Source organism: Ranitomeya variabilis, chromosome 4 (genome assembly GCF_051348905.1).
Source record: "Ranitomeya variabilis isolate aRanVar5 chromosome 4, aRanVar5.hap1, whole genome shotgun sequence".
Classification (NCBI taxonomy): Eukaryota; Metazoa; Chordata; class Amphibia; order Anura; family Dendrobatidae; genus Ranitomeya; species Ranitomeya variabilis.
The window spans coordinates 542,870,213-542,931,160 of NC_135235.1; the positions used below are offsets into that span (position 1 = coordinate 542,870,213).

The 60,948-nt window shown below is 45.7% G+C and overlaps 1 protein-coding gene across 1 annotated transcript; it reads left to right on the plus strand.

Annotated features, from left to right (window-relative positions):
- Positions 1-40,077: 40,077 nt before the first annotated feature.
- On the plus strand, positions 40,078-58,776 carry LSM12 (LSM12 homolog). The gene is made up of 5 exons (XM_077252542.1): positions 40,078-40,403; positions 45,017-45,150; positions 51,912-52,021; positions 57,418-57,544; positions 58,045-58,776. The coding sequence occupies exons 1-5, from the start codon at positions 40,283-40,285 to the stop codon at positions 58,135-58,137; spliced, it is 585 nt and encodes a 194-aa protein (XP_077108657.1). The 5' UTR covers positions 40,078-40,282; the 3' UTR covers positions 58,138-58,776.
- The last annotated feature ends 2,172 nt before the right edge of the window (positions 58,777-60,948 follow it).

Here is a 60,948-nt window from a genome sequence, read left to right on the forward strand (position 1 = left end):
TTTTTAGGGACCACATCACCTTTGAAGTGATTTTGAGGGGTCTATATGATAGAAAATAACCAAGTGTGACACCATTCTAAAAACTGCACCCCTCAAGCTGCTCAAAACCACATTCAAGAAGTTTATTAACCCTTTACGTACTTCACAGGAACTAAAACAATGTGGAAGAAAAAAATGAACATTTTACTTTTTTTTGCAAACATTTTACTTCAGAACCATTTTTTTTAATTTTCACAAGTGTAAAAACAGAAATTTAACCACAAATTTTGTTGTGCAATTTTTCCTGAGTACGCAGATACCCCATATGTGGAGGTAAACCACTGTTTGGGCGCACCGCAGAGCTTGGAAGTGAAGGAGCACCGTTTGACTGTTTCAATGCAGAATTGGCTGGAATTGAGATCGGACGCCATGTCGCGTTTGGAGAGCCCCTAATGTGCCTAAACAGTGGAAACCCCCCACAAGTGACACCATTTTGGAAACTAGACCCCCCAAGAAACTTATCTAGATGTGTGGTGAGCACTTTGAACCCCCAAGTGCTTCACAGAAGTTTATAACGTAGAGCCGTGAAAATAAAAAATCTCATTTTTTCTACAAAAATGATCTTTTTGCCCCCAAATTTTTATTTTCACAAGGGTAACAGGAGAAATTAGACCACAAAAGTTGTTGTACAATTTCTCCTGAGTACGTCGATACCCCATATGTGGGGGTAAACCACTGTTTGGGCGCACCGCAGAGCTTGGAAGTGAAGGAGCACCGTTTGACTTTTTCAATGCAGAATTGGCTGGAATTGAGATCGGATGCCATGTCGCGTTTGGAGAGTCCCTGATGTGCCTAAACAGTGGAAACCCCCCACAAGTGATACCATTTTGGAAACTAGACCCCTTAAGGAACTTATCTAGATGTGTGGTGAGCACTTTGAACCCCCAAGTGCTTCACAGAAGTTTATAACGTAGAGCCGTGAAAATAAAAAATCTAATTTTTTCTACAAAAATGATCTTTTTGCCCCCAAATTTTTATTTTCACAAGGGTAACAGGAGAAATTAGACCACAAAAGTTGTTGTGCAATTTCTCCTGAGTACGTCGATACCCCATATATGGGGGTAAACCACTGTTTGGGCGCACCGCAGAGCTTGGAAGAGAAGGAGTGTCGTTTTACTTTTTCAATGTAGAATTGGCTGGAATTGAGATCGGACGCCATGTCACGTTTGGAGAGCCGCTGATGTGCCTAAACAGTAGAGACCCCCCACATATGACACCATTTTGGAAACTAGACCCCTTAAGGAACTTATCTAGATGTGTGGTGAGCACTTTAAACCCCCAGGTGCTTCACAGAAGTTTATAACGTAGAGCCGTGAAAATAAAAAAATCGCATTTTTTCTACAAAAATGATCTTTTTGCCTCCAAATTTTTATTTTACCAAGGGTAACAGGAGAAAATGGACCCCAGAAGCTGTTGTACAATTTGTCTTGAGTACGCCGACACCCCATATGTGGGGGTAAACCACTGTTTGGGCGCATGGCTGAGCTCGGAAGCAAAGGAGCGCCATTTGACTTTTCAATGCAAAATTGACTGGAATTGAGATCGGACGCCATGTCGCGTTTGGAGAGCCCCTGATGTGCCTAAACAGCAGAAACCCCCCAAAAGTGACCCCATTTTGGAAACTAGACCCCCATGGAACTTATCTAGATGTGTAGTGAGAACTTTGAATGCCCAAGTGCATCACAGAAGTTTATAATGCAGAGTCATGAAAATAAAAAATATATATTTTTTAACAATAAAGATTTTTTAGCCCCCAAGTTTTTATTTTCACAAGGGTAACAAGAGAAATTGGACCCCAAAAGTTGTTGTCCAATTTGTCCTGAGTATGCTGGTACCCCATATGTGGGGGTAAACCACTGTTTGGGCGCACGGCAGAGCTCGGAAGGGAAGGAGTGCCATTTTGGAATGCAGACTTTGATAGAATTGTCTGCGGGCATTATGTTGCCTTTGCAGACCCCTAATGTACCTAAACAGTAGAAACCCCCAACAAGTGACCCCATTTTGGAAAATAGACCCCCCAAGGAACTTATCTAGATATGTGGTGAGAACTTTGAATGCCCAAGTGCTTCACAGAAGTTTATAATGCAGAGTAGTGAAAATAAAAAATATTTTTTTTCCCACAAAAAAGATTTTTTTAGCCCCCAAATTTTTATTTTCACAAGGGTAACAAGAGAAATTGGACCCCAAAAGTTGTTGTCCAATTTGTCCTGAGTATGCTGGTACCCCATATGTGGGGGTAAACCACTGTTTGGGCGCACGGCAGAGCTCGGAAGGGAAGGAGCGCCATTTTGGAATGCAGACTTTGATAGAATTGTCTGCGGGCGTTATGTTGCGTTTGCAGACCCCTAATGTACCTAAACAGTAGAAACCCCCACAAGTGACCAAATTTTGGAAACTAGACCCCCTAATGAACTTATCTAGATATGTGGTGAGAACTTTGAAAGCTCAAGTGCTTCACAGAAATTTATAATGCAGAGTAGTGAAAATAAAAAAATATATTTTTTTCCAACAAAAAAGATTTTTAGCCCCCAAGTTTTTATTTTCACAAGGGTAACAGGAGAAATTGGACCCCAAAAGTTGTTGTCCAATTTATCCCGAGTACGCTGATGCCCCATATGTGGGGGTAAACCACTGTTTGGGCGCACGGCAGAGCTCAGAAGGGAGGGAGTACCATTTGACTTTTTTAGCGCAAAATTGGCTGTCGTGTTTGGAGACCCCCTGATGTACCTAAACAGTGGAAACCCCCCAATTCTAACTCCAACCCTAACCCCAACACACCCCTAACCCTAATCTCAACCCGATCCATAATCCTAATCACAACCCTAACGATAATCACAACCCTAACCCCAAAACAGCCCTAATCTCAACCCTAACCATAACCCTAAACAAAACCCTAAATCCAACACACCCCTAACCCTAATCCCAACCCTAACCCTAATCCCAACCCTAATCCCAAACGTAACACTAATCCCAACCCTAATCCAAACCCTAACCCCAACTCTAACCCTAACTTTAGCCCCAACCCTAACTTTAGCCCCAACCCTAACCATAACTTTAGCCCCCGTCGTCACAAAAAAAGTTCAATGTAACCTTTTTTTTGTACGTCGCGTCCGCCATTTCCGCGGATGCGTGGCTGTAACTCTGCCCCCTCCTCCCCAGGACATAGACTGGGCAGCGGATGCGTTGAAAAACTGCATCCGCTGCCCACGTTGTGCACAATTTTCACAACGTGCGTCGGTACATCGGGCCGACGCATTGCGACCGCCCCGTACTGACGCAAGTGTGAAAGAAGCCTAAGGCTACTTTCACACTAGCGTCGTACTCGGCCCATCGCAGTGTGTCGGGCCGACGTACCGACGCTAGCGTTGTAAGCGCCGCACAACGGGTGCAGCGGATGCTGTTTTTTCAACGCATCCGCTGCCCCATTGTGAGGTGCGGGGAGGCGGGGGTGGAGTTCCGGCCACGCATGCGCGGTCGGAAATGGCGGACACGTCGCACAAAAAAGTTACATGTAGTTTTTTTGCGTCGACGGTCCGCCGAAGCACGACGCATCCGTCGCACGACGGATGCGACATGTGGCAATCCGTCGCAATGCGTCGCTAATGCAAGCCAATGGAGAAAAAACGCATCCTGCAAGCACTTTTGCAGGATGCGTTTTTTCTCCAACGACGCATTGCGACGGAAGCCAAAAAACGCTAGTGTGAAAGTAGCCTAACCCTAACCCTAGCCCTAATCCTAACCCTAAATTTAGCCCCAACCCTAACTCTAACCCTAACTCTAACCCTAACCCTAACCCTAACTCTAACCCTAACCCTAACCCTAACTCTAACCCTAACCCTAACTCTAACCCTAACTCTAACCCTAACCCTAACCCTAACCCTAACCCTAATTTTAGCCCCAACTTGTCTTCTCCTGCCGGCCGGCAGATGGCAGCAGATGGCGGGCGCACTGCGCATGCGCCCGCCATGATGAAAAAGCCGGCTGGCAGGAGAAGACAGAAGAGGACCCAGGGACCCCGGGTGAGTATGATAGGGTCCCCGAATCCCCCTATTTCTCTGTCCTCTGATGTGCGATCACATCAGAGGACAGAGAAATAACTGATCGTTTTTTTTTTTTTTTTTTGTGGTCGCCGGTAAACTGTTAATTACCGGCGATCGCAAAGCAGGGGTCGGTGCAAACCGACCCCGATCATGTTCTTTGGGGTCTCGGCTACCCCCGGCAGCCGAGACCCCAAAGAACATCCGGGTGCCGGGCGGCAGGCGCACTGCGCGTGCGCCCGCCATTTTTTCCCGGAAAAAAGATGGCGGCGCCCATGGGGAGACACGAGGAGCACCGGGGGAGGTAGGTAAGTATTGGGGGGCTATTGGGGGCCATCAGGGACCACATTTCTCTGTCCTCCGATGTGCGATCACATCGGAGGACAGAGAAATTAAACGGCAAATCGCGTTTTGTTTTTTTTTGTTGCGACCGCCGGTAAACGGTTAATTACCGGCGATCGCAACTCGGGGGTCGGTAAAAACCCCCCGAATCATGTTCTCTGGGGTCTCGGCTACCCTCGGCAACCGAGACCCCAGAGAAAATCCGACTCTGGGGGGCGCTATTCACTTTTTCCACAGCGCCGTTAATTAACGGCGCTGTGGATTAAGTACCCTTAGCGGCCGCCGTTAAAAGGCGTATCGGCGGTCGTTAAGGGGTTAATTGAAATAATGACACAGACTCCTTTAACCCCTTCATGACCCAGCCTATTTTGGCCTTAATGACCTTGCCATTTTTTGCAATTCTGACCAGTGTCCCTTTATGAGGTAATAACTCAGGAACGCTTCAACGGATCCTTGCGGTTCTGAGATTGTTTTTTCGTGACATATTGGGCTTCATGTTAGTGGTAAATTTAGGTCGATAATTTCTGAGTTTATTTGTGAAAAAAACGGAAATTTGGCGAAAAATTTGAAAATTTTGCAATTTTCACATTTTGAATTTTTATTCTGTTAAACCAGAGAGTTATGTGACACAAAATAGTTAATAAATAACATTTCCCACATGTCTACTTTACATCAGCACAATTTTGGAAACAAATTTTTTTTTTGCTAGGAAGTTATAAGGGTTAAAATTTGACCAGTGATTTCTCATTTTTACAACAAAATTTCCAAAACCATTTTTTTTAGGGACCACCTCACATTTGAAGTCAGTTTGAGGGTTCTATATGGCTGAAAATACCCAAAAGTGACACCATTCTAAAAACTGCACCCCTCAAGGTGCTCAAAATCACATTCAAGAAGTTTATTAACCCTTCAGGTGTTTCACAGCAGCAGAAGCAACATGGAGGGGAAAAATTAACATTTAACTTTTTAGTCACAAAAATGATCTTTTCGCAACAATTTTTTTATTTTCCCAAGGGTAAAAGGAGAAACTGGACCACGAATGTTGTTGTCCAATTTGTCCTGAGTACGCTGATACCTCATATGTGGGGGTAAACCACTGTTTGGGCGCACGGCAGGGCTCGGAAGGGAAGGAGCGCCATTTGACTTTTTGAATGAAAAATTGGCTCCAATCTTTAGCGGACACCATGTCGCGTTTGGAGAGCCCCCGTGTGCCTAAACATTGGAGCTCCCCCACAAGTGACCCCATTTTGGAAACTAGACCCCCCAAGGAACTTATCTAGAAGCATAGTGAGCACTTTAAACCCCCAGGTGCTTCACAAATTAATCCGTAAAAATGAAAAAGTACTTTTTTTTCACACAAAATTTCTTTTAGCCTTAATTTTTTCATTTTCACATGGGCAACAGGATAAAATGGATCCTAAAATTGGTTGGGCAATTTCTCCTGAGTACGCCGATACCTCATATGTGGGGGTAAACCACTGTTTGGGTGCACGGCAAGGCTCGGAAGGGAAGGCGCGCCATTTGACTTTTTGAATGGAAAATTAGCTCCAATCGTTAGTGGACACCATGTCGCGTTTGGAGAGCCCCTGTGTGCCTAAACATTGGAGCTCCCCTACAATTGACCCCATTTTGGAAACTAGACCCCCCAAGAAACTAATCTAGATGCATAGTGAGCACTTAAAACCCCCAGGTGCTTCACAGAAGTTTATAACGCAGAGCCATGAAAATAAAAAAATTATTTTTCTTTCCTCAAAAATGATTTTTAGCCCGGAGTTTTTTATTTTCCCAAGGATAATAGGAGAAATTGGACCCCAAATGTTGTTGTCCAGTTTGTCCTGAGTACGATGATACCCCATATGTGGGGGTAAACCACTGTTTGGGCGCACGGCAGGGCTCGGAAGGGAAGGCACGCCATTTGGCTTTTTGAATGGAAAATTAGCTTCAATCATTAGCGGACACCATGTCGCGTTTGGAGAGCCCCTGTGTGCCTAAACATTGGAGCTCCCGCACAAGTGACCCCATTTTGGAAACTAGACCTCCCAAGGAACTAATCTAGATGTGTGGTGAGCACTTTGAACCCCCAAGTGCTTCACAGAAGTTTATAACACAGAGCCATGAAAATAAAAAATTATTTTTCTTTCCTCAAAAATGATTTTTTAACCCACAATTTTTTATTTTCCCAAGGGTAACAGGAGAAATTGGACCCCAAAAGTTGTTGTGCAGTTTCTCCTGAGTACGCTGATACCCCATATGTGGGGGTAAACTACTGTTTGGGCACATGCCGGGGCTCGGAAGGGAAGTAGTGACGATTTGGAATGCAGACTTTGATGGAATGGTCTGCGGGAATCATGTTACGTTTGCAGAGCCCCTGATGTGCCTAAACAGTAGAAACCCCCCACAAGTGACCCCATTTTGGAAACTAGACCCCCCAAGGAACTTATCTAGATGTGTGGTGAGCACGTTCAACCCCCAAGTGCTTCACAGAAGTTTACAACGCAGAGCCGTGAAAATTAAAAATCATTTTTCTGTCCTCAAAAAAGATGTTTTAGCAAGCAATTTTTTTTCACAAGGGTAGCAGGAGAAATTGGACCCCAATATTTGTTGCCCAGTTTGTTGTGAGTATGCTGGTACCCCATATGTGGGGGTAAACCACTGTTTGGGTGCACGTCAGGGCTTGGAAGGGAAGTAGTGACATTTGAAATGCAGACTTTGATGGAATGGTCTGCGGGCGTCACGTTGCATTTGCAGAGCCCCTGATGTGCCTAAACAGTAGAAACCTCCCCTAAGTGACCCCATATTGGAAACTAGACCCCCCAAAGAACTTATCTAGATGTGTGGTGAGCACGTTCAACCCCCAAGTGCTTCACAGAAGTTTACAACGCAGAGCCGTGAAAATTAAAAATCATTTTTCTGTCCTCAAAAAAGATGTTTTAGCAAGCAATTTTTTTTTCACAAGGGTAGCAGGAGAAATTGGACCCCAATATTTGTTGCCCAGTTTGTTGTGAGTATGCTGGTACCCCATATGTGGGGGTAAACCACTGTTTGGGCGCACGTCAGGGCTTGGAAGGGAAGTAGTGACATTTGAAATGCAGACTTTGATGGAATGGTCTGCGGGCGTCACGTTGCATTTGCAGAGCCCTGATGTGCCTAAACAGTAGAAACACCCCATAAGTGACCCCATTTTGGAAACTAGACCCCAAAAGGATCTTATCTAGATGTGTGGTGAGCACTTTCAACCCCCAAGTGCTTCACATAAGTTTATAACGTAGAGCCATGAAAATAAAAAATAATTGTTCTTTTCTCAAAAATTATGTTCTAGCAAGTAATTTTTTATTTTTGCAAGGGTAACAGGAGAAATTGGACCCCAATAGTTGTTGCCCAGTTTGTCCTGAGTACGCTGGTATCCCATATGTGGGGGTAAACCACTGTTTGGGCGCACGTCGGGGCTTGGAAGGGAGGGCGCACCATTTGACTTTTTGAACGCAAGATTGGCTGGAATCAATGGTGGCGCCATGTTGCGTTTGGAGACCCCTGATGTGCCTAAACAGTGGAAACCCCTCAATTCTAACTTCAACACTAACCCCAACACACCCCTAACCCTAATCCCAACTGTAGCCATAACCCTAATCACAACCCTAACCCCAACACACCCCTAACCACAACCCTAACCCCAACACACCCGTAACCCTAAATCCAACCCTAACCCTAATCCTAACCCTAATCCCAACTCTACCCACAACTGTAACCCCAACACAACCCTAACCCTATCCTTAACCCTAACCACAAGCCTAATCTTAACCCTATTTCCAACCCTAGCCCTAATTCCAACCCTAAGGGTACCGTCTCACATAACGATTTACCAACGATCACGACCAGCGATACGACCTGGCCGTGATCGTTGGAAAGTCGTTGTGTGGTCGCTGGGGATCTGTCACACAGACCGCTCTCCAGCGACCAACGATGCCAAGGTCCCGGGTAACCAGGGTAAACATCGGGTTACTAAGCGCAGGGCCGCGCTTAGTAACCCGATGTTTACCGTGGTTACCAGCGTAAAAGTAAAAAAAAAAAAACGTACATACTCACATTTCGGTGTCCTTCAGGTCCCTTGCCGTCTGCTTCCCGCTCTGACTGAGTGCCGCCGTACAGTGAGAGCAGAGCGCAGCGGTGATGTCACTGCTGTGCTGTGCTCTCACTTTCCGGCCGGCAGACAGTCAGAGCGGGAAGCAGACGGCAAGGGACCTGAAGGACACCGAAATGTGAGTATGTACGTTTTTTTTTTTTTTTACTTTTACGCTGGTAACCACGGTAAACATCGGGTTACTAAGCGCGGCCCTGCGCTTAGTAACCCGATGTTTACCCTGGTTACAAGCGAACGCATCGCTGGATCGCTGTCACAACGATCCAGCGATGACAGCGGGAGATCCAGCGACGAAAGAAAGTTCCAAACGATCTGCTACGACGTACGATTCTCAGCAGGGTCCCTGATCGCTGCTGCGTGTCAGACACAGCAATATCGTATGGATATCGCTGGAACGTCACGGATCGTACCGTCGTAGCGATCAAAGTGCCACTGTGAGACGGTACCCTAACTCTAATTCCAACCCTAACCCTAAGGCTATGTGCCCACGTTGCGGATTCGTGTGAGATTTTTCCGCACGATTTTTTAAAAATCTGCAGGTAAAAGGCACTGCGTTTTACCTGCAGATTTACAGCAGATTTCCAGTGTTTTTTTGTGCGGATTTCACCTGCGGATTCCTATTGAGGAACAGGTGTAAAACGCTGCGGAATCCGCACAAAAAATTGACATGCTGCAGAAAATACAACGCAGCGTTTCTGCACGGAATTTTCCGCACCATGGGCACAGTGGATTTGGTTTTCCATAGGTGTACATGGTACTGTAAACCTGATGGAAAACTGCAACGAATTCGCAGCGGCCAATCCGCTGCGGATCCGCAGCCAAATCCGCTGCGGATCCGCGGCCAATCCGCTGCGGATCCGCGGCCAATCCGCTGCGGATCCGCAGCCAAATCCGCACATGCCATAACCCTAACCCTACCCCTACCCGTAACCCTAACCCTACCCCTAACCCTACCCCTAGTTCTAACCCTAACCCTAGTTCTAACCCTAACCCTAGTGGAAAACGAAAAAAAAATATATATTTTCTTTATTTTATTATTGTCCCTACCTATGGGGGTGATAAAGGGGGGGGGGTATTTATTATTTTTTTTATTTTGATCGTTGTGATAGAACCTACCACAGCGATCAAAATGTACCTGTAAGGAATCTGCCGCCTGGCAGATTCGGCGGGCGCACTGAGCATGCGCCCGCCATTTTCCAAGATGGCAGCGCCCAGCGAGGAGACGTACGGACACCGGGAGGATCGGTAAGTATGAAGGGGTGGTGGGGGGGTGGATTGGAGCACAGGGGGGGTGATCGGACCACAGGGGGGGTTTATTCAAACAAGGAGGGAGCGGGCAGGAGGACGGGGGAGCCGGCAGGCGGACGGAGGGGACCGGACCCCATAACGGACCACTGGGGGGGCGATCGGTGGGTGTGGGGGGGGACATATTAGGTTTTCCAGCCATGGCCGATGTTATTGCAGCATCGGCCATGGCTGGATTGTAATATTTCACCAGTTTTTTAGGTGAAATATTACAAATCGCTCTGATTGGCAGTTTCACTTTCAACAGCCAATCAGAGCGATCGTAGCCACGGGGGGGGGGGGTGAAGCCACCCCCCCTGGGCTGAAGCACCACTCCCCCTGTCTCTGCAGATCGGGTAAAATGGGAGTTAACCCCTTCACCCGATCTGCAGGGACGCGATCCCTCCATGACGCATACGCTGCGTCATAGGTCGGGAAGGCACAGACTTTCATGACGCAGCGTATGCGTCAAAGGTCGGGAAGGGGTTAATAAATCTTAATTAAACCATACTTACTGCATCGCCTATTCCACTGACGACCTTGTCTCCTGGAAGAGAATTAAAATAAAAAATCATAAAATAAAAAACCTGTCCGCCGAGAAGATATGCATACTGTTCCATGATGAGTCCAGCTCTGCTACATCTGGATGCCTTTGGCTGATCGGTGGCATTATGCCACCATTCAGCCTGACATCCAGAACACAGCAGAGCTTGAAGCTGATTACCGGCGGTTACGTACACTGCAGTTCTCGCGATCAGCTGATCGTGAGAACTTGGCTAGTGACTGGAGATAACCCCATCCCCGGTGGTCACATGCACGGCAGTTCTTGCGATCAGCTGATTGCGAGAATTGCATTGTAGGTGTTCTTATGGCTAAAACAAGGTACAACATTAAATTAGCACACGTGTCGTAAGCTGCGTTCCCGCACTTAATACTCATGTGACTAAGAAGATAATGCGGTTTTGCTGCATTCAATTAAAGTGTATGGGTAATTTATGCAGTGGAGACTGAGCGTCTCCGCTACATAAATTGATATGCTGCAGTCTGAAAAGATGCGCTGCATGTGCGTCTCAGCAGGTAAGCCGGAGGCGTCCGTGCACGCATAGTGATCATGGGATTTCTTGACATCCCATCCACTATGCTGTAACAGATGGGCGCTGTGGGTTGGACGCTGCGGATGTATGCAGCGTCCAATCCACAGTGTTTACTGACCATGGGAACATACTCTAAAGGAAGGAGGAAGCAGAGCCCCAAAATGGAGCCAGGACAGATAATAACACCACCCCTTTCTGTACCTCTTCCAAAAGAGTCCCTAAAAAGAGAGCGGATACTTGGCATGAAATATGTCGATAAGCATACACTCATGGCCAAAAGTATTCACACCCCTGTAATTCTGTCAGATAATACTCAGTTTCTTCCTGAAAATGATTGCAAACACAAATTCTCTGGTATTATTATCTTCATTTAATTTGTCTTAAATGAAAGAAACACAAAAAGAATTGTTCTAAAGCCAAATTGGATATAATTCCACACCAAACATAAAAAAGGGGGTGGACAAAAGTATTGGCACCGTTCGAAAAATCATGTGATGCTTCTCTAATTTGTGTAGTTAACAGCACCTGTAACTTACCTGTGGCACCTAACAGGTGTTGGCAATAACTAAATCACACTTGCAGCCAGTTGACATGGATTAAAGTTGACTCAACCTCTGTCCTGTGTCCTTGTGTGTACCACATTGAGCATGGAGAAAAGAAAGAAGACCAAAGAACTGTCTGAGGACTTGAGAAACCAAATTGTGAGGAAGCATGAGCAATCTCAAGGCTACAAGTCCATCTCCAAATACCTGAATGTTCCTGTGTCTACTGTGCACAGTGTCATCAAGACGTTTAAAGCCCATGGCACTGTGACTAACCTCCCTAGATGTGGACGGAAAAGAAAAATTGACAAGAAATTTCAACGCAAGATTGTGCGGATGTTGGATAAAGAACCTCGACTAACAACCAAACAAGTTCAAGCTGCCCTGCAGTCCGAGGGTACAACAGTGTTAACCTTTACTATCCATCAGTGTCTGAATGAAAAGGGACTGTATGGTAGGAAACCCAGGAAGACCCCACTTCTTACCCCGAGACATAAAATAGCCAGGCTGGAGTTTGCCAAAACTTACCTGAAAAAGACTAAAACGTTTTGGAAGAAAGTTCTCTGGTCAGATGAGACAAAAGTAGAGCTTTTTGGGCAAAGGCATCAATATAGAGTTTACAGGAGAAAAAAGGCATTCAAAGAAAAGAACACGGTCCCTACAATCAAACATGGCGGAGGTTCCCTGATGTTTTGGGGTTGCTTTGCTGCCTCTGGCACTGGACTGCTTGACCGTGTGCATGGCTTTATGAAGTCTGAAGACTACCAACAAATTTTGCAGTATAATGTAGGGCCCAGTGTGAGAAAGCTGGGTCTCCCTCAGAGGTCATGGGTCTTCCAGCAGGACAATGACCCAAAACACACTTCAAAAAGCACTAGAAAATGGTTTGAGAGAAAGCACTGGAGACTTCTAAGGTGGCCAGCAATGAGTCCAGACCTGAATCCCAAAGAACACCTGTGGAGAGATCTAAAAATGGCAGTTTGGAGAAGGCACCCTTCAAATATCAGGGACCTGGAGCAGTTTGCCAAAGAAGAATGGTCTAAAATTCCAACAGAGCATTGTAAGAAACTCATTGATGGTTAGCGGAAGCGGTTGGTCGCAGTTATTTTGGCTAAAGGTTGTGCAACCAAGTATTAGGCTGAGGGTGCCAATACTTATGTCTGGACCATTTTTGGAGTTTTGTGTGTAATGATCAATGTTTTGCTTTTTGCTTCATTCTCTTTTGTGTTTTTTCATTTAAGACAAATTAAATGAAGATAATAATACCAAAGAATTTGTGTTTGCAATCATTTTCAGGAAGAAACTGAGTATTATCTGACAGAATTGCAGGGGTGTGAATACTTTTGGCCATGACTGTATTACCCATGTTCACTTTCCTAAAAAAAGGAGTGAGCTACACTTTACATAATACATAAATAAACATACTGATCCCGTAGCAGGTAAGTTACGTATAGATCAAAAAGTGTAATGTAAATAAAGATAAAAAAATTGATTTTATTTAAACAATATTAAACCCTTTCTGACCTCGGACGGGATAGTACGTCCGAGGTCAGAAGCCCCGCTTTGATGCGGTTTCCGGCGGTGAGCCCGCATCAAAGCCGGGACATGTCAGCTGTTTTGAACAGCTGATATGTGCCCGTAATAGGCGCGGGCAGAATCGCGATCTGTCCGCGCCTATTAACTAGTTAAATGCCGCTGTCAAACGCAGACAGCGGCATTTAACTACCGCATCCGGCCGGGCGGCCGGAAATGATGGCATCGCCGACCCCGTCACATGATCGGAGGTCGGCGATGCTTCAGAATAGTAACCATAGAGGTCCTTGAGACCTCAATGGTTACTGATCCCCGGCAGCAGTGAGCGCCACCCTGTGGTCGGCGCTCATAGCACACCTGATTTTCTGCTACATAGCAGCGAACAGCAGATCGCTGCTATGTAGCAGAGGCGATCGCGCTGTGCCTGCTTCTATAGCCTCCCATGGAGGCTATTGAAGCATGGCAAAAGTTTAAAAAAAAAGTAAAAAAAAATGTGAAAAAAATAAAAAAAATATAAAAGTTTAAATCACCCCCCTTTTGCCCCAATCAAAATAAATCAATAAAAAAAAAATCAAACCTTCACATATTTGGTATAGCCGTGTTCAGAATCTATCAACAACAAAAAAATTAACCTGCCAGAATTACGTTTTTTTGGTCGCCGCGACATTGCATTAAAATGCAATAACGGGCGATCAAAAGAACGTATCTGCACCAAAATGCTATCATTAAAAACGTCAGCTCGGCACGCAAAAAATAAGCCCTCAACCGACCCCAGATCATGAAAAATGGAGACGCTACGAGTATCGGAAAATGGCGCAATTTTTTTTTTTTTTTAGCAAACTTTGGATTTTTTTTTCCCCACTTAGGTAAAAAATAACCTAGCCATGTTAGGTGTCTATGAACTCGTACTGACCTGGAGAATCATAATGGCAGGTCAGTTTTAGCATTTAGTGAATCTAGCAAAAAAGCCAACCAAAAAACAAGTGTGAGACTGCACTTTTTTTTGCAATTTCACTGCACCTGGAATTTTTTTCCCATTTTCTAGTACACTACATGCTAAAACCAATGATGTCTTTCAAAAGTACAACTCGTCCCGCAAAAAATAAGCCCTCACATGGCCAAATTGACGGAAAAATAAAAAAGTTATGGCTCTGGGAAGGAGGGGAGTGAAAAACGAACACGGAAAAACGGAAAATCCCAAGGTCATGAAGGGGTTAAAATGTACACAAACAATTCTTAAAAAACAGGGTGCCTCAAACCTTAGAACACGTATACATAAGGAGATATAGCTGGAGCAGTGCGCATAGATACAAATATGATCTTTTCGACCCCAAATTTTTATTTTCCCAAGGGCAACAGAAGAAATTGGACCACAAAATTTGTTGTGCAACTTGTCCTAAGTACGCCGATACCCCATATGTGGGGGTAAACCACTGTTTGGGCGCATGGCAGAGCTCGGAAGGGAAGGAGTGCCATTTGGCTTACCAATGCAAAATTGACTGGAATTGAGATGGGACGCCACGTCGCGTTTGGAGAGTCCCTGATGTGCCTAAACATTGAAACCCCCTACAAGTGACACCATTTTGGAAAGTAGACCCCCTAAGGAACTTATCTGGATGTGTGGTGAGCACTTTGAACCACCAAGTGCTTCACAGAAGTTTATAATGTAGAGCCGTAAAAATAAAAAGCATATTTTTTCACAAAAATTATATTTTCGCCCCCAGTTTTGTATTTTCCCAAGGGTAACAGGAGAAATTGGACCCCAAAAGTTGTTGTCCAATTTATCCTGAGTACGCTGATGACCCATATGTGGGAGAAAACTACTGTTTGGGCGCATGGCAGAGCTTGGAAGAGAAGGAGCGCCGTTTGGAATGCAGACTTACTGTAGATGGAATGGTCTGCAGGTGTCACATTGCGTTTGCAGAGCCCCTGATGTACCTAAACAGTAGAAACCCCCAAGTGACCCCATATTGGAAACAAGACCCCCCAAGGAACTTATCTAGATGTGTTGTGAGAACTTTGAATCCCAAGTATTTCACTATAGTTTATAACGCAGAGCCGTGAAAATAAAAAATCCTTTTTTTTCCACACAAATTATATTTTCGCCCCCAGTTTTTTATTTTCCCAAGGGTAACAAGAGAAATTGGACCCCAAAACTTGTTGTCCAATTTGTTCCGAGTACGCTGATACCCCATATGTGGGGGGGAACCACCATTTGGGTGCATGGCAGAGCTCGGAAGGGAAGGAGCTCCGTTTGGAATGCAGACTTAGATGGAATGGTTTGCAGGCGTCACATTGCGTTTTCAGAGCCCCTGATGTGCCTAAACAGTAAAAACACCCCACAAGTGACCCCATATTGGAAACTAGACCCCCCAAGGAACTTATCTAGATGTGTTGTGAGAACATTGAACCCCCAAGTGTTTCACTACAGTTTATAACGCAGAGCCAAGAAAATAAAAAATCATTTTTTTCCACACAAATTATTTTTTAGCCCCCAGTTTTGTATTTTTCCAAGGGTAACAGGAGAAATTGGACCCCAAAAGTTGTTGTCCAATTTATCCTGAGTACGCTGATGACCCATATGTGGGAGAAAACTACTGTTTGGGCGCATGGCAGAGCTTGGAAGAGAAGGAGCGCCGTTTGGAATGCAGACTTACTGTAGATGGAATGGTCTGCAGGTGTCACATTGCATTTGCAGAGCCCCTGATGTACCTAAACAGTAGAAACCCCCCACAAGTGACCCCATATTGGAAACAAGACCCCCCAAGGAACTTATCTAGATGTGTTGTGAGAACTTTGAATCCCAAGTATTTCACTATAGTTTATAACGCAGAGCCGTGAAAATAAAAAATCCTTTTTTTTCCACACAAATTATATTTTCGCCCCCAGTTTTTTATTTTCCCAAGGGTAACAAGAGAAATTGGACCCCAAAACTTGTTGTCCAATTTGTTCTGAGTACGCTGATACCCCATATGTGGGGGAGGGGAACCACCATTTGGGCGCAGGGCAGAGCTCGGAAGGGGAGGAGCTCCGTTTGAAATGCAGACTTAGATGGAATGGTCTGCAGGCGTCACATTGCGTTTGCAGAGCCCCTGATGTGCCTAAACAGTGAAAACACCCCATAAGTGACTCCATATGGGAAACTAGACCCCCCAAGGAACTTATCTAGATGTGTTGTGAGAACTTTGAACCCCCAAGTGTTTCACTACAGTTTATAACGCAGAGCCAAGAAAATAAAAAATCATTTTTTTCCACACAAATTATTTTTTAGCCCCCAGTTTTGTCTTTTTCCAAGGGTAACAGGAGAAATTGGACCCCAAAAGTTGTTGTCCAATTTGTCCTGAGTACACTGATACCCCATATATTGGGGTAAACCCCTGTTTGGGCGCACGGGAGAGCTCGGAAGGGAAGGAGCACTGTTTTACTTTTTCAACGCAGAATTGGCTGGAATTGAGATCGGACGCCATGTCGCGTTTGGAGAGCCCCTGATGTGCCTAAACAGTGGAACCCCCCAATTTTAACTGAAACCCTAACCCAAACACACCCCTAACTCTAATCCCAACCCTAACCACACCCCTAACCCTAATCCCAACCCTAACTTTAGCCCCAACCCTAACTTTAGCCCCAACCCTAACCCTAACTTTAGCCCCAACCCTAACTTTAGCCCCAACCCAGTATCGTAGCTACCGGGGGGGCAGAGTGGGCCATCGCGCCGGGCCCCACGGTCTGAGGGGGCCCACCGGGAGCTACGCTACTGTAACTGCATCGGCGTGCACAGCGCGCCAATGCAGTTACATTCTGCGGCAGAGCAGGGAGAATCGATCTCCCTGCTCTGCCGCTATGGGGCCCCTGAGCAGTTGGTGGGGCCCGGTGCCACCAGTGGGCCCCCCGCCCGTCATCGCACAGTGAGCTGTATCGGCATCTAGCCGATACGGCTCACCGCAGTGATGAGGGAAGGAGCGCTGTGCTGCGCTCCTCCCATCATCCCCCACACCGTCTGACAGCGGGCGCGATGACGTCACCGCCCAGCGCCTGCTGTCAGATGAGCGGGAGCAGAAAGCACCGCTGGAACAAGGAGTTAGAGAGGTGAGTATTTATTTACTGTGTTTTTATGGGGGCTGCCTTATTCTACAGGATCTGCCTATGGGGGGGAGTGCTGCCTTTTATACAGGATCTGCCTATAGGGGGGGAGTGTTGCCTTATATACAGGATCTGCCTATAGGGGGAGTGCTGCCTTATATACAGGATCTGCCTATAGGGGGGAGTGCTGCCTTATACTACAGTATCTGCCTATAGGGGGATCGCTGCCTTATATACAGGATCTGCCTATAGGGGGGAGTGCTGCCTTATATGCAGGATCTGCCTATAGGGGGGAGTGCTGACTTTTATACAGTATCTGCCTATAGGGGGGGGAGTGCTGCCTTATCCTACAGTATCTGCCTATAGGGGGGAGTGCTGCTTTATTCTACAGGATCTGCCTATAGGGGGGAGTGCTGCCTTTTATACAGGATCTGCCTATAGGGGGGAGTGCTGCCTTATTCTACAGGATCTGCCTATAGGGGGGAGTGCTGCCTTATTCTACAGGATCTGCCTATGGGGGGAGTGCTGCCTTATTCTTCAGGATCTGCCTTTAGGGGGGGGTGCTGCCTTATTCTACAGGATCTGCCTATGGGGGGTGCTGCCTTATACTACAGGGTCTGCCTATGGGGGGGTGCTGCTTTAAACTACAGGGACTGCTTATAGGGGTGCTGCCTTGTGCTATATTGAGGACTATCTGGCACATTATACTATATGGAGGTTATCTATGGGGCCATCATACAGTGTGGGGATTACAGTGTTGGAGCCATCAAACAGTTTGAAGGCTACTAAGGGGTCAGTATACTGTGTGGGTGGTACTATACAGTTAGGGGGCATTATACTGTGTATAGGGGAGCTGTACAGGGGGGAGACTCGGGACATTATTAAATGTAAAGTGGGCACTTATTGTAATAGGAGTTACTGTGACTATCAAAGGGGCACACAGAGGGCATTATTACTTTCTAGGGGGCAAAATGTGGGCTCTGTTTTCTAGGGCACTTGCATTACTATATTATAGAGGGGTGCTTTAGAATTTAGAGGGTACAGAGAACCACAGAGTAGGTGGAGTAATAGGGACACATACGGCAGCAGCGGCTCAGTATCGGGGTATCAGGTGTAGTAATAGGGACACATATGGCAGCAGCGGCTCAGTTTTGGGGTATCAGGTGCAGTAATAGGGACACATACGGCAGCAGCGGCTCACTATCGGGGTATCAGGTGCAGTAATAGGGACACATATGGCAGCAGCGGCTCAGTGTCGGGGTATCAGGTGCAGTAATAGGGACACATATGGCAGCAGCGGCTCAGTGTCGGGTATCAGGTGCACTAATAGGGACACATACGGCAGCAGGGGCTCAGTATTGGGGTATCAGCAGGCTGAGGGGTTTGTGCAGGTTGGGAATGGCTGGAATGTGAGAAGTGAAACGTGTCTTTGTTGTTTTCTCTGCAGACGAGTAGTAGCTGGAAGAAGTTGTCATGTCGGGCTGGGCCAGATGGAAAAGACGGGAAAAGTGACGATTCCATCATAAAGAACGTCAACGGTAAGTCATTATCTATAACTGTGCTGTGATCTCTTATATGTTCTGTAGGGCTGGTATCTACCACTGACCATATGGCGGTAATATCCATGTTGGTCGTTATATAGAGATTATCTTCAGTAACAGCGCGGTCATCTGCTGAGGTTCTTCTCCACTATTAGGGGGCGTCATCGAGTTGTAATCAAGGTTACCTGGTTAGGGGCCCACGCAGAAGCTTCGCCCCCCCTTGGACCAAAACCCTAGCTACACCTCTGCCCCAACCCTAACCCTAACTTTAGCCCCAACCCTAACCCTAATGGTAAAATAGAAATAAATAAATTTTTTAAAATTGTATTATTTTTCCCTAACTAAGGGGGTGATGATGGGGGTTTGATTTACTTTTATAGCGGGTTTTTAGCAGATTTTTATGATTGGCAGCTGTCACACACTAAAAGACGCTCCACATTTTGAGAGCTATAATTTTTCCATATTTTGGTCCACAGTCATGTAAGGTCTTGCTTTTTGCGGGACGAGTTGATGTTTTTATTGGTACCATTTTCGGGCATGTGACATTTTTTGATCGCTTTTTGTTCCGATTTTTGTGAGGAAGAATGACCAAAAACCAGCTATTCATAAATTTCTTTTGGGTGGGTGGGGGGGGGGCCCTTATACCGCTCCGCATTTGGTAAAATTGATAAAGCAGTTTTATTCTTCGGGTCAGTACGATTACAGCGATACCTCATTTATATCAATTTTTTATGTTTTATACGATAAAAACAATTTTATATAAAAAAAAAATATTTTTGCATCGCTTCATTCTGAGGACTATAACTTTTTTATTTTCTCGTTGATGATGCTGTATGGCGACTCCTTTTTTGCGGGACAAGATGTCGTTTTCAGCGGTACCATAGTTATTTATATCCATCTTTTTGATTGCGTGTTATTCCACTTTTTGTTTGACGGTATGATAATAAAGCATTGTTTTTTGCCTCATTTTTTTTACGGTGTTCACTGAAGGGGTTAACTAGTGGGACAGTTTTATAGGTCGGGTCGTTACGGACGCGGCGATACTAAATATGTGTACTTTTATTGTTTTTTTTAATTTAGATAAAGAAATGTATTTATTGGAACAATATTTTTTTTCACATGTTTTTTTTTAAACTTTTTTACATTTCCCCAGGGGGACAACACTATATATATGATCAGATTGCTGATCTGACACTTTGCAGTGCACTGTGTCAGATCAGCGATCTGACAAGGCACTGCAGGGAGGCTTCCCGGCACCTGCTCTGAGCATGCATGCATGCATCCTACCTCCATGCAGAGAAGGAGGTAGGAGACTCTCGGAGCAACGCGATCACATCGCGTTGCTCCGAGGGTCTCAGGGAAGCACGCAGGGAGCCCCCTCCCTGCGCGATGCTTCCCTGTGCTGCCGGAACGCTGCGATCATCTTTGATTGCAGCGTTCCGGGGGTTAATGTGCCAGGAGCGGTCCGTGACGTAATATTCCGTCCATGGGAAGTAGGGCCCACCCCACATGGATGGAATAGTACGTCCAATGGCAGAAAGGGGTTAATATTGTTTAAATAAAATACATTTTTTATCTTTATTTACATTACACTTCTTGATCTATATGTAACTTATCTGCTACGGGATCAGTATGTTTATATGAAATGTTTTGAGCAACGTTTGCGCATTAATTTTTTCTCTCTTGTTGGGTGAGTAGCAGCCTGTTTACACTGCCCAATTATTGGGAAAAGAACGATCCGATGGATGCTCGAATCGAGCAACATAAATGCACCATTAGTTACAGGGTGTTTAAAAGATCTGATCCTATAGATTGTCATAAATGTGACCACTGTTCATTGTAAGCATTTCTTCTGTGAAGCTAAATCTATAGGTCCTATACAACATATTATAAAGAAATTAACTACTTGTTAGGATTTTGTTCATTATGCTAAAAAAGGAAAAACTATTCACCTGCTACTTACCTGATTTCATTTTTGCAATAAAAGACTGCGTTTTTGCATTTTAACCCCTTCATGACCCAGCCTATTTTGACCTTAATGACCTGGCCGTTTTTTGCAATTCTGACCAGTGTCCCTTTATGAGGTAATAACTAAGGAACGCTTCAACGGATCCTAGCGGTTCTGAGACTGTTTTTTTGTGACATATTGGGCTTCATGTTAGTGGTAAAGTAAGGTCGATATTTTCTGAGTTTATTTGTGAAAAAAATGGAAATTTGGCGAAAATTTTGAAAATTTTGCAATTTTCACATTTTGAATTTTTATTCTGTTAAACCAGAGAGTTATGTGACACAAAATAGTTAATAAATAACATTTCCCACATGTCTACTTTACATCAGCACAATTGTGGAAACAAAATTTTTTTTTGCTAGGAAGTTATAAGGGTTAAAATTTGACCAGTGATTTCTCATTTTTACAACAAAATTTACAAAACCATTTTTTTTTAGGGACCACCTCACATTTGAAGTCAGTTTGAGGGTTCTATATGGCTGTAAATACCCCAAAAGTGACACCATTCTAAAAACTGCACCCCTCAAGGTGCTCAAAACCACAGTCAAGAAGTTTATTAACCCTTCAGGTGTTTCACAGCAGCAGAAGCAACATGGAAGGAAAAAATGAACATTTAACTTTTTAGACACAAAAATTATCTTTTAGCAACAATTTTTTTATTTTCCCAAATGTAAAAGGAGAAACTGGACCACGAACGTTGTTGTCCAATTTGTCCTGAGTACGCTGATACCTCATATGTGGGGGTAAACCACTATTTGGGCGCACGGCAGGGCTTGGAGGGAAGGAGCGCCATTTGACTTTTTGAAGGAAAAATTGGCTCCAATCTTTAGCGGACACCATGTCGCGTTTGGAGAGCCCCCGTGTGCCTAAACATTGGAGCTCCCCAACAAGTGACCCCATTTTGGAAACTAGACCCCCCAAGGAACTTATCTAGAAGCATAGTGAGCACTTTAAACCCCCAGGTGCTTCACAAATTGATCCGTAAAAATGAAAAAGTACTTTTTTTTCACAAAAAAATTATTTTAGCCTCAATTTTTTCATTTTCACATGGGCAACAGGATAAAATGGATCCTAAAATTTGTTGGGCAATTTCTCCTGAGTACACCAATACCTCACATGTGGGGGTGAACCACTGTTTGGGCACATGGTAAGGCTCGGAAGGGAAGGAGCGCCATTTGACTTTTTGAATGAAAAATTATCTCCATCGTTAGCGGACACCATGTCGCGTTTGGAGAGCCCCTGTGTGCCTAAACATTGGAGCTCCCCTACAAGTGACCCCATTTTGGAAACTAGACCCCCCAAGGAACTTATCTAGATGCATAGTGAGCACTTTAAACCCCCAGGTGCTTCACAGAAGTTTATAACGCAGAGCCATGAAAATAAAAAATTATTTTTTAAATGATTTTTTAGCCCACAACTTTTTATTTTCCCAAGGATAACAGGAGAAATTGGACCCCAAAAGTTGTTGTCCAGTTTCTCCTGAGTACTCTGATACCCCATTTGTGGGGGTACACCACTGTTTGGGCACACGTCGGGGTTCGGAAGGGAAGTAGTGACGTTTTGAAATGCAGACTTTGATGGAATGCTCTGCGGGCGTCACGTTGCGTTTGCAGAGCCCCTGATGTGCATAAACAGTAGAAACTCCCCACAAGTGACCCCATTTTGGAAACTAGACCCCCAAGGGAACTTATCTAGATGTGTGGTGAGCACTTTGAACCCCCAAGTGCTTCACAGAAGTTTATAACGCAGAGCCGTGAAAATAAAAAATAATTTTTCATTCCTCTAAAATTATGTTTTAGCAAGCAATTTTTTATGTTCGCAAGGGTAACATGAGAAATTGGACCCCAATAATTGTTGCCCAGTTTGTCCTGAGTATGCTGGTACCCCATATGTGGGGGTAAACCACTGTTTGGGTGCACGGCGGGGCTTGGAAGGGAGGGAGCACCATTTGACTTTTTGAACGCAAGATTGGCTGGAATCAATGGTGGCGCCATGTTGCGTTTGGAGACCCCTGATGTGCCTAAACAGTGGAAACCCCTCAATTCTAACTCCAACACTAACCCCAACACACCCCAAACCCTAATCCCAACTCTAGATATAACCCTAACCCCAACACACCCCTAACCACAACCCTAACCCAACACACCCCTAACCCTAATCCCAACCCTAACCCTAATCCCAACCCTAACCCTAATCCCAACCCTAACCCTAATCCCAACCCTAACCACAACCCTAACCCCAACACACCCCTAACCCTAACCACAAGCCTAATCTTAACCCTATTTCCAACTCTAGCCCTAATTCCAACCCTAACTCTAATTCCAACCCTAACCCTAAGGCTATGTGCCCACATTGCGGATTCGTGTGAAATTTTTCCGCACCATTTTTGAAAAATTCGCAGGTAAAAGGCACTGCGTTTTACCTGTGCATTTACCCCGGATTTCCAGTGTTTTTTTGCGGATTTCACCTGCGGATTCCTATTGAAAAGCAGGTGTAAAACGGAATCCGCACAAAGAATTGACATGCTGCGGAAAATACAACACAGCGTTTCTGCATGGTATTTTCCGCACCATGGCACAGCAGATTTGGTTTTCAGTAGGTTTACATGGTACTGTAAACCTGATGGAAAACTGCTACGAAACCGCAGCGGCCAATCCGCTGCGGATCCACAGCCAAATCCGCACCATGTGTGCACATAGTCTAATCTAACCCTAACTCTAGTTCTAACCCTAATTCTAACCCTAATCCTAACCCTAATCCTAACCCTAACCCTTACCCTAGTGGGGGGAAGAAAAAAAATATATATTTTCTTTATTTTTATTATTGTCCCTACCTATGGGGGTGATAAAGGGGGGGTTAATTTACTATTTTTTTTATTTTGATCACTGTGATAGGTTTTATCACAGTGATCAAAATGTACCTGGAATGAATCTGCCAGCCGGCAGATTCGGCGGGCGCACTGCGCATGCGCCCGCCATTTTGGAAGATGGCAGCGCCCATGAAGAAGACGGACGGACACCGCGAGGCTCGGTAAGTATGAGGGGGGGAGATCGGAGTACGGGGGGGATCCGAGCACGGGGGGGGGTGATCGAAGCACGGGGGAAGCGGACAGGAGGACGGGGGAGCGGACAGGAGGACGGAGGGGAGCGGACCACAGTACGGGGCAGAAAGGAGGACTGGGGAGGCGATCGGTGGCGGGGGGGGGGAGCAGATTAGGTTTTCCAGCCATGGCCGATGATATTACAGCATCGGCCATGGCTGGATTGTAATATTTCACCATTTTCATAGGTGAAATATTACAAATCGCTCTGATTGGCTGTTTCACTTTCAACAGCCAATCAGAGCGATCGTAGCCACGGGGGGGGGGGGGGGGGGTGAAGCCACCCCCCCTGGGCTGAAGTACCACTCCCCCTGTCCCTGCAGATCGGGTGAAATTGGAGTTAACCCTTTCACCCGATCTGCAGGGATGCGATCATTCCATGACGCCACATAAGCGTCACAGGTCGGATTGGCACCAACTTTCATGATGCTTACGTGGCGTCAAAGGTCGGGAAGGGGTTAAAAGGAACCTGTCACCAGATTTGTCATATATCAACTAAAACTATCACCTTTCGGCTTCTGTGCTGCATTCCATAATTGGTTATATATCCCCCTTACTCCCCTCGTGTATACCCCCATAAACCTTTTGAAGTTCTTCCGTGCTGTATGTTAATTTTGACGGTCTGGTCCAGTGGGCGTCATTTCTGTGCTTTCTATCCCTCCTCTAGGCACTGTCCACCTGCTTTGATTGACATGGATGACGCCTCCTATTTCATCCACATTGCCGGGCGAAATATTGTGTCTGCGCAGAGAAATTGCAGCTCACGCCTGCACACTATGTTTTGCCCTACTGCCGGCAGAGCCGAAAACACAAGTGCACTGTAGAGCAAAGGAAAGAGGGCACAAAGTGGACACTGACTGGACCAGCAAAATCAGCATACAGCACGGGAGAACTTCAAAATGTTTTTTTGGGGGTTTACAGTGGGAGTCAGGAGGCAGCAAAATTAGCATACAGCACGGGAGAACTTCAAAATGTTTTTGGGGGGTTTACAGTGGGAGTCAGGAGGTTATATAACCATTTATAGAATGCAGCACAGGCACTGAATAAACTGATAATTTTAACTGATATATGACCAAACTGGTGACAGGTTCCATTTAATGCAAATTATATAGTACTAGATGGTAGCCCGATTCTAACGCATCGGGTATTCTAGAATATGTATGTAATTTATTTATGAAAATTTTAGAACAATACATTGAATACACAGGATTCGGCTAACCACGACCAATTAGCGAAGCGTGGTTCAAATCCCACGCCAATTCGCGGCCGGACTGCGCCTGTCGCTGATTGTTCGCGGCCGGCCACGTAGTATATAGCACAGCCACGTAGTATATAACAGTATATAAATGGTATAAGTTGCATGGTACTGGTCAGATATGGCCTTGGTCAGATGTGACATCATTTGAAGTGACATATTTAAAGTGTCATCAGAAATATTGCAGAAAGATTACCCATGGTATATTCTCCTTCATGCTGTCATGCCCTGATCCATCTCCTTTCATTCACAGGTATGTGGGAACTGTCTCCTAATCTGAACTAGCCACTGCACCCTCTGAATCCCTTGTGCATCTATCCCTCTTCTAACTGCTGGTATGTGGGAACTGTCTCCTAATCTGAACTAGCCACTGCGACCTCTGAATCCCTTGTGCATCTATCCCTCTTCTAACTGCTGGTATGTGGGAACTGTCTCCTAATCTGAACTAGCCACTGCACCCCTCTGAATCCCTTGTGCATCTATCCCTCTTCTAACTGCTGGTATGTGGGAACTGTCTCCTAATCTGAACTAGCCACTGCACCCTCTGAATCCCTCGTGCATCTATCCCTCTTCTAACTGCTGGTATGTGGGAACTGTCTCCTAATCTGAACTAGCCACTGTGACCTCTGAATCCCTTGTGCATCTATCCCTCTTCTAACTGCTGGTATGTGGGAACTGTCTCCTAATCTGAACTAGCCACTGCACCCTCTGAATCCCTTGTGCATCTATCCCTCTTCTAACTGCTGGTATGTGGGAACTGTCTCCTAATCTGAACTAACCACTGCGACCTCTGAATCCCTTGTGCATCTATCCCTCTTCTAACTGCTGGTATGTGGGAACTGTCTCCTAATCTGAACTAGCCACTGCACCCTCTGAATCCCTTGTGCATCTATCCCTCTTCTAACTGCTGGTATGTGGGAACTGTCTCCTAATCTGAACTAGCCACTGCACCCTCTGAATCCCTTGTGCATCTATCCCTCTTCTAACTGCTGGTATGTGGGAACTGTCTCCTAATCTGAACTAGCCACTGCACCCTCTGAATCCCTTGTGCATCTATCCCTCTTCTAACTGCTGGTATGTGGGAACTGTCTCCTAATCTGAACTAGCCACTGCACCCTCTTAATCCCTTGTGCATCTATCCCTCTTCTAACTGCTGGTATGTTGCTGCTTTTTCCCCTGACTTTAATTCCATGTTTCATACTTCAAGCTTGCTGAATGCATATTGATATGCACATGTTCCTCACACCTAGCTCTATCCACCCATCTTATCCTATCCTTCACCAACCTTGATGCTAATCAGTGGCGTAACTACAAAGTTATGAGCCCCGGTGCGAACTTCCAAATGGGCCCCCCCCCCACCCCGGGTCCCCCCGCCTCAAAACCCCCAAACCACCCCCCGCCCCCCCCACCTTCCCCTAGATACGCCTTGGACTGTCGCAGGAATCTCCTGCACTGCAACATGGTGTTGGGTGCCAGCACAGCCCGGACAGTGGTATATCCAGCACAGTGGTATATCCAGCACAGCCCGCACAGTGGTATATCCAGCACAGCCCGCACAGTGGTATATCCAGAACAGCCCGCACAGTGGTATATCAAGCACAGCGGTATATCCAGCACAGCCCGCACAGTGGTATATCCAGCACAGCAAGCACAGTGGTATATCCAGCACAGCCCGCACAGTGGTATATCCAGCACAGCCCGCACAGTGGTATATCCAGCACAGCCCGCACAGTGGTATATCCAGCACAGGGATATATACAGCAGAGCCCGCACAGGGATATATACAGCAGAGCCCGCACAGGGATATATACAGCAGAGCCCGCACAGGGATATATACAGCAGAGCCCGCACAGGGATATATACAGCAGAGCCCGCACAGGGATATATACAGCAGAGCCCGCACAGGGATATATACAGCAGAGCCCGCACAGGGATATATACAGCAGAGCCCGCACAGGGGTATATAGAGCACAGCCTGCACAGGGGTATATAGAGCACAGCCCGCACAGGGATATATACAGCAGAGCCCGCACAGGGGTATATAGAGCACAGCCCGCACAGGGATATATACAGCACAGCCTGCACAGTGGTATATCCAGCACAGGGATATATACAGCAGAGCCCGCACAGGGATATATACAGCAGAGCCCGCACATCTCATCTCCCCCCCCCCCCCCCCCGATAATGGCCCCACAGTCCAGTTAAAAAGAAAAAAAAAAAAAACTCTCCTCACCTTTCCTTTTGCCCGCACTGCTCCCGGCGGCTGCAGTCTGCCCAGGACACTGCAGGTGCGCGATGATATGACGTCATCGCGCACCCGCAGTGTACTGTCAGAGGCAGAGCGGGGAATGATGGGAGAGGGGGCGTCAGCAGACGCTCTCTCCTCCATCATTGCATTGAACTATACCGGTGTCATACACGCCGGTATAGTTAAATGCGGCGGCGGCGGCACTGGCGGGGGGCGGGGGGGAACAGTGCAGCGGCCCACTACTGGCACCGGCTCTTCTGGCATTTGCCAGAAGTGCCCGATGGCCAGTCCGGCCCTGCACTGACCTGCCAACCCAGGGCCCCTGACCTGCGGGGCCCGGTCGCAATGGCGACCGCTGCGACCGCGGTAGTTACGCCCCTGATGCTAATCAAATGTACTATTAACTGCAATCTGTGAATTGCTCCCTGCTGTGAACTATCCCCACCTCCTTTCTCCTCCATCTTCCTCTCTTACCTGGCTTCACTTCATGGACTCTTCAAATGGTATAAGTTGCATGGTACTGGTCAGATATGGCCTTGGTCAGATGTGACATCATTTGAAGTGACATATTTAAAGTGTCATCAGAAATATTGCAGAAAGATTACCCATGGTATATTTTCCTTCATGCTGTCATGCCCTGATCCATCTCCTTTCATTCACAGATATGTGGGAACTGTCTCCTAATCTGAACTAGCCACTGCACCCTCTGAATCCCTTGTGCATCTATCCCTCTTCTAACTGCTGGTATGTGGGAACTGTCTCCTAATCTGAACTAGCCACTGCGACCTCTGAATCCCTTGTGCATCTATCCCTCTTCTAACTGCTGGTATGTTGCTGCTTTTTCCCCTGACTTTAATTCCATGTTTCATACTTCAAGCTTGCTGAATGCATATTGATATGCACATGTTCCTCACACCTAGCTCTATCCACCCATCTTATCCTATCCTTCACCAACCTTGATGCTAATCAAATGTACTATTAACTGCAATCTGTGAATTGCTCCCTGCTGTGAACTATCCCCCACCTCCTTTCTCCTCCCTCTTCCTCTCTTACCTGGCTTCACTTCATGGACTCTTCAAATGGTATAAGGCTACGTTCACGTTTGCGGTCGGCGCCGCAGCGTCGCCGCATGCGTCATGCGCCCCTATATTTAACATGGGGGCGCATGGACATGCGTCGCACTTGCGTTTTGCGCCGCATGCGTCCCTGCGGCGCCCGCGTCCGGGCGCAGAGGACGCAGCAAGTTGCATTTTTGCTGTGTCCAAAATGAATGAAAAAAAGGACGCATGCGGCGCAAAACGCAGCGTTGTGCATGCGTTTTGCTGCGTTTTTGTTTGCGTTGTGCGTTGCGGCACCGACGCTGCGGCGCACAACGCAAATGTGAACGTAGCGTAAGTTGCATGGTACTGGTCAGATATGGCCTTGGTCAGATGTGACATCATTTGAAGTGACATATTTAAAGTGTCATCAGAAATATTGCAGAAAGATTACCCATTGTATATTCTCCTTCATGCTGTCATGCCCTGATCCATCTCCTTTCATTCACAGGTATGTGGGAACTGTCTCCTAATCTGAACTAGCCACTGCACCCTCTGAATCCCTCGTGCATCTATCCCTCTTCTAACTGCTGGTATGTGGGAACTGTCTCCTAATCTGAACTAGCCACTGCACCCTCTGAATCCCTCGTGCATCTATCCCTCTTCTAACTGCTGGTATGTGGGAACTGTCTCCTAATCTGAACTAGCCACTGCACCCTCTGAATCCCTTGTGCATCTATCCCTCTTCTAACTGCTGGTATGTGGGAACTGTCTCCTAATCTGAACTAGCCACTGCACCCTCTGAATCCCTTGTGCATCTATCCCTCTTCTAACTGCTGGTATGTTGCTGCTTTTTCCCCTGACTTTAATTCCATGTTTCATACTTCAAGCTTGCTGAATGCATATTGATATGCACATGTTCCTCACACCTAGCTCTATCCACCCATCTTATCCTATCCTTCACCAACCTTGATGCTAATCAAATGTACTATTAACTGCAATCTGTGAATTGCTCCCTGCTGTGAACTATCCCCACCTCCTTTCTCCTCCCTCTTCCTCTCTTACCTGGCTTCACTTCATGGACTCTTCAAATGGTATAAGTTGCATGGTACTGGTCAGATATGGCCTTGGTCAGATGTGACATCATTTGAAGTGACATCATTTGAAGTGACATCATTTGAAGTGACATCATTTGAAGTGACATCATTTGAAGTGACATCAGAAATATTGCAGAAATAGTCCAGAAATCGGCCAGACGGTAAGACTAATCACTATCTTCTAAATTTACTTGCCTTTCTTTTCCTCCCCTGCTTTTTAACCATGCTTACATTTTCCCCACCGTATTTGCTCCACTAATCCTCACTTTCATTCACCCACCTGTTTCCCTTTCTCCGCTTATTCTCACTGCTGGTTACACATCCCCCAATCCTGCCCCCCGCCTCATACATTACTGCCCCTTACCCTATCCTTCTCACACTATGAGAAACCACCGCAACCGCTCACACTTAAAACCTGTGCCACTGACCCCCACCACCCTGCTTCCCCTCTTTGGGGCACTTTGGAATGCCCGCTCTGTCTGCAACAAGCTCCACATGGTCCATGATCTCTTCACTTCTCGCAACCTTTTCTTCCTGGCCCTCACTGAGACCTGGCTGACGCCCCCTGACACGGCCTCGCCTGCAGCACTGAGTTACGGTGGCCTCCAATTTACCCACACTCCTCGCTCTGGCAACAGACATGGTGGAGGAGTGGGTATCCTTCTTTCTAAAAACTGCTCCTTCAACCCTATCCAACCCCCACCCTCCCTTATCCTCCCTTCTTTCGAGGTTCACTCTGTCCGTATCTACGCTCCCTCCAATCTCCAAATAGCTGTCATATACCGACCACCGGGCTCAGCCACTGCCTTCATCGACCAATTCTCCACCTGGCTCCTTCACTTTCTCTCTGCCGACATCCCCACCATCATCATGGGTGACTTTAATATCCCTACTGACACCCACCAGCCAGCAGCCTCCAAACTACTGGCCCTTACTTCATCCTTTGGACTCACCCAGTGGTCCTCCACAGCCACCCACACAGACGGACATACACTAGACCTCATCTTCACCCGCCTCTGTTCCTTATCTAACCTCACAACCTCTCCCTTCCCCCTATCTGACCACCATCTACTCACCTTCTCATCCTTGTCCTCCTCACCTGCCCCCCATGTCCAGCCATTACCACATCCTCGCAGAAACCTCGCACATATAGACACTCACAGACTCTCAGACTCTCCCACCCCTGTCCTCCATATCTTCACTGCACGACACGGACAGCGCCACCGCTTTCTATAACTCGACCCTCACATCAGCCATAGACTCAGTCGCCCCTCTCATGCATCGCACAGTGCGACAAACCAATAGGCAACCTTGGCATAACAATGTCACAAAAAAACTTCGACAAGCATCCAGGGTTGCGGAGCGGAGATGGAAGAAAACACGCCTGCCAGATGACTTCACTGCCTTCAAACAAGCTACATTTGACTTCAAATCAGCCCTCACCTCTGCTAAACAGACCTATTTCACTAACCTTGTATCTTCACTATCCTACAACCCAAAACAACTGTTCTGCACATTTAACTCTCTCCTCCGCCCACCACTGCCACCTCCAACTCCCTTCATCTCTTCCAAGGACTTTGCCACCTACTTCAAAAACAAGATCGACCAAACAAGGCAAACCTTTACTTGTCCACCACCCCAACCACTCCATACACCAGACCTCTGCCCTTCCCTAATAACCTCCCTCTCCAACATCACTGAAGGAGAGCTTACTCGCCTCTTTTCCAAATCACACCTCACCACCTGTGCACTTGACCCCATGCCTTCCCACCTGCTCCCCAACCTCACACGCTTATTCCAGCCCTAACCCATCTCTTCAACCTATCGCTCTCCTCTGGTACCTTCCCCTCTGCCTTCAAACATGCCACCATCACACCTATCCTCAAAAAAACTAACCTTGACCCAACTGCTATGCCCAGCTATCGCCCCATATCGCTGCTCCCGTTTGCTTCAAAACTCCTTGAGCAGCATGTCCATGGTCAACTTTCCTCCCACCTCTCATCTAACTCTCTCCTTGACAACCTCCAATCTGGCTTCCGCCCCCACCACTCCACCGAAACTGCCCTGACAAAAATTACTAATGACCTAGTCACAGCCAAAGCTAACAGAAAGTTCTCCATCCTCCTCCTTCTTGACCTGTCCTCTGCTTTCGACACAGTCGATCACTGCCTACTGCTACAGATTCTTTCTTCCCTTGGCATCAAAGACCTCGCCCTGTCCTGGATTGCCTCATACCTATCCAACCGCACATTTAGCGTTTCCCACTCCCACACTACCTCCTCATCCTGCCCTCTCTCTGTTGGAGTCCCTCAAGGCTCTGTCCTAGGACCCCTACTTTTTTCCATCTATACCCTTGGCCTAGGACAACTCTTAAAGTCCCATGGCTTCCAGTACCACCTGTATGCAGACGACACTCAGATCTATCTCTCTGGCCCAGATGTCACCTCCCTGCTGTCCAGATTCCCGAAGTGTCTGTCAGCCATATCCTCCTTCTTCACCTCTCGCTTCCTAAAACTCAATGTAGACAAAACCGAACTCATCATCTTTCCCCCACCTCACGTATCCCACCTACCCAATCTATCTATTATGGTAAACGGCATCACGCTCTCTCCCGCTCCTGAAATCCGCTGCCTCGGGGTAACTCTTGACTCTGCCCTGTCCTTCAAACCTCACGTCCAAGCTCTTGCCACCTCCTGTCGCCTCCAACTCAAAAATATTGCCAGAATCCGTCCCTTCCTCAGCCCACAATCTACCAAAACTCTTGTACATGCTCTCATCATTTCCCGCCTCGATTACTGCAACACCCTCCTCTGTGGCCTCCCCGCTAACTCTCTTGCACCACTCCAGTCTGTCCTCAACTCTGCTGCCCGCCTAATCCACCTCTCTCCTCGCTACTCCCCTGCTTCTCCCCTCTGCAAATCCCTCCACTAGTTCCCAATCCCCCAACGAATCCAGTTCAAACTACTAACACTGATCTACAAAGCCATCCACAACCTATCCCCTCCCTATATCTCTGAACTAATCTCCCAATATCTTCCTTCACGTAATCTTCGTTCATCTCAAGACCTCCTACTCTCCTCCGCACTTATTCGTTCCTCACACAATCGCCTCCAAGATTTCTCCCGAATATCCCCCATCCTCTGGAATTCCATGCCTCAACACGTCCGATTATCCACCACCCTCGGATCCTTCAGACGGAACCTTAAAACCCATCTCTTCAGGAAAGCCTACAATAACCGAGCCGCCGTCTCACCACCGCCAGAGCCGCCGCCGCCCACCCCTACCTTCTGTATCTTCCCCACTATCCCATAGAATGTAAGTCCGCAAGGACAGGGTTCTCTCCCCTCTGTACCAGTGTGTCACTGTAAACCTGTTTACTGTAAATGATAGCTATAACCCTGTATGTAACCCCTTTCTCATGTACAGCACCATGGAATTAATGGTGCTATATAAATAAATAATAATAATAATAGTATATAGCACAGCCCACGGAGCATATAGCACAGCCACGTAGTATACAGCACAGCCCACGGAGTATATAGCACATCCCACGGAGTAGCACAGCCACGTAGTATATAGCACAGCCCACGTAGTATATAGCACAGCCCACGGAGTATATAGCACAGCCCACGAAGTATATAGCACAGCCCACGGAGCATATAGCACATCCCACGGAGTATATAGCACAGCCACGTAGTATACAGCACAGCCCACGGAGTATATAGCACATCCCACGGAGTAGCACAGCCACGTAGTATATAACACAGCCCACGGAGTGTATAACAGCCCACATAGCATATAACAGCCACGTAGTTTATAACAGCCCACGTAGCATATAACACAGCTCACGTAGTATATAACAGCCCACGCACGCAGTATATAACACAGCCCATGTAGTGTATAACACAGCCCACGTAGTGTATAACACAGCCCACGTAGTATATAACAGCCCGTGACGTAGTGTATAACACAGCCCACGTAGTATATAGCACCGCCCACGTAGTATATAGCACAGCCCATGTAGTGTATAACACAGGCCACGTAGTGTATAACACAGGCCACGTAGTGTATAACAGCCCACGTAGTGTATAACACAGCCCACGTAGTATATAGCACAGCCCACGTAGTATATAGCACAGCCCACGTAGTATATAGCACAGCCCACGTAGTATATAGCACAGCCACGTAGTATATTGCACAGCCACGTAGTGTATTGCACAGCCCACGTAGTGTATTGCACAGCCCACGTAGTGTATTGCACACCCGATGTAGTGTATAACACAGCCACGTAGTATATAGCACAGCCCATGTAGTATATTGCACAGCCACGTAGTATATTGCACAGCCCACGTAGTATATTGCACAGCCCATGTAGTATATAGCACAGAGACGTAGTATATAACACAGCCCATGCAGTATTTAACACAGCCCACGTAGTATATAGCAATGTGGGCATCATATCCCTGTTATAAAAAAGAATTAAAATAAAAAATAGTTATATACTCACCTTCTGTTGGCCCCCGGATCCAGGTGAAGCGTTTACCGATGCTCCTCGCGCACTCCGGCCCAAGAGTGCATTGCGGTCTCGCGAGATGATGACGTAGCGGTCTCGCGAGACAGGGATGCTGGGTCAGTGAACAATGATGTTTGCTGATATATTGATTACACATTATACATGCAGTTTGTTGACTTGCAAACATTGAAGGATAAACTATAAATAATCAAACAATGCGGGGTAATCTCATCACCCCTTCACTTGTGGATCATAGCTTGGAGGACAATAGTTGTGAACTATAAAAAGGGGATGTGTCTTTATAGGACATCTAAGTCATCCAAAAGATCCAGAGATTGTGTACAAAACCACAGCTAGGAACACTCTACAGGACAGCAGCTAAGACATCATGGCTTCATGACGAATGACATAGATTTGACATTCTACAGGATGCCAGATTAGCGTACCACGGCCCCGGCTGAAAGAATGCTTATCTGCTTCTTTGACCATCACTGAAACCATGGATACGTTTGGGGTAGTCAGGAATTGGACCCACCGGTCACCTGTACCCCATGGATACGATTGGGAAAGCCAGGATTAGAACCCATTGGTCACCTGGCTCCATGGAGATATTCGGAGAAGCCAAATTGTGACCCTGCAGTCACCTGGCCTTGAACCTCAATGGACTGTCAGCTTCCTAAGCTTGTTGTTACCTCCTCGCTGTGTATGCCACAGGTGGGGGTAGTTGGCCCTGTAAACTCTGAAGTCATAGCTGCTCTTATCGCGGAGAGGCAGCGGAAGGGTGAAACACTGTAATTTTACACCATTTTGGTTATTTTGCTTGGACTGTTCTATGTGTTATTTGCCTGAGTAGTATTATGCCCACGGTAAAAGGAGAGCTGGAGTTCTGTGGAATGAGCCCTAGTCCACGCAGTTTCGGCTGGCGGATTAGAGCACCTACTGACCACCCGTATCTTCACAATGTTTATGTCGATTTGGTTCAGTGACAGCGGCATAACGACCGTACCCGGCTGGTCAGGGGCCCGCCGACAGCAGCAGAAACTCCAAATGGATGTGCGCCCTCGGATGCGTGCGACAATATACGCTGCCAGCAAATGGCCAGCAGCTGACATTGACGTGCACGTGACGGGCCACATGACAGTGACATAATATGCTCCTGTGACAAAAAAAATCTCAAAAAGTAGAAACACGTGAGGTATAATAAAGGTGACCAAGAATAAGGGTATCAGCAAGAGGTGAAAAAAGAATCAAAATCATCCACCACCACGTGTATATAGGATAAATCATGACCCATCGGTGAAATTATGAATATAAAAAGAAGAAACAAACAGAATACAAGAGTCTTTGATAAACATAAAGTGAAATTTTATTAGTTACATGGTAATAAAAATTTGGATAAGGGTGGGAAAAATAACCAGAAAGCAGACGTAAAATCCAGGAACAGTTATATATACATTTTAAATCACAGAGCACAATACCTGTAGTTGTATACTATATAAAGTGCAAAGTGCATAAACATAGAATACATTGGGTGCCTGGATAGAAAATTTCTGAACAAGTTGTGACAAATTGCATATATTAAGGTACAGGAAATGAGAAGATGGATGTCCTAAACAGAGTGCATTATGCACAAGGTATATATCCTATGTAAAGTGCATTGCATATACAGTATATCTATGGGCCAATTAATACAAAAGATGACCAAGAGGTACGCCTGAGTCCCATATAGGTAAGCATCCAATGTAAAGTGCATGTGTATAAGCAAATACCGTATATCTCTATAGGCTAGTTGGTACAAAAGATAACCAAGTGGTATGCACAAGCCCCATATAAGGGAATATCCTATGCAAGATGCATATACATATGCATATACACTGCACAAAAAAATATAGGGAACACTTAAACAACAGAATGTAAATCAAACTTCTGTTAAATCAAACTGTCCACTTAGGAAGCAACACTGATTGACAATCAATTTCATATGCTGTTGTGCAAATGGAATAGACAACAGATGGAAATTATCGGCAATTATCAAGACACCCTCAATAAAGGAGTGGTTCTGCAGGTGGGGACCACAGACCACATCTCAGTACCAATGCTTTCTGGCTGATGTTTTGGTCACTTTTGGAGGTTGGTTGTGCTTTCACTCGTGGTGGCATGAGACGGACTCTACAATTCACACAAGTGGCTCAGGTAGTGCAGCTCATCCAGGATGGCACATCAATGCGAGCTGTGGCAAGGTTTGAGGTGTCTGTCAGCATAGGCCAGAGGCGCTACCAGGAGACAGGCCAGTACACCAGGAGACGTGGAGGGCAACAACCCAGCAGCAGGACTGCTACCTCAGCCTTTGTGCAAGGAGGAACACTGCCAGAGCCCTGCAAAATGACCTCCAGCAGGCCACAAATGTGCATGTGTTTGCACGAACGGTTAGAAACCGACTCCATGAGGATGGTCTGTGTGCCCGACGTCCACAGATGGGTGTTGTGCTCACAGCCCAACACTGTGCAGGACGCTTGGCATTTGCCACAGAACACCAGGATTGTCAAATTCGCCACTGGCGCCCTGTGCTCTTCGCAGATGAAAGCAGTTTCACACTGAGCACATGTGACAGACGTGACAAAGTCTGGAGACGCCGTGGAGAGCGATCTGCTGCCTGCAACATCCTTCAGCATGACCGGTTTGGCAGTGGGTCAGTAATGGTGTGGGGTGGCATTTCTTTGGAGGGCCGCACAGCCCTCCATGTGCTCACCAGAGGTAGCCTGACTGCCATTAGGTACCGAGATGAGACCCCTTGTGAGACCATATGCTGGTGCGGTTGGCCCTGGGTTCCTCCTAATGCAGGACAATGCCAGACCTCATGTGGCTGGAGTGTGTCAGCAGTTCCTGCAAGATGAAGGCATTGAAGCTATGGACTGGTCTGCCCCTTCCTCAGTCCTGAATCTGATTGAACACATCTGGGACATCATGTCTCACATCATCCACCAATGTCACGTTGCACCACAGACTGTCCAGGAGTTGGCGGATGCTTTAGTCCAGGTCTGGGAGGAGATCCCTCAGGAGACCATCCGCCGCCTCATCAGGAACAGCAGTGATTCAAATACTTATTTTCCCCACTCTATAAGAAAAACGCCAGTTTCTCTGGAATAAAACATTGTATCGCAGATATCAAGGTATTATGTTATTCAGCTTCCTATGACCTCCATGACTATAGATGGCTTCAGAGTTTATCCCATTGTGATTCCCTTATAGCTGCACTGGGTTTGTCTTGTGACATACAGGAGTCTGGAAGGAAGTAGCATGCATGGACTCCAAACTACCTGAATACTCAGGTTGTGTAAAATCTTGAGCTGGTCTAAAAAATCCTAGGAAAGTGTTGGGACATCAGAGGTAAGTTCTGTGTTGCCCGTGTTTAGTAGCTTCAGTTCTCTGTGAAAGTCAATGCATAGCCAGAAAATTAGCTAGTTTACCTATTGAAATTAGTAATTAATTAGCCATCAGTTTCACCTACAGCTATCTTCCAGCAGGATATACGGCTAATGCAAAGACAAAGGAATCCGGCACTCCAAATATACAAAGAATGGTGATTTATCTGTAGTGCAACCCAAACACGTAACATTTCAGTCTTAGGGTACTGTCACACTCTGCAACTTTCCAACGATCACGACCAGCGATACGACCTGGCCGTGACCGTTGGAAAGTCGTTGTGTGGTCGCTGGAGAGCTGTCACACAGACCGCTCTCCAGCGACCAACGATGCCGAAGGCCCCGGGTAACCAGGGTAAACATCGGGTTACTAAGCGTAGGGCCACGCTAAGTAACCCGATGTTTACCCTGGTTACCATCGTAAAAGTAAAAAAAAAAAAAACGTACATACTCACATTCAGGTGTCTGTCAGGTCCCTTGCAGTCTGCTTCCCGCTCTGAGTGCTGCCGTAAAGTGAAAGCAGATCACAGCGGTGACGTCACCGCTGTGCTCTGCTCTTACATTCCGGCCGGCAGTCAGTCAGAGCGGGAAGCAGACTGCAAGGGACCTGACGGACACCGGAATGTATGTACGGTTTTTTTTTTTTTTTACTTTTACGATGGTAACCAGGGTAAACATCGGGTTACTAAGCGCGGCCCTGCGCTTAGTAACCCGATGTTTACCCTGGTTACAAGCGAACGCATCGTTGGATCGGTGTCACACACACCGATCCAACGATGACAGCGGGAGATCCAGCGACGAAAGAAAGTTCCAAACGATCTGCTACGACGTACGATTCTCAGCAGGGTCCCTGATCGCTGCTGCGTGTCAGACACAGTGATATCGTATGGATATCGCTGGAACGTCACGGATCGTACCGTCGTAGCGACAAAAGTGCCACTGTGTGACAGTACCCTTAAACTCCAGACCCTCAAACAGGATGCCGTATAATAAGGGGTGAATAAGTTAAAGAAAAGCGCTATGCAGAGAATGGGTAGTAGCCCTGATGACTGGCAGGATGTTACTTTTCGTTGAATTTTTGAGGGGAGATGTGCCAACCAAAAGTTTTATCATTTCAGTTTTTATTTTATCATGTTTACCATACTGATTAATATTATATTTTCAGAGATTGGACTTTTCTGGACATGGAGATGCCAAATTTAATTTTTCCTTCATATTTGAACTTAGAAAAGGAGGGTGGTTGAAAACTTTATACTTTTTAAATAAACATTTCTTTCTTCATTTTCCTTTTTTTAGTCCCCATGAAGGACTTCAGCTGTGATCGCTTAGTTTATTTACTGCAATACATCGTTAGAAGTTATGCCAAGTTTTATGGGTGTACATGGGTGGCAGCGATGACAGGGGCCTTCAGTAGACCTTTGGCTCAGGCTGTCACAACAATCCATTGCCACCAGGAGACCATGTCACAGTGGGGATGATGGGTGCCAGAATAGTCATGTCATGCGATTATTCCACTGAAATGCTACTGTCATGGCACCCACCATGTATGTGCCTGCTCCATACACGAACACCTGACATAGGGCATACATGTAAGGCTGCGTTCAGGTGGCCATAATGAAAGTCGGGACAGCAACGACATGACTGGCTGTGTGCCCTAGTCCAGTGCAGCCTTTTTTTGCTAGCATTATACTGATCAGTACAATAGACCAAAGTTGTGCAATTTTTTTTACATGTAGACCATCAATCTGTGTGGAAACTCAACCACATGCACACTGGCTAGAGTGGGTTTGTGGCACCCACGTACAGCGGACAGACCATCTGTAGACTTGACTGAATGAACGCTAATAGAGGTTAACAGAACTGGAGTGTCCATACACATAAGGGCAGGTGCAGAAAACTGGACTTTCTGTGTCCAAGAAAATTGTTCCGATTATGCGCAGATGTGGATAATTTAAAAAAGTTTCTCTATTCAGCCTGTCTGTGAAAACTGACATCTGAGTGCGGTCCGATCTGACCCATAGACATGACTGGGTGACTGCCATTATCGGAGGCATACCGTGCAGGCTGCGATTTATGTCCTCGGACATGTGCACAGCCCCATTGAATAACATTGGTCAGAGTGCGACTTGATGCTTTGATCGCACTCGGATCCAAACTACGGTCGTCTGAAAGAGCCCAAAAGGTGAATAATGAGCAGTTGTCGGCCGGGACATAAAGTTTCACGATTTCACAAACGATCTTTCTGTGAAATACGGTTCAGTCAGCCACCAACCTAATGGCCGCCGTGATGTGCAGCGTCCAGACTCTGATCCTGCAGAAATACAGAATAATTACCAGTAAAACCGAGGGAAAAGGACAAGAAGCCACAAATAGTTGGGCAAAGTGGTCTTCACGACTGGTGGTCCCACAACGTGACGCGGCATCGCAGCCCACCTCTTGTCAGGGCAGTTACGTGGCCCCCGCTGCTCTACAGACACACTATGGGGTAATATGGCTGCTAATTAGCGCTTATTGGCTGTTACTATGACAATATGCTGCCCTCCCAACAAACCTACGGAGCCAGACCCCTCACACAGTACAACCATTAGCCGTGCAGAGCTGCCCGTCATCCCAATTCCCTCACGTCCCGCAGGATTGTTCATTTACGGTTGTTCACGTGCAATAAAGTTTATTGAAGCATTGCCCACTTTCAGAATGGCGACGGTAACCGCCCGCACGGAAGTGGGAGTCGATTACTAGAAGTCGACGTCCTGGGACCTCACCCAACAGCTAGTCCCGGTGTCAAGATGCCGGCGAGCTAATGGAAAGCAGTGCCACTTCCAACATGGCGGCGGCCACTTCCGGCCAGAGGGGCGTGGTTTCGCGTCATCAAGGTAATTACCCAGCGGCCTCTACGGCTCACGTTGGCTTGTAAGGTTGCGCGCTGAGGTCGCTGCGGTTAAGCACGTCACGCACAGGCCGGCTGGAGGAAGATGGCGGCTCCGGGGGAATATTTCAGCGTTGGCTCCCAGGTTTCATGCCGGACATGCCAGGAGACGCGGCTGCAGGGAGAGGTGGTGGCGTTCGACTACCAGAGCAAGATGCTGGCGCTAAGTATCCTTTCAGTGACGGAGGGGCCGGGAGCGGAGAGGGAGAGCCGGAGGCTGGGGGAGGGGGCGCTGTAAGGTGCTGCCTGTGGGGGAGCTGACAGCGTGCAGCCAGCAGGTGGAGGCACCGGGCAGGGAGCGGGCGCTGCATCCATGCTGGCGGTGCCCCTGCGGGTACGGCCCTGTACTGTGGGGCATTTCCGTGTCTTCTGTCAGTCCTGTGCCTGGCAGCTGGGCTCCTGCCCACTCTTGTGTTGTCAGCACCGCAGGGCACAGTGTGATGGCTGCTGGGGTCTCCATAGACCGAGCTCATCTTCTCTGATGCAACATTGTATCCAGTGTGTCCTCTCTGGTCACATTGTTACATAGCGCCAGCAGCATCACTGTGCCCAGTGGGGGACACACTCTACACCCAAGGAAACGCAGGGGGAACGTGCCAACTCCTTGCTGATGTCTTTGGTGGGATTTGAGCTGGGACCCCCAGGACTGTAACCGTGCCGACCAGTCAGGACTGACTTCCATCAGTGCTTCCTCTGTGTTATCCCGTGTGTGCAGAGAACACCCCCCAAACTAATGGGAACTTGTCAGAACCATGATGCCAGGAGTGCGCTGTCTGAGTTTCTCCTAGTCGTAAATTTGCAGTTTTAATACCCGACTTAGAATCTAATTATTCTTTTTTTTTTTTTTCAATCTGTCTGCAACAAAGACGAGCAGCCCCGTAGGCGGTACACATGATTAATCCATGAAAAATGCAAACTATGGCCATCTGAATGAGGCCCGAGGATACTGCCAGTCGCTATCAGTGCCACTTGTTTTCCCATCACGATGAAACATGTTGGTCAGGTTTAATTGTAACTGTCTTTATTATTTATTTATATAGCACCATTAATTCCATAGTGCTGTACATAAGAAGGGGTTACAGACAGTTATAGGTATCAATTTACAGTAGGCGAATTTACAATGACAGACTGGTACAGAGGGGCGAGGACCCTGTCCTTGCAGACTTACATTCTATGGGATAATGGGGAAGAGACAGAGAAGGTCGGAGGTGCGGCAGCTCGGGTGGTTGGTGAGGCGGCAGCTCAGGTGGTTGGTGAGGCGGCAGCTCAGGTGGTTGGTGAGGCGGCAGCTCAGGTGGTTGGTGAGGTGGCAGCTCTGGTGGTGGTGAGGCGGCAGAATGGTTATTGTAGGCTTTCCTGAAGAGGTGGGTTTTCAGGTCCCGTCTGAAGGATCCGAGGGTGGTGGATAGTCGGACTTGTTAAGGCGTGGAATTCCAGAGGATGGGAGATATTCAGGAGAAATCTTGGAGGCTTTTGTGTGGGGAACGAATAAGTGTGGAGGAGAGTAGGAGGTCTTGGGAGGATCGAAGATTACGTGAGGGAAGACACGGGAGATTAGTTCAGAGATATAGGGAGGGAACAGGTTGTGGATGGCTTTGTAGATCAGTGTTAGTAGTTTGAACTGGATTCGTTGGGGAATTGTGAGCCAGTGGAGGGATTTGCAGAGAGGAGAAACAGGGGACTAGCGAGGAGAGAGATGAAATAGGCAGCAGAGTTAGGGCTCTTTTCCACGTGCGAGATAAACGTCCGTGTCTTGCATGTGAAAACCAAGCTCTGGCACTCCGGAGCGGAGCGTGCAGCTCCATGCGTTGCTATGCGGCTGCATGCTCCGCTCTGGAGTGCCGGCGCCAGAGCTTGGTTTTCACATGCGAGACACGGACGTGTTTCTTGCAAATGGAAAAGAGCCCTTAAGGACAGACTGGAGTGGTGCAAGAGAGTTAGCAGGGAGGCTACAGAGGAGGGTGTTGCAGTAGTCGAGGCGGGAGATGATGAGGGCATGCACAAGAGTTTTAGTAGATTGAGGGCTGAGGAAGGGACGGATTTTGGCAATATTTTTGAGTTGGAGGCGACAGGAGGTGGCAAGAGTTTGAACGTGCGGTTTGAAGGACAGGGCAGAGTCGAGAGTTACTCCGAGGCCGCAGATTACAGGTGTGGGAGAGAGCGTGATGCCATTTACCATAATAGATTAGGTAGGGGGGATACGTGAGATGGGGCAAGATGATGAGTTCGGTTTTGTTTATATTGAGTTTTAGGAAACTCTTTACTGTCTTCAGTAGATACAATTGTATGGGCTACTAATGTGTAGGTTTCAGGAGTCACTGTCTTGCCCCCAAAGCCCCATTTCTGTTGGTAGGTGGAGAGGCTTCATTGTGGTGCAATTTTGGGTAGCGAAGGCCTCACACAGCCTGAATGTGATAATCCTATGAGCCTGCAATTTTCTGTCTCATGGAAAAACATTGAGGTCATATGATGGGCACGTGATGTCGCTGTGTCCGCCACGTGGCCAGTTGCTCTGGAGCCTTGGTCTATATAATTGTAAGCTGAATTTTGTGTAGTGATTTATAGTGAATACGAGTGATGGATTGGGTGCTGTATTGGCTTGTAGGTCGTGGTACTAGTTATGGAGTAAAGGACTAGTCTGAGGTTTCTAAATGGAAAGCCCCTCCATTAAAAGGAGTGTCACCCCCCGAAACACATATTAAACTACTTAAAATGATATATAGGAGTCGTAAAAATCTTACCAGCTGCTTACACACTTTAGCGGCTGAGAGAACCAGTTTCAGTGCACCATTGGTTGTGACAAGGACTCGCTGCACCATTATGCTGTTCAGTTTGCATTCTGAGCACTTTATCTGATTGATAGGACAGTCTAGTGAGCAGAAGCCTCAGACAGGAGCCAAGTATGAGGGCAATGCTTGCAGGAATGGTGTGATCACGGCTTGAGATCAGGTAGCACTGGCTGTGGGAAAATGAGCACCGGATCAGAGAGAGTGCTCAGACTACAAATTGAGGTGGTCGTAACTGAGCTATTGGCCACGGCAAGGGTGCACTAAGGGTATGTGCACACATTGCGGATTCCATTGCGGATTTTTCCACGCAGATTCTGTAGAATCCGCAGGTACAATGACCTGCATTTTACCTGCGGGTTTTCTGCAGATTTTGTGCAGGTTTCGCCTGCCTCTTTTTACTCCTGCGGATTCCTATAAAGGAACAGGTGTAAAACGCTGCGGAATCTGCACAAAGAATTGACATGCTGCGGAAAATAAACCACTGCGTTTCCACGCGGAATTTTCCACAGCATGTGCACTGCGGATTTGGTTTTCCATAGGTTTACATCAGTGTTTCCCAAACTCCAGTCCTCACGGACCCCACGGGTCATGTTTTCAGGATTTAATTAGTATTTTGCAAGTAGTGGAAGTATCATCAAGGCATCAGGAATTGTCTCACCTGTGCAACACTATGGAAATCCTGAAAACATTACCCGTGGGGTCCGTGAGGACTGGAGTTTGGGAAACACTGGTTTACATGGTACTGTACACCGCATGGAAAACTGCTGTGAATCCGAGGGCCGAATCCGCAACATGTGCACGTACCTTAAAGCTCCCTCATCTGCAGATTAATTACTGTAGTTTTCTCATCTATTTAAAATGTCATTCCGGTATGATCTTTATAGGAGCTAAGTCCCCTATATATTTTTTTTATTTGGCAGACTGGCTCCATATTCATCCCTGTAATGAGCGGTCACGTGGTACCGCTCATTACAGGGATAAATATGTGGCTCCACCCCTATGGGAGGTGGAGCCGCATATTCATCCCTATAATGAGCGGTACCACGTGACCGCTCACACAGGACAAGCTGCCGGCGCTGAGAGGAGGCATCGTGGGAGCTGGGTGAGTATTTTAATGCAAACGGGTGGGCGCACAGGGGGTGGGAGGCGGGAGGTGACCCCGAACTTTTTTTAACAAAAAAAAAAATTAAAAAACCTTGATTTTTCATTCTTTCTCTCCAGCGAACGCTCCTGGGGAGAAGGAATGAATGCCGGCTTCAGCACCAAAAGCAGGGGACAGCGCTTAACTCTAGCGCTGTTTCTCCTGCGGCGGTACGTGCACACGGAGGAGAGTGCACACTGTTCTCCGTGTGCGGGATGTTTTCGGACTGTGCTGCCGGAGAAACGTGGACATGTCTCCGTGTTTTGCACACGGTCTGCGAAAAATCACTGACATCTGCAGAGACACATTGATTTTAATGTGTCTACGTGTGTCAGTGTCTCCGGTACGTGAGGAAACTGTCACCACACGTACCGGAGCCACTGACGTGTGAAACAGGCCCTAGATGAAGTGCTGCTCAGGGCTATTACACAGGGCCTCCGGGACAGCTGGTGACTTCTTTTGATCTGATGCATTGGTCCAGATACGTATTGGGCCCTGTGTGCCAAATATAATGCCCATTCAGTTTTGGGGAAAGTTGTGATTTCTTTAAAGCAGTGTTTCCCAAACTCCAGTCCTTACAGCCCCTCACAGATTCTGTTTTCAGGATTTCCATAGTGTTACACAGGTGAGTGAATTCCTGATGCCTTGATGATGCTTCCATCACCCCTGAAATAATAGGGGAATCCTGAGAACATGATCTATTGGGGTCTGTGAGGAGTGGAGTTTGGGGAACATTGCTTTAGAGCCTCCTGTGGGTGAATAAAGCTGCTCCTTGCCCTTCACATTTGTTAATTTCCAGGCTGATATTGCTTAGTATGTGTCGTACCTTCCTTAACCACCGCATCTGCAGAGTGCCCCTCGACAAGTGGAAAACCCAACCATGCTGACATCCTCCTGCTCAACCTGCAGTATGTGTCTGATGTAGAGGTGCTGAATGATCGCACACAGACCCCTCCGCCTCTAGCCTCCCTCAACATTGGCAAGGTAAGTTGTCTTTTACTTGTTTCTACTGCTTGCTCATCTAAAAGCCTCAGGGGCCGATATATCAAATTGTTTAGGCCAGAAAACTAGCATAAAAACTTTGTATAGTTGCATCTCCAACAAAATGGCTGAACCTGTGGAGGAGCTGGGGCGGGACAGGGCGTAGCTGTGCCTGGCTATCAAATCCTTGGCGGGGTGGGATTGGCACTTATTGCGCCAAAAATGTTACTCCAGTCCCTGACTAAAGTAATATTTTTGGTGATGTGCATTTTGCTGATAAGTCGTGGTGCATCTCATCTCTTACAAAACTGGAAAAATATGTTGTGACCTGAATAAACCCTAATCCTTCTACACCTGTTTGTGCTTCAGCTGACGTCTGCTAGCATAGAAGCAGTGGGTGTATTGAACTGGGGCTGTGCTTAATCATTTTACAACCATAAAAGGCTGAGAAAGTGATGGCAAAATTGCTGGTGGAGCCACTTCATGGAAGCCTCCTGCTGGTGTTTTTCCTGAAGTGGCATCGCCTTGGGATAATTCTGCAAGTGCTCCGGCATATAAAGGACGTCTTATGCACTCGCCCTATTATGCATGATCCGTCCAGCCATATGTGCAGCTTAACGGCGTTAAACTTTTCCAGTTACCTGAAAAAAGATATCCACTGCAGTTGACTAATTTGTGTAGAAGCGCTATAACATAAGTAAACCTACTTGTTGATTGTTTCAATGTGACAATTGAAGATTATAAAAATATTACAAACGTCTTGGTGAAGCTAATTACGGTACACATTATACTTGTACCCTTACCTTACAGTATTTGTTGGGAGCTTTTCCCAACACGTACTATAGTGTTACCATAGACTGCCACCAAACACAGGCCAAAAAGTGGTTTTTAGCTTGTCGGACAGGCATGTGCTGGAATACCAGTAAAGAGTGTAGGAATGCACAGCAGACTGTTCTCATGTGTAGAAGCAATCCCTTACCAAGTGGTATGTTTCTTTACAATAGGTCCTATGGTGGATTAGCCACTGTCTGAGAATATGTGCCCAACAATGGCCACAGACATAATGTGTACCTAGCCTAACTCAGTGGATAGCCAGCCATTTAGCATTTGTCAGGTGTTTGTATAATCCAGATGTGGGTTTTTGCCTTTCACCTTTCCTTGTAGAGAGCTCAGTCATTTACATTGAATGCCTTTTTATTGTTCAGTGGTGCAGATTCTGGGCTCTACCCCTGACTTTACGATAAAGTATTTACTTTGGACTTCGAGGTGCTCAGACACATTAGGCTAAAGGCTGAGTCACACATAACGATATCGTTAACGATATCGTTGCAACGTCACGCTTTTGGTGACGTAGCAACAATCCCGCTAACGATCTCGTTATGTGTGACAGCGACCAACGATCAGGCCCCTGCTGGGAGGTCGTTGGGGAATGATCAGGACCATTTTTTGGTCGCTGATCACCCGCTGTCATCGCTGGATTGGCGTGTGTGACGCCGATCCAGCGATGTGTTCACTTGTAACCAGGGTAAATATCGGGTTACTAAGTGCAGGGCCGCGCTTAGTAACCTGATATTTACCCTGGTTACCATTGTAAAAGTTAAAAAAAAAAAAAAACAGTACATACTCACATTCTGATGTCTGTCACATCCCCCGGCGTCCACAGGGTTAAAACTGCTTTCGGCAGGAGCGCTGCTAATGCACGCGCTGCTGCCGAGAGCTTCCCTGCACTGACTGTGTCAGCACCGGCCGTAAAGCAGAGCGTCACCGCTGTGCTCTGCTTTACGGCCGGCGCTGACACCTTCAGTGCAGGGAAGCTCTCGGCAGCAGCACGTGCATAGCAGCGCTCTTGCCGAAAGCAGTTTTAACCCTGTGGACGCCGGCGGGGGACGTGACAGACATCAGAATGTGAGTATGTAGTGTTTTTTTTTTTTTTTACTTTTACAATGGTAACCAGGGTTAATATCGGGTTACTAAGCATGGCCCTGCACTTAGTAACCCGATGTTTACCCTGGATACCCGGGTGCTGCAGGGGGACTTCGGCATCGTTGAAGACAGTTTCAACGATGCCGAAGTCGTTCCCCTGATCGTTGGTCGCTGGAGAGAGCGGTCTGTGTGACAGCTCCCCAGCGACCACACAACGACTTACCAACGATCACGGCCAGGTCGTATCGCTGGTCGTGATCGTTGGTAAGTTGTTTAGTGTAACGGTACCTTAAGGGTGACTTCAGCCGCATGTCACTCATGTCCCTGAGAAAGCTGCCCTACAGCAGCCATAATGTGAGGTTGTCCCTACCTGCATCCTTATCTTATTTGGGTGTTTGGACCCTTGCTATGGACCTCACACAAGGATTATACTACGCTGATTAGCTATATGTACACTTTATCCATGGTGATTTTCCATTGTCTTTCTTGGTGCCAATTGTCTTGCTATATAGTGCATTTGTTTAAATTATCTTGTACTCTCTGGATGTTTTTGTCTCATTACCCTCTTGGTATATATTGATATTTGAACTTCTTGTTACATATTAGTATACATTATTTGATTTATTGTACTTTAGAGATATTATTTAATTGATTATATTATACAATGTATTCACTTCACATTCACTGTGAGTGTTTCTGTGATCTGTCTGCCCCTTAACACATTTTTTACTGTTTTATTATACTCTGGGGGCTTTATTATTGACTCTATTTTTGGAAGCCGTTGTTGGCTATTTTGTGGTTTTAATTGTGTTTTTTCTAAAATGTCATTTCATACTTAATTGGTCATATTGTACACCGGTGTGTGTATATCATTACGGTCTAGCTCTTTTCTTTCCCGAAGTGTAGATTTAACATCACTATCTTGGTCTGTTTAGATTACTTGACTAAACCGAATAGCCTCAAAAGTACGGAGGACCGTGTTCAACCACAAAATCTGTAAACTAGCAACAAACGTCCCCCAACACAACGTAAAGAATCAATAGTGTCTTTATTGAAAATACAAATTTTAAAATGTTTTAAGGAGATAAGAGCAAAGTGAAAAACAGGATGGAAAGAAACATACACTGGACGGAACATGTATGATGACAGTATCCTGGGTATAAATATACCACGTGTACTACATCCAAGATAAAGAATTTAATATCATCCGCTTGAGGCACAGTTCAATATTTCATATAGGTAAATACAGAGTAAAGTGCATAGTGCTCATAGTCAAAAGAGTCTCAAGACAGATATAAAATACTTATTACACATATCTGAGTTCTTCCCTCCCTGATTGGCCTCAGGAAAAAAAAACGTGTAATAGTATAAAGTGCATAATCCCCTAATGGCAATCGGGGACAGTGTCATGCATATCAAAGATCAAGGGAACTAATTAGAGCAGCAAAAGTAAAAACCACAGATACATATAAATACCCAGAGTTCAGTTCCATCCAAAGTACCCCTTGATGCGTCTTTCGATGGCAAAGTCTTCCTCAGAAGGGGTGCATACCTTCTGAGGAAGACTTGCCCTGCAAATGCGCATCAAGGGGTACGTTGGACGGAACTGAACTCTGGGTATTTATATGTATCTGTGGTTTTTACTTTTGCTGCTCTAATTAGTTCCCTTGATCTTTGATATGCATGACACTGTCCCCGATTGCCATTAGGGGATTATGCACTTTATACTATTACACGTTTTTTTTTTCCTGAGGCCAATCAGGGAGGGAAGAACTCAGATATGTGTGATAAGTATTTTATATCTGTCTTGAGACTCTTTTGACTATGAGCACTATGCACTTTACTCTGTATTTACCTATATGAAATATTGAACTGTGCCTCAAGCGGATGATATTAAATTCTTTATCTTGGATGTAGTACACGTGGTATATTTATACCCAGGATACTGTCATCATACATGTTCCGTCCAGTGTATGTTTCTTTCCATCCTGTTTTTCAGTTATCTCCTTAAAACATTTTAAAATTTGTATTTTCAATAGACATTATTGATTCTTTACGTTGTGTTGGGGGACGTTTGCTAGTTTACAGATTTTGTGTTTAGATTACTTGTTGCTGATCATCTGTGGTACAATGACCTGTTTACACTGGATAACTAAGCTTCAGATGCTCGCTGATCAGTAATGGTCATTCCATGCTCTGACCAAGCGGGTGTTGCCCACTGATTCTCCATTGGCGTGTTTTTAGCTCATTCGCATTATTACCTGGTGGGCATAGCCCCTTGTAAAGACCATGCAAATGAACTCTAAAGAGCCCATATCTGTGTAAACATACAGTGAAGTAACCCTTTCGACATCCGCCATAAATGTACGGATCCACGGTAGGTGCATTCCCAAAAACCTCTGTACATGTATGGCGGGGCGATCATGTCTGTTCACTTGCACAGCAGGCGTTGGCTATAAATTTTAGCTGACACCCTGCAGAAACACCCACGATTGGTGCTAGGTCTGATCACTGGCTTTTAACCCCTCTGACGCTGCTTTCAATAGTGACGGCAACAAAGCTTGGAGTAGCAGAGAGGTGGGAGCACCCTCTCTGCTCTGATTAGCACAACGCAATTGCGATCAGGGATTGTGCCGATCAGGGCTGTGGAATCGGTGTCCACTTCGGAGTTGGTATAAAATGGACAGACTCCTAAAATATATAATTGATACAGTAGTACAATGCAGTACATGATGTAAATATTTTCATAAGAATTTAGGAAAGCTATTCCTGATCTAAGGTTCTCGGCTTTTAGTTGGGATGAATCTGTGCTGCACTTTATGTACATGCTCAGTAGTGAGGCAGTGCTGTGGAGTCTGAGTCAGAAGTCAGGGAAATTGAGGTGTTTGAGTCGGAATCCACAGCCCTGGTGACGATGGTCTCAATGGTGACCCTAGGCTGATAGATGGACACGGGGTTGCCCAGGTACGATGGACTGTGAGCTCCTGTTCAGAGCGAGATCTCACACTCCTCCTCCCTGTGCACAATGCAAAAATCTTAATACCTTGCTATGCAAAAACATTGCAATGTATTAGATCAGTAATCAGGACAGGGAAAAGCTTACATTTCGTATGGAACAGTCCTATCTATAAGCAACATATACAAAGACAGAAGAAAATGTGGCACTCGCCAGCTTGTGCTGCGATAAAAAAAGTCCTTTATTGCGCCATAGCGTGGACTGAGGACATCATAATAACAGCTGCAGGTATATACAAGGGTGCAAGGTGACCGAGGACGACGACTGTTTCGCGCGGACTGCGCTTCAACGGGTCCAGGTGTATATGTTGCTCTTGGACTGCTAATCAATGTTGAGCACCACAAAGCCAGTGCAAGATACCACCTGATATTGTACAGGGAACTTTTGCTGCTGCAGCCACAGAAAACTGCAGGTGTAACCTAGTGCCGTTCTACTTTTCTCTATGAAATTCATCATAGTCCGATCTATAAATCTGTCCTACTAGTTGACCCTTTCAATGAACGCCATAAATAAAAAAAAAAAAAGGCAAAAAATGCTTATTAATCATACTGCCGAACAAAAAGTGGAAAAATGTGATAAAGACTAATGTAAATTTTAATAGTATAGATCCCAAGGAACCACTTAAAAATAATTAAAACCAATTTTTCACCTTCTGTTGATTTGTTCTTTCTGCCTCCCAAAGATTGCAGTAAGGTTCAGCTCACATTTATCCTGCGGTGAGCGTTTACACTGGGTTTTCTGTGTAAATCTCTGAAATACATGATTGAGACCGAACCCCGGTGGAAGATTCACTATAATGAAGCAGATGGAGACTCAACGGACGCCGTCTGGCTTATGCTCTGCATAAAAGTGCGTTCGACCACAGTTCTCTGCTTTTGAAAGACACCACTGAACAGGGTGTTTCATCTGAATCGTGTAATTCTGAAGTGTAGATGGAAACCTCTATGTTGATGCTCAGCGGAGAGCGCTGGATAACTGTGATCCCAAACATTATGTAAAATGTTCCCAATAAAAGCTTCCACTTAGTCCACAAAAAAAACAAACCTCTGGTTCTTCGTCTATCAATGGAAATATAGGGGGCTTCCATGTTACTGGTAGCACAAAAACTCTGGAAAAGGGAAATGGCTCCAAGCACCCTAAAAAGAAATCCAGTGAGTTCTGCATTCCCAAAATCCCAATTATGTGGCCACTGCAATGTATTGGGCACTACAATAAGGTGATATCTGAGCATGTTCGTGCATTAATAGAGTATTTTGGGCGTGCTCGAATACTATGTTGGAGTCACTGTGGTTGTATGTCTCGTGGCTGTTCATTATCTGCATCACATGCGGGGATGGCCTGTCAGCGGGATCCATTGAAGCGTTCCATAGTTCTGACCAAGGTCACTTTGTGGTAATAATTGTTAAATTTGGCCTGGTTAAAGGGTAAAAAAAAAAAAAAATATTCTGAATACTCTGGTTCAATAGCAATAATTTGCCTTCCCCCTCTCCTCCATCTTTTGCTGCTGGACATTAGTTTCTTGTTAATGGTAAGTCGTATATCAGTCACTTTATTCAGCCGGTTGTTTCACATACCTATGGGGGGCAGCTTTATCAGATTCTGCAAGGGGAATGTGAAAAATGCTTTACATCAAGTTTTACCCAAATCCTGAGTCTGCACTACTGAGATACACAATGTTGATATTGTACAGAGCTGTGGCATTTGTTGCAATGTGCAGGTGACAAAAGCCTCAGAAGCTGAAGTTGTGCCATCTGTGAACGTTGATGTAAACTAATGGCATCCTTCCAATCTCATGAGCGTTCTCATTGTATTTCTTTTTGTGCAGCTGGCAAGCAGAGCTCGATTGGAGAAGGAAGAGAAGATGAGCCAGGCCTATGCCATCAGTGCTGGTGTCTCTGTGGATGGACAGCAACTATTCCAAACCATTCATAAGACGTAAGTGGTCTAAGTAGGGAGTGAATTTATAAAAACTAGTCTAACTGTATAGCTGGAACCCAGAGAAAAGTCAGTCTTCATTATTCTGCCTCAGAGCTGTCAATCTTTGTGGGAAGCCAGTACACTAAACTTTAAAGGGAATCTGTCGGTAGGATCAACCCTCCAAAGCGGTCTATATAGGCATGTAGGTCATAGGAAGTTAATAAACATACCAGGGTATCATTTTATTCAAATATGTGTCATGAGCTGTTAACATCTGTGAGTCGGATACAGATCTCCCTGAAAATCTGCCTCCAGAGCTTATTTTCACTAATCACCAGTGTGTCAACAGCTTACAACATGATGGCAGACTTCTATATTGAAACTGACCAAGGGTCAAAAGACTAGTGAAGAAGTAGGACTTTTCAGCTTCTGGAAATGTATCTGGTGTATTACATGGCTATTTCAAAGAATGAAAAGTTTTTGAATGGGATGTTAGCTGTGTTTGGCTAATGATGTAATTCTTCCCTCTGTTATATCCCTAGTAGTCCTCAGGTATTTTAACTTCTGTCAGGGAGTGTACACTGTTATGTCGCTTATCCATGTTATGTAAATAACAGCTTATAACCTGACGTTAAAGTCATCCATTGGTTGTATAAATTATTCTTTTGAAAGCTGAAACCCTCCGAAATGTGGTTTAGGTTCAGAAAATTGGCATCAATGCAGAAATATTGATCAGTTAATGGACACAGAGGGTATGTGCACACGCTGCGGATTCGCAGCAGTTTTCCTTAAGTTTACAGTACCATGTAAACCTATGGAAAACAAAATCCGCAGTGCACATGCTGTGGAAAAAAACGCTTGGAAACGCTGCATTGTTTATTCCACCACATGTCAATTCTTTGTGCGGATTCCGCAGCAGTTTACACCTGCTCCTCAATAGGAATCCGCAGGTGTAAAACCCACAGGTGGAATCCGTACAAAAAACGCGGAAAAAAACGCTGTTAATCCGCAGTGCGGATTTCCTGCTGATTTACCAAAATCATTGCGGAAAAATCCGCACACCTTTCCGCAACATGTGCACATACCCAGAATGGTCAGATTTTGGCAAGACAAAAGTTTTGCCGCCTGGTCATATAATGCACCCAATCCTAGTTTACATCCTCACCTGTGCTCAGTAAATGATCGGTTATTTAGTGTGTGTGTGTGTGTGTGTGTGTGTGTGTGTGTGTGTATAAAAAGAAACCCAGCACCCCAGACCTTCACTTGAACTGCAACTTGAGCAATGAAAATGCCAAAAATCCACCCTGTGACTAAAGCCTGGATTATCAAGATACTGAAGACCAGATCCACTGCAGAGGTGGCTGGCACCTTTTAATGTGTCTCAGCGTCAAGTACAAAGAATAAAAAAAAAAAAAAAAAAAAAAAAAAGATTTGAAGAGACTGGAGATGTGTTTGACAAGCCCAGGTCTGGCAGACCCCGCAAGACAACTGCTCAGGAGGAACATTGGTTAGAAAATCCAAAGCAAGCCCCTCTTCCACTGCAGCAGAGCTCCAACAGGCCTGGTTACCTCAAGTCCCTGTGTCAACTAGAACAGTTTGTAGAAAAATAAAATGTATTTTTATTGAACATATACATACAATACATTTAAAAGTAAAAAGGGCTACAATACAAAATAGCTGCTCACACAGTGCATTGCACGCCAAACAATAAATAATTGAATACCAGTTCAAGAATTGTATGTAATCATAAAAGCTATTCAGCCCTATCACAATATCTAAAACTTCCAATAAGTGTAGAACATTAATACAACCCAATGCATGGCTCCAGGGCTGGGTAAAAGAATAAATAATTTAAATTAATAGTGAAATAATTCACCCAAGCCTGGAGACAGAACAAATGGCTGCCCTAAATCCATTAAAGGCAATAAAACTGCACAGTGCTTAATAATAATCAAATTGGTGACTTACTGCCACAAGAAAGTGCTCACATAAATCTAAAGACCGTGATACTCAGTATAAAGTCCAGACAGAAATTTATAGCACAGTGCCCTATAAATAGTGCCTAAGCTGCAAGGTACAGAAATAAACAATTCATAAAATTAGAATCAAGTGACAAGATGTAGAATATATCACATTCCCCCAAGGAAGAAGCTAAACGCAAAACGTGCGTCGGGGTTCTGCGCTGCTATCACAGGTCATGTATTGCCTCCATTTTCAGCCTCCCTTTGTCTGTATCTTCAGCACTCTACATTAACTGCTAGTATTGGCTATTTGCTACATCTTGGCACTTTATTCTAATTTTACGAATTGTTTATTTCTGTACCTTGCAGCTTAGGCACTATTTATAGGGCACTGTGCTATAAATTTTGGTCTGGACTTTATACTGAGTATCACTGTCTTTAGATTTATGTGAGCACTTTCATGTGGCAGTAAGTTACCAATTTGATTATTATTAAGCACTGTGCAGTTTTATTGCCTTTAACGGATTTAGGGCAGCCATTTGTTCTGTCTCCAGGCTTGGGTGAATTATTTCACTATTAATTTAAATTATTTATTATTCTTTTACCCAGCCCTGGAGCCATGCATTGGGTTGTATTAATACTACACTTATTGGAAGTTTTGGATATTGTAGGGCTGAATAGCTTTTATGATTACATACAATTCTTGAACTGGTAATCAATTCTTTATTGTTTGGAGTGCAATGCACTGTGTGAGCAGCTATTTTGTATTGTAGCCCTTTTTACTTTTAAATGTATTGTACGTATATGTTCAATAAAAATACGTTTTATTTTTCTACTACGGCATATACTTCCGTTTATTTGTAGGAGTAGTATAATTGGAAGTGCCTTTCATTAGGCCAGAGTATTTCTCGGTTTAGAACAGTTTGTAGTATTCTGTCTCGAAATGCCCTCCATGGTCGAATCGGTGCCCAGAAACCAGCACTAAACAAAAGGCAAATAAAAAACCGTGTAGCATTTGCAAAGTCCCACAGCCTGCTAAACAGATGGATACTGGAAAAGTGTCAGAAGATGGATTTCTCTGATGAATCAGTAGAATTACTCCACAGCCGCCGCAAATACTGCAGGAGACCTACTGGAGCCCATATGGATCCAAAATACACCCAGAAAACAGTTAAATTTGGTGGTGGAAAGATCATGGTCTGGGGTTACATTTAGTATGGGGGTGTGCGAAACATTTGCAAGGTGGAAGGCAATATCAATAGCCTAAAATATCTAGAAGTATTGGCTACCTCTTATATTACAAATCATAAAAGGGGTCAAATTCTGCAGCAGGATGGTGCTCCATCTCATACATCCATCTCTACAACAAAGTTCCTCCAGGCAAAAAAGATCAAGGTGCTCAAGGACTGGCCAGCCCAGTCACCAGACGTGAACATCATTGAGCATGTTTGGGGTAGGATGAAAGAGGAAGCTTGGAAGACAAAACCAAAGAATCTAGATTAACTCTGGGAGGCATGTAAGAATACATTCTTTGCTGTTCCTTATTGACGTCATTAATAAATTGTATGAATCATTGTTGAACCGCACGGATGCAGTCCTTCAAGCTCATGGAAGTCACACAAAATATTAAATATGACTCTAATAGCACCACAACTTCATTCACCAATGTTATGCAACATATATTTGTATTTTAAGTTAATTATTTGTTTGAATATCACATTACTTTCTGTGGGCGACAAAACTTTTGTCTTGCCAAAATCTGACCATTCTGTGTCCATTAACTGATCAATATTTCTGCATTGATGCAAATTTATTTTCTTAACCTAAACCACATTTCGAAGGGTTTCAGCTTTCAAAAGAATAATTTATACAAGCTTATATAAGCTTTTATTTACATAACATGGATAAGTGACACAACTTCTGTCAGGGAGTGTAGTAATCATGTAGTAGTCATGTGCACGGTCATCACATGATCCGGAAATATTTAAAGGGAACCTGTCACCCCATTTTTTTAAAGATGAGATAAAAATAGCGTTAAATAGGGGCAGAGCTGGGCTTTACATTAGTGTCTTTTTTGTGCCTTTATTCCCCAGCTATGCTGCTGAAATACCTTTGTAAAGTCGCCGTTTTGGGCTGTCACTCACGCTGGTCTGGTCGGATGGGCGTGGTGACATCGCTGTTTCTTCCCCCAGATCTTGCTTATTTGTCCGTTGGTGGCATAGTGGTTTGCGCATGTCCAACTGCCGAATCCACTGCGCAGCTGAGGGAAAAGAGCGCGATCTGCGCTATTCCCCTGGTGATCGGTGGGGGCGGCCATCTTCCTGAGGCTGCGCGTGCGCAGATGGAGTGCTCTGCTGCACGGGGCTTCAGGAAAATGGCCGCGGGATGCCGCGCGTGCGCAGATGGAGTTCGCGGCGGCCATTTTCCTGAAGCCCCGTGCAGCAGAGCACTCCATCTGCGCATGCGTGGCCTCAGGAAGATGGCCGCCCCCACCGATCACCAGGGGAATAGCGCAGATCGCGCTCTTTTCCCTCAGCTGCTCAGTGGATTCGGCAGTTGGACATGCGCAAACCACTACGCCACCAACGTACAGATAAGCAAGATCTGGGGGAAGAAAAACGATGTCACCACGCCCATTTGCCAAGACCAGCGTGAGTGACAGCCAAAAACGGCGACTTTAGAAAGGTATTTCGGCAGCATAGCTGGGGAATAAAGGCACAAAAAAGACAAAAAGACACTAATGTAAAGCCCAGCTCTGCCCCTATTTAACGCTATTTTTATCTCATCTTTAAAAAACGGGGTGACAGGTTCCCTTTAATCCACCTGTTAAATGGCAACAAGCCGAGATCTTGTTAGTAGCACTTGCTGATACCAGAAAATCACTGCCTCCTGTGAGAATGTTGGTACCCTTTCCTAGTGCCACCATAGGCATCGACTTCAACTGTTCAGAGATGCTGTCTGCCAGAGGATGCTTGGAGCTGTAGTTTAAAGGGACTGTTGGCACAGAATCACTGTTTAAAACCAAGTACAGGCACTCGGTGCTTCATGGCGGGGCCAGACCTTTAACTACAGCTTCCCAACTGCTTGCTTTCCCTCAATCTCCACCCTTCTCTGGCTCTTTGAAGCAAGATCTATCAATCCTAGAAGGGGGAGGAGATGGATGGAAAACAGCAGGTGGGAAGGTGTGTATAAATGATTGGCCCCTGTGAAGCACCAAGCGGTGGGACTTGGTTTGAGCAGTCATCCTGTGCTGACAGTCCTTTTAACATGTTGTGAATCACTTCTTTACTGCAGGAATGGTTCCTGCTAGTTCGGGAGTTGGCCTGTTTTTTTATGGTATTGCTCCTTATGTAAGGGGTTGCCACTCATGGCGGTTTCACCTTTTCTCTATCTTGTGATCCCTGGAATTCTAGTGTTTGTGCATTGTGAACATTGTCCATTTTTCTTTTCCAGGATAAAGGACTGTAAATGGCAAGAGAAGAATATAATAGTTATGGAAGAGGTAGTTATATCTCCACCGTATCAAGTGGAAAACTGCAAAGGCAAAGAAGGCAGCGCACTAAGCCATGTTCGGAAAATAGTGAGTTACTTCTCGGTTTAATTTTAAGTTTGTTACTCTGTGTTACTTGGTTTTTTAACGACGTTACATTTTTGCTTGCTGGCTAATGATATTAATGATCTACGCATGGGATGGGTCATCTGTGTGGTATCTTCGGTGGTCTGACACTTCCAGTTGATCAGCTGTTATCAGATCCCTTGGTGGCTGTATGTAGACTGGAGCTGAAAAGCACTGCTCCATATAGCGTCCTGGCCGCTGCTGATGACTGCTGTCAGTGCCTGCATTCTTGAATACATGTGGAGCTGCAATTCTTGGCAGTAGCCCTACATTGTTGGATCAACAAATGAATGGAAAGCATTGCCCGCTGAGTGATCGCCACAGTGCTTTTACACCCTCCTCATATACTATACCTTCCAGTACTGCTGCATGTAAATGGTGTCTTATATTAGCAACCATATCCTACTTGTCATTAATTGTATGTGTTTTGCAGACCTTTTTCTAATTTTCGTCTAAATTTTTAGGTTGAAAAACACTTTAGAGATTTGGAAAATCAGAAGGGGCTGCAGAGAAATGCAATCCAACCATCACAGAAGGAAACCAGCACATCCTCCTGAGTCCTCAGCCACATCGGCCTGGCTGCCCCTGAGCTGCCTGCTCTTTATTCCACTATGGTGGGATCTGTGCAAAGAGCTAAAGAGGAAGGGGTGGCCATCATAGGGTTCGGGGCAAGTAGGGGGGTGGAACGGGGTGGTATGGGTAGCTTTTATTTCCGGACTAGTCCCTCTCAACCCCTTCCTACAATGGCCTCTTTAATCCTGGATTTTGTATTGAGGGGGTTGAGGGGATGCAAAGCCTATAAAGGACCCCATGGGGAACCCCATTATTATTATTTTTTTCTCTCCCTCCCATTTGCCGGTCCGGCTCCAATTCAGGATTTTCCCAAGGTTGTATTTCTCCCACAACAGTGTTAATTTTTTTTTTTCCCCCATTTTTTTGTTTTTGTAATATTTACTTTGTCTTTTATTTGTGTTTCTCTCATCTGTTATGTTGCTGTGGGAAATCTTCAACCCTTTTTCAGCCCCTGGGACCAGTCGGTGCTTGGCATAGCTCCCTTTGGCCGTGAAAGGGTTATAAAATTGCCTGTAAAAAGGAGAACAAAACAAACTTTAAAATGAAGAAAAAACAAAAAAACAAAACAAAAATAAAAACAAAACAAAAAAAGACAAAAAATAAAAGCGAAAAACAAAAGTAAACATTTGTCTGTATCGTTTCCTTGGTGGTTAGTAAATGGGATGATGTGAGGCTTATTTGGGGCATAGGTTGCTGCACATCCTGCAGGGAGGGTTGTGTTGTATGCATTCGTTTGATCCTTGGCCATCTTTTTTAGTTCTAAAATTCACTCCCATAATTTGCTTTCCTGTCTGGGAATATGGGACGTATTAAATATGAATATTATGCAGTTTGTGTTCTGACATTTCACTCCTAGGAGGGGTATTAAGAAATTCAGTCCAACTTGCTGGGGCCCACATCTGTCCCCAATGGGGTCCTCATCAGGATTGTGGCGGAAGTGGCTGTGTGCATCTCTAGATGCATTTGGTGAGAGTTCAGAAAGGTAAGTAAGGGTTAATCTCTCCTTCCAACTCTAGCTCCCTACAGATTCTTAGTTAAAGGAGTTGCCTTTCTTCATGTCATAATTGTCAATGGAGATGAGTCCCACATTTCTCTCCAGAGCAGGGGTCTCCCAGTCAGCCCCACTTTTCACTTGGATGGGCTCAGAGCTCACATTTCAATGAATAACCAGAGCCAGCGTATGTGCCGCCGCCACCTCACTTCTCACTGGTAGTCAGATGATGGCGGGATTCAGCACTAGACAGTGCAACGCTGCTTTAACCCCTTAGTGACGGCGCCAAATTTTAAAACTATGACCAGTGTCACTTTGTGATAATAACTCTAAAACGCTTTGACAAATTCCAGTGTTTTTGAGTTTTTTTGGTTTTTTTTCATGACACATTATACTTTATGATAATGGTAAATTTAGGTTATGTTTTGTTTTCTGATTTTTTTTTTTTTTTTTTTAATAAATAATTTGACAAGTAAAAAAACCCTTCTGAAACCCTTGGTGAGGCGCACACCCAGCTATATCCAGGACACCACGGATATTCTTTGCAAATTGTCAGCTCTGGGCTCACTTCCAGGGAACACGCTACTAGCCACCATGGATGTAGAGTCTCTCTATTCCAACATTCCTCATGAGGATGGAATTGCAGCATGTAAATATTTCCTTCAAAAGAACAATCTAGCCACAGAACCAACACTGCAATTTATCAGGTTTGTGCTCCATCACAATTATTTTTCTTTTGGGAACAATTTATACCAACAGTGTATGGGCAGCGCCATGGGAAGCAAAATGTCCCCACAATATGCTAATTTATTTATGGCAAAACTAGAGGAAGAATTTTTGTCATCTTGTTCCGTTAAACCTTTTCCATACTTCCGCTACATTGATGATCTGCTAATAATATGGACAGGCTCAAAAGATGATCTGCTCACCTTCCACGATAAGTTCCAGCCAACCATCAAGCTCACCCTCAACGTTTCAAAGACCCAAATACATTTTTTGGACATGACCATACACATCAAGGACAATGCCATACAGACATCCATTTACCACAAGCCCACCGGACGTCCGGCTTATCTTAGATGGGACAGGTTTCATCCAAGACACACAAAAATCCATCATCTACAGTCAAGCTCTGAGATATATTCGGATATGTTCAGACAGCAAAGACAGGGAACGACAGCTGCGATCACTGAGGAATACATTCCTACACCAAGGATACCATCCACTGGTAATAGATGAGCAGATCCACAGGGCTACAAGGATCCCAAGAAACAGCCTCCTGGATTACAAACTGAGAGAGGATAACTGGGTACCTCTTGTGGTCACATACAACCCCCACATGAGCATCCTAAGGAAAATTGGTGCTGATCTCCAACCCATATTCCATAGAGATCACAAATTGAAAGACATATTCCCAGAACTACCACTTCTCTCCTATAAACAGCCCCCTAACTTAAGGAATCTGCTTGTCTGTCCTCTCATCACCATCAGTGACTGGCACATTCCCCTGTAACAATAAAAAACGTGTACCCACATATTACCAACAGATATAGTCTTATCTTCCTGCTCTAAGCCAAAGAAGTCAAGGAAGACCTGTGCACAGGCCGCCCTGAAGCACAAACATGTTCCACAGCCACCTCCAGAGACCCTGCCACAGCAACACAGAGTATAAGGGTGGAAGAACAGCAAGTGAAGACTGATCTTTTGAATGTAAGACACAAATGTTCTCTGCACTTGCTATTAATATACCTATTGAGCAACCCTGGAAACAGAAGTAGTGGCACCTTTACAGATCATTTAAAAA

What these genes read in the sequence shown, in the direction of transcription:
- LSM12 (XM_077252542.1), top strand. Translation starts at nt 40,283, where the DNA reads ATGGCGGCTCCGGGGGAATATTTCAGCGTTGGCTCCCAGGTTTCATGC. An exon ending in CCTCCCTCAACATTGGCAAG is followed by an intron (nt 45,151 to 51,911) that starts GTAAGTTGTCTT and finishes CTTTTTGTGCAG; the next exon opens with CTGGCAAGCAGAGCTCGATT. An exon ending in TAAGCCATGTTCGGAAAATA is followed by an intron (nt 57,545 to 58,044) that starts GTGAGTTACTTC and finishes CTAAATTTTTAG; the next exon opens with GTTGAAAAACACTTTAGAGA.